This window comes from Mytilus galloprovincialis, chromosome 10 (genome assembly GCF_965363235.1).
Source record: "Mytilus galloprovincialis chromosome 10, xbMytGall1.hap1.1, whole genome shotgun sequence".
NCBI lineage: Eukaryota > Metazoa > Mollusca > Bivalvia > Mytilida > Mytilidae > Mytilus > Mytilus galloprovincialis.
Genome location: NC_134847.1, coordinates 57,626,917 through 57,690,933, shown reverse-complemented (window position 1 = coordinate 57,690,933; position 64,017 = coordinate 57,626,917). Strand labels below are relative to the sequence as shown.

The following is a 64,017-nucleotide window of genomic DNA, read 5'->3' as shown; positions in this document are numbered from 1 at the left end:
GGTATACAATTTTGTATCGATCTGGGTCAATTCAATTTTAATTGTTTCAAAAGGTAGGTCGATCTATGATTGAAATGTTGAATGAAGTTCTATAAAAGAATGTCAATTATTTAAATCTTCAGTTAAACATGTTAAACAGATCAACTTTAACTTATAAATGAGTATGAATATAATTTTTAGATTTAGAAATATGAAAATTCAACAAAAAGTGGTTATGATACATTTTTTTGTGTTGTTTAAAAATAGTTACATGTACTTCATGTTTTCAAAATACTGTGAATTATAGAATAGTTATTTATATCCAAAAAGAAATGGATGTATATGGATATTAATGTAAAAAAATATATGGAATAGTTGATCTATATATATAAAAAAAAAGATGAGGTATGATTGCTAATGAGACAATTCTCAACTAGAGATCAATTGATGCAGAAGTTTACAAACATAGGTCTTCAGTCTAATTATTACTTAAGAACTACAAAATGTATGTGCATTATTAAACTACAGAAATGAAGGTGTACTGTACATACATTTGTTTTATGTACACAGTTACAGGCCTGGGTCTGTTACTTTGATTAGCTTGATATCAGACACATATACATGTAGTATGAATGAATTAAATGCATTGATAACTGTATAATGTACCATATTTGCAGACCTTCAAAAAGTATTTATCGTAAAGTATTAAATATATCTGGGTCACCCTAATGAAATTGTTTATTTTATCATTGCCTTTGTATTGCCTTTTATTTATAGGGTGAAATTAAGGGGAGCATACATGTGGATTGTTTTCATGGTAGAGTTCATTTATTTTGTATATTTAAATGGAGGCATCATCTACTTAAAATGGCAGTTTTAAAATTAGTAACCAGTTAAATTTAAATGTAGTAGTATAAGTACATTACATAAGGTGATAAAAGGACAACAGGAAAACCATTAGTTAAATTCTAAATTTTACGACAAATCTTGAATCAACATCAACTATTGTAAGATTATGAGGAAAGAGAAACAAATTTATTTCCTTTAAAGTTTGATTATTAAGCATATTTATAAGTAAGTAAGCAAAATTTGTTGTGGAAATTATATGAAATAATTTTTACGTGACCATGATTAAGGTTTGAAATACAATTTGTTTTGTATAACATGTATAAAGGAGAAGACTTTAAAAAAATTTGAAGGAATATATATATAAATGTATTGTGTATTGAATTTACTTAATTATTTTACCCCTTGTTAATTGTTTTTATTATGCCCCATTTATGGGCATTATGTTTTCTAGTCTGTGCGTCTGTTCGTCTGTCTGTTCATCTGCCAGTCTGTCCCGCTTCAGGTTAAAGTTTTTGGTCAAGGTAGATTTTGATGAAGTTGAAGTCCAATCAACTTGAAACTTAGTACACATGTTCCCTATGATATGATCTTTCTAATTTTAATGCCAAATTAGAGTTTTTACCCCAATTTTACGGTCCACTGATTGACTGAACATAGAAAATTATAGTGCAGTGGGGCATCTTTGTACTATGGACACATTTTTGTTTAACCTAGTTTGTTACATTCTCCATTGGAGCTGTCTAACCTTTTAATACACCCCTTTACAGGACATATTATTTTAATTATACCCCACACAACAAAGTTGTGTAGGTTATAATGTATTTGATCCATATACTTGTCAGTCATGTTCTTGTTGTTTCACCTTTTCTTAAACAACACAACAGAATTTTTGAATGTTTGCAGAAAATTAAAACATTCTATGTAGATGTGCATCTTTCTAGGAAGATTTTGTGCTAGAAAATTATGTATTTTCTAATCACAAGGGGCCTACACCCTCTAACCCCTCCTCCCCCTTGCATTAATCACTGCTGGTGCTTCCAAAATTCATTATTCATTGGTTTTCAGTTTTTGTGGATTTCGTGGGTAAACTAGTATACCATGAAATTTAATGTTCACTGAACGACAAATTTTCTACAGGCTTGTATGCAGACTTTGACAAAACCATGAAATTAAATATCCACAAACATATAGTAGTGCTTCAAAATGGCCAGTTATCAGTCAGAGCTCAGACATAAATAAGTCTGAATCTGCTTTTGACTTATAGATGTCTAAATTTGTAAGTTTTAGGATTTGTCTCCCTTAAATGCAAGACAAAATACGACTTAAATAAGTCAAATATTGTTAAGCAAGAAATGATTGACCAGAATCAAAAAGTTGCAAATATCAACTCCTACAAGTCGATAAGTTACCAAAATTGGTCAACTTCAAGACCCACGCATACTTATAAAAAGGTCATGCATCTAAATCAAATAATGACAACAATGAAAGCCAATGCCTTGTCTTCTAAAGAAAAATATGAATGAGAGTCTGAAAAATCGGGGATCATGTTAATTAACCTTACAATGCAACCACCTGGATCCACACTTAATGAGGTAAAACATCTGTGTTTAGTAAGGATGTTCAATTAGATAATTAAATATAGATAGATCAAGTCCTTGTGAACTCTCAGACAGGTTTTTACTGTCAAAGGTGGTGTAGTTTGGCCACCAAGTCAAATTAAGTTTTTTCATCAACATAAATAGACCTAAACAAGTCTGTCATTTTGTGACTTAGATAAGTCTAAAATTGAAAACACATTTTTATAAAGAATACATGTTTTGACTTCTTTAAGTCAAAAACAGAAATAGACTTGTTTATGTCTGAGCTCTGACTGGTTATCCTGCTAAAGTTTGGTGCTCCTCTCCAGGTACACCAGCCTCCTTCACTAATAAAATCTGGCCACCATGATATAACCTAGGTACATGAATGAGGTGATTACAACAATAAACAAATGATAGAAAGACCAAAGGAAAGAAAGTACTGTTGATTCACTTATTTTCATGGATACTTAATTTCGTGGTTCTGCAAAAATTTCATTGTAAGCCTATTTGAAATTATTTTTTTTGTTGAACTTTTAAATTTGTAGTCTGTATTTACCAATGATTAAAGCCATTCTGAGTGAAGTAATCTTCCACTATACATGTAGCTATCCACTTGTATTTGTGGATAGTGTGGACAGGCTTTGGTCAGACTGGATAAAAGCTTTCCCGGAAAAGTTTTGTCAACATTTTTGACAGTTTGGGTTGATGATTCCAATTTGGACTGAGCCTGAATTTTACTATTCTGCAATTGTGGGAATGAGTTAAGATTTACAGAATGTTTACTGAGAGATATATAAAAAAAAAATTTGTTTTTCACTTTTACTGATGTTTTGTTTCTATTTCTATTTTAAGAGAATAACATATCATGCCTGAGCAGGAAGCAGAAGATTTTGTTGATGGATTTCCTAACAAAAACAGTAATGATCATGTAAACAGGGGACCAGAAGATTATTTACGTTATGAACATTATAGACTTGAAACATTTGACAATTGGCCTGCGACTGCAAATGTAGATAAATATTCCTTAGCCAAAAATGGATTTTGTTACCTTGGTGATGGTGACAGAGTGAAGTGTATCTTTTGTAATATTATTCTTAAAAAATGGTTGCGTGGGGACATTGTTGTAGCTGAACATAAGAAACACGCTCCTCAATGTCCAATGATCGTTAATCCTGCGACTGCTGGAAATATTCCACACCAAGATGATGTTAGATCAAACAATAGACCCATCAATCCAAAACATTCTGAATATAAAAACAGGGAAATTAGATTGAAGTCGTTCAACGGATGGCCATCAGATAAAAAACAAAAACCTGAAGATTTGGCTTGTGCTGGATTTTTCTATTTAGGTAAAATATCTTCTTTTTTTTAAAGCCTGAGGTTTCATTAGTGAGTACATGTGCATGCACATATGAAGAATATCTTAATGATTTGAATATTTGTATATCCAGTATGAAAGCAATATCTTATGTTAAGCAATACATACACAGTTGGACAATCTTGTAAATGTTTGTTAAATTACTCTCTACCTCTAAGTACATGTCTGAGATGAGATTTTCATCAATAGTCAACTCATAATTTATAAAGCTTGGTTGAAATTTATAGCAAATTAATTTACTGAGTTCTTAAAACTAGAAGTTCTTTCCATGTTTACAAATTTCTTTCTAGTTTACCAGACTTTTAGGGGCTGTTATAATCTATGATTATGATTTGCCATTAAAAAAACTCTGTTATTTTACAATGACAAAAAAATCTGAAACATTGAGAAAAGAGTGTCTATAAAATTATGCAAAATTTGTCAATTTATAGGTAATAATCATAAGTAATTTTTATAATTATTTGAAAGAAATTTCAAATGCCAAGTCAGACTAAAATTTATCTTCTCTCTAGTTGGTAAGATTTTACATGTGTGTCTCTATTGAGAGTTACTCACAGTTGAAATTTGTAAAATAATTGTTTTCTTTTTTTCTTTAGGAACTGGAGATTCTGTGAAGTGTTTCCATTGTGGTGGGTTATTACGGTACTGGGAAGATCCTGATGTACCATGGGAAGAACACAAACGCTGGTTTCCAGCTTGTCCGTTTATTACGGAGAATGGTCAAGATTGTCAACAAGCATTAAAAAGGCAGAGAATTGAACAGTATCGGATGATAGCAAGGGAAAATGGATATACTGAAGACCTACTGAATATTCATAAAGAATATGTGATACAAAATGGATGTAAGACATGTCCTTTGTGATCATTCTCAGTTAAACATTAGAAATGTTGGTATATAAACTTTTGAGTTTTTTCCTTACATTTAGCTGTATTAGCTAGAAATAGAAGGAATTTTTGACACTTATTTTTTTATTTTTGCATTAGAAAGGGATGGGGGATCTCAAGAAAAAAATTAAAGAGTTACCTATTGATGATTGAAGGGAGAAACAAATCCTTATCCATTCATGTATTTTCATAGAAAATTCATAATTAATTTATATTATAATTTACCAGCTATTTTATTTGGTGTTAATTACTGCCTGGGATCATTCATATTATTTTATTAAAAGATCCGTACACAGTTTAAACTTTTTATAGTATGTTCAACATTCAAGAAGAATCTAATAATGGGTATTTGTATTTTACCCATAATCTGATGTTGAAATATAATTGGTTTACAGGTAACTTGGTGATTTGTTGTATATTATTGTAGTTTTTATGTATTTGTAGTTCCATGCCCTGAGAGTTATGAAGACCTTGTGGATGAATTAGAACAATTGAGAGTCACCCAGGATACACAAACACCTGTCCAAGGTGCAACAGGTTACACACAAGGTCAGCCCTTAAGAGAGGAACTTCCTCGTAATTCAGGTATGTCTTACCTTTGCATGGTTGATAGCTGTGTTTAACTCTTTACATCTCACAAAAGACAACTACTGTGTGTTGATCATTGAACAATGAAAGTTTGGTCAAGGTCATGTGACCCCAGTCAGATTGACATACACACCTTACAAAAGATTTGTGGACTGGTTAAAACATCCTATCTGGAAATTGTAGTGTGTGTCAAATTTTCACTGTAGGCATTGTACTGTTGAGTGTACATTTAAATCTAAAATGCATTGTACAAGGACATGAATGGGAAATAATATTCATACAGATAACTTGTTCAACAAATTACAAATTTCCTATAGTCTTTGGCAAAACAACTAAATTAAATAAATGAAAATGGAAGTGAAGTATCCATGACACAAAATCAGTATATGCACAACAAAACTCACAAAAAACATAGTGCTTTTAATGCTGTTCTTCATCTCTATGTCTCCCTGAGGCCTTCAGCACAGGGCTAAACAATCTTAAAGTACATATAGTGTTTTGGCAACTTAAAGTACCAGTAATAAGAACCTGTATGAGAAAACAATCAGAAAAAAGTCAACTATCATTCAGTTTAAGCCATTATCAAATTCATATGCCTGTGTTATATACTGTTATGATTATACTTACAGAAACCCCTGTTCAAGATCAGAAATCTAAAGGCAAAAGACCAGACTACAAAACACAGAAGAGTACCATTCAGGCAAATTGGATTACAGATGAGAGATTCCAATGTAAAATATGCCTTGACAATCCTGTAGAAGTTTTATTTTTACCATGTAAACATGTGTGTTGTTGTCAAACTTGTAGCAATAAGTTGAAGGTGAGAGAATGTCCAATCTGTAGGGGCCAAATCAAAGCAATTCAACCACTGTATTTTGCCTAATGATATAATTAATTAATTATGTTTATCCTTAAAAAAAGTTTGGTAGTTCAAATATTATATATTAAATAGTTGATTTATGATAGATGTCTTTCTATTTATTAGAAAGTATAAACACATAAATGAGTAAAATATAATTCTTACTGTATTACAACCAATTATTAGTTACTTTATTTGATATCAACTATTACATATTGTTGGGATGGTTATTTCATCCACCTATTTATTGGATTGACAGCCTTTGTTAATGGATCATGATATGAGAAGTAATCGTATTTGCAGAACTTCTATGCATATTTCACCTTGTTTTAGCTTTCTAATGATTTTAAACCATCTTATTTTATATTGTTTATTGTATATAAAGTGACATTAACTTATTATGTACAATTCTTGTCCTTATTTTCTGATCAAAATGTAAGCCAGAAACAAAACAAAATATTGGAAAAAATTTAATGCTTTATTTAGTTTTTATTGAAGAAGTGTGAAATTTTAGCTATTTTGTTGCTACTCTCAAGAAATAATTTTATCATAGAAACTCACTATATATATTACAAACAAAATCTAAAACTATGATCTCATTTAGTCAACTCATAAATAAATAATCAAAGGGCATTACAATGATAATTAACAGTACTTTATTACTTTCCATTGTAATAGTCGATTCTTTAATTACTTTCTTTGTCTAAAAAAAACCCACTGAAGTAGGAGCAGTGTTTAGCAGGCAATTTTAAATATTTTTGAACAATAAATCAATCAAGCTATGGTTTCATTATTTTTGTACCTGTTATCTTGTTTAATATTTTTATTCAAAAGGAATATATCTAGCTCCTAAGGATTTTGTCCTCCATTTGCCTTGTGTTTGTGATAGAATTTATTTCTGTTAGTAATGATGTTTTATAATCTATAAGCTATTCAGTAAAATGTCATGAAAAAGATTTTAGCTTTACAGAAAGTAAGTTAAGCATTAAAATCTTATTTTCTACCCTGAATTAAATCTTGTAGGATACAGAAAAGTAATAATACTTATAATACTTACCCACTGATTTAGGAAAGTATCAATTTTAGTATAAAACAAAATAAAAATGATATCACAAGAATGACTCAATGGATGCATCATTAGATCTCTGTACAACGATTTGCCATATCATTTCAAAATTTTGTCTAGGGAGGCTGAAATTCAGTCATCTATAATAATGGCCTGAATAGATATAGGAAGATGTGGTGTGAGTGCCAATGAGACAACTCTCCATACAAATAACAATTTATAAAAGTAAACCATTAAAGGTCAATGTACGGCCTTTAACACGGAGCCTTGGCTCACACCGAACAACAAGCTATAAAGGGCCCCAAAATTACTAGTGTAAAACCATTCAAACGGGGAAACCAACGGTCTAATCTGAATGTATGAAATATATAATATAAAATATAATTATATTTTCTGTAGTGCTTATTTATATTAAGCCTTAATCAAAATATGTAAGTTTTATACACAATTATATTATTGTAATAAACACCTGAATAGAAATTGTGTGTTTTGTTTTATACGCATATCTTGACCTTATGACTTATTGCCATCACTTTGCTGTTATCATTAAGTGTCTGCTGCTATCTGTGATCAGTTCTCTTGGTTAAAGTTTTTTAAAACCTTCATCTCTGAAACTGCTGAAGTGAATAGGACCCAACTTCACCAAGATCAACATTGTGCATCTTCTGTAAAAATTTAATCCTGGACCAGCAGATTTGGTAACTAACTATGAAAAGAACAAATCCACAGTTTTTTGCCTTACATGTGACATATAAAACTAACATAGAGAAACATATCAGATCAAATTCTTCTATTTAACAATTTATTTTGTTGGCTATTATCTTGAAAACTACTACAGAGTACTACTGTTAAGAAAGAACTTTAAATATACATGCAATTAAAACAAGAGTGCACACGCTGAAATGTATCCCCTTCTTTACTACACAGCTACTTTTTCATAGGTACTATTTCTGTACTAAAAATATGTAGTACTGGAAATTTACTTTTAATATTTAGTACTATTTCTTTACTTTAAAATTATTGTAATATTTAGGTACTTGTATTTTACAGTACTTGATTTGTACTAATTTGGTACAGAAATAATACCAACAGTGATCACAATTTTCCGTTTGAAAATCATAACTTTAAGAGATTTAGAATAGAAAAACTTTCAAAATGCTTAAAATGTAACGGTAGTAACCAAAAATCTGTATTACCTAAATTTCAAGTACAAATAAAGTACTGTAAAATACAGGTACCTAAATATTACAATAATTTTAAAGTAACAAAATAGTACTGAATATGAAAAGTAGATTTCCAGTACTACAGATTTTTAGTACAGAAATAGTACCTATGGAAAAGTAGCTGTGTAATCATTGATATTGTGTTAAAAGTCCTAAATATAAAGCTTGACTACCCTATCACATAAACTTAACATGATCCACGAAAATTAGGTCAAGGTCATATAAAACAAACAAGAAATACATTTTAACCTTACAATCATTAAATACACTAATTGTAGTAGACCTATTGCTTATAGTTTCTAAAAAGCAGACTTAACCAAGAAAACTAAACATTGACCAATGGACCGTGAAAATGTCTCGGGTCAAGGTCAGATGAACAATGCAAGTCAGACATGACCAGCTAACAATTCTTCCATCAACAAATATAGTTGATCTATTGCTTATGGTATTAGAAAAAAAGACCAAAACTCAAAAACTTAACTTTGACCACTGAACTATGAAAATGAGGTCTAGGTCAGATGACACCTGCCAGCTAGACATGTACACCTTACAATCATTCCATACATCAAATACAGTAGACCTATGGAATACAGTATAAGAAAAACAAACCAAAGTACAAAAACTTAACTATAACTAATGAACCATGAAAATGAGATCAAGGTCAAATAAAACCTGCAAGACTGACATGTACATCTTAAGATATTTTCATAGACCCAAAATACATGGAGTTGACCTATTGCATATAGTTTTAGAAAAAGAAAAAAACCTCATAAACTTAAATAAACTCATCATAGATACCAGGAAAAAAAAATATATTTACGCCAGACTTTGACCACTGAACTATGAAAATGAGATCAAGGTTAGATTACACCTGCCAGTTAAACATGTACACCTTGCAGTCCTTCCATACACCGAATATACTAGACATATTGCTTATAGTATTTGAGATATGGAGTTGACCACCAAAACTTAACCTTGTTCTCTGATCCATGAAATGAGGTCGAGGTCATGTGAAAACTGTCAGACGGGCACGAGGACCTTGCAAGGTACGCACATACCAAATATAGTTATCCTATTACTCATAATAAGAAAGAAATTAACATTTTTCCAAGTAGTCACTGAACCATGAAAATGACGTCAAGGACTATGGACATGTGACAGACGGAAACTTCGTAACACGAGGCATCTATATGCAAAGTACGAAGCATCCAGGTCTTCCACCTTCTAAATTATAAAGCTTTTAACTGCAAAATGATCAGCTAGATAAGATCTACAAGAATTAAATCGATGGAAATTTTAAATTGATCATTTACCAGGGTTATCATATTAACCCAAGTTTGTAAAAACATAGGCCACAATCCAACTCAATGATTGAAAAATGCCTGACTATTGCTGGTGTTTTAAATGTTGCATATGTTTGTCAGGTGATTCAGGCTCACGGGATTCTCTAGTTGGCGTTTCTTCAACAATTGTCAAATGCACTAAGCAATGGTTATTTTTGGTCTCGTGTAAGATCAGAGTTCGATTTTCTTTGCGCTACAAATTCCTGTTGATGATTATTTCATACCTTACTTGTATGTATAAATTTGCACTTAAGGATATCCAAAACTAAATAAATCTGAAGTTCAATTCCTGTCACAAGGGGCTGACGTATCTCCATTCTTTTTTCAATTTTGTTGTAATGATACACGTCTTCAAAATGTTGAGATTATAATCATCAGAACGGAAATACAAAAGATTCTTTTATGTTCAAAGGAATGATATTTCAGAGCCTTTTCTATGAAAATGGGAATCGTAGATGTAAATTTCTTGCTTTTGGTTTAAAGTAATTCTTCTTTTGTGAGGAACTTTACGGATTCTATCAGATCAATTATCAAAATGCTGGTCATTTTAATCGACAATATATGCGTTTAGTTTTGAGGATTGATATTTCAACAGACATTCGGTATTTCAAAAGGTTTTTATTGTCTGACTCTTCTGACCGACTTGTTTTTGTACTCGTATGGAGCAGAATTCATTCAAAACCTTCTAAAAGACAAAATAAGCACCTTGCAAAATTCTTTAATATTACTTTCAGATATGCTGATGATGTCTTATCGCTGAGTAACCCATATTTCAGTGAACTTGAAATTAAGGATACTACTGATACTAGGTGGACTGCTTCTTACCATGATCTTTTCCTCAATATTGACATAGATGGACGACTTCACACTAAAATCCATAACAAACGGGATAATTTCAACTTCAAAATTATCAATTTCTCACTTCTCAGCAGTATCATATCCTCAGCTCTGAGTATGGTGTTTACATATCTCAGTTGATAAGTTATTCTCGTGCATGTTCATACTATACTGACTTCATATGCAGGTGTGTGCTCCTTACGCAGAAACTGACCCACCAGAGATATGAGGGGGAAAGATTAAAAATGACACTCCTTAAATTTTGGACACTATAATGAGTTAGTTGATCCATGGTCATCCATGTCTAAACTGGTTAATGACATTTTTACCACGTCTAAAATCGTGGTTAAATATTTATGTCTTATAGTTTGTAGTCCAAATCATTATAAAATAGCCTTTCAATACCATTATTGACATGAACTTTGTCTGAATGGATCAAAGCTATTCGATCATGCATTCAGAGGCGCATACAAAAACTACGATGTAATATGAGTACTAAAGTTTCTAACCCTTTCAAGAATCCGGAGGTTGTGGATGCTTTATCCTCTTTGCATGACAAATATGTCGTTGTTCCAGCAGATAAAGCCTCCAATAATATTGTCTTCATATGTAAAAAACATTATTTGCAATGTCTCACTACAGAGCTTGGAATTGATAAAACTACTGGTAATCCTACATATTCTTTAACATCATTTACCAAGGACGAAATTTTACAAAATCATAAATCTGTCCTTCTTTCTTTTGGTATCAACATCAAAGAAAACGAAGAAAACTTGCCTTCATTATACTGGATACCCAAATTACACAAAACTCCATATAAAGAACGATACATAGCTGGGTCTTCAAAGTGTTCAACCAAACATCTTTCTAAAGTACTGACTACTATTCTTTCGACAGTTAAAGATGGGCTTCAAAAATATTGTGAGGAGATATATTTTACCAGTGGTGTTAACCAGATGTGGATTCTCAAAAATTCGAAAGATCTACTGCTTAACCTTCAATCACAATCTTTGCAATTTTGCAGCAACATAAAAACTTTTGATTTTTCTACGCTATATACTACTATTCCCCATGCTCAGTTGAAAGATCGACTACACCATCTCATAAAACAGAGCTTTTTCTATAAAAATGGAAATCGTAGATACAAATTTCTTGTTTTGGGTTACAATAATTCATATTTTGTGAAAAATCACACTGAATCTCCCAGAAAATATACAGAAGATGATATTATCAAAATGCTGGACTTTTTGATCGACAATATATTTGTTGAGTTTGGAGGATTTATATTTCAACAGACAGTCGGTATTCCAATGGGTACTAATTGTGCACCCCTGCTGGCTGATTTGTTTTTGTACTCGTATGAAGCAGAATTCATTCAGAACCTTCTAAAAGACAAAAAGAAAAAGCACCTTGCGAAATTCTTTAATTTTACTTTCCGATATATTGATGATGTTCTATCATTGAATAACCCATATTTCAGCCAATACTTACATCTCATATATCCAAGTGAACTTGAAATTAAGGATACCACTGATACTAGAAGGACTGCTTCATACCTTGATCTTTTCCTCAATATTGACGTAGATGGACGACTTCACACGAAAATCTATGATAAACGGGACGATTTCAACTTCCCAATTATCAATTTCCCATTTCTTAGCAGTAACATACCCTCTGCCCCTTCGTATGGTGTTTACATATCACAATTGATACGTTATTCACGTGCTTGTTCACACTATACGGACTTCATATACAGGAGTGTGCTCCTTACGCAGAAACTGCTCCAACAAAGTTATGAGGAGGACAGATTAAAATTGACACTCCGTAAATTTTATGGACACCATCACGATTTGGTGGATCCATACGATGTTTCGTTGACCAAACTAGCTAAGGACATTTTTACCACATGGTAGATTGTGTTTTGTCATAATGTCGTCTAATCTTTTAATTACCAAACGTGACTTATTCCCGATTGTGACTGTTTTGCCGAGTGTGAACTCACATTACTATAAGACGTGGTACGGTACTTATACATCCCAAATTCATGTATTTAGTTTAAATGTTTAATGTTATATTTGTAATTCTCATCGGATTTTGTCAAATGTGTTGACGTCTTTTCTATTATATTTCTGTGTTATGGTAAAGAAAATTAATCACCGCCTTCATTTATCAGATTTGATTTCGTTCAAAGTAATCAGTACGATATTTTACGTTTGAAGTTAGATTCATAACAAACCTGACATAGTTTTATAATATAGTTAATTGCTACCTCAGTTTTATATTAATAAGAATTAAAATGTGCTTTGTTATTAAATGCAATATCAGTATTTAGTTCAAATATATAATCTTAAATTAATCCTAATTCTAATGACGTCATTTTTTCGTCATTTTTCATTTTTTGATGCTCTGTTTTACTAATTCTAATGACGTCATTTTTTCGTCATTTTTCAGTTTCAAATAGGACGTCACTTGGCGTAGAGGTTTAAACGTATTCGGATGTGTCTACTTTTGTGTTTCAAATGTCTGGTTATGTAAATGTATTTCAGTTGTTTCCTGTAATTAGTTAATACTTCAGCTTTATCATGTACATCTTTTGAATATTCATTTTATTAAATTTACTGTTTGCAAAAGTATAAATTACTCTAAATTATAGGGATTTTCTGGTAACTTAACGGAAAACCCTTGCCGTTTTTGGCACAACCTTTTTGATCTTTTGGTCCTCGATGCTGTTCAACTTTGTACTCGTTTCGGCTTTCAAACTTTTGTATCTGTGCGTCACACATAGGTCTTGTGTGGACAAAATACACTTCTGGCGTATTAAAATTTTAAACTTGTTGCCTTTTGTTGGCTGTTGTTCGTGTGATTCTTTGTCAATTGTGTTCTCCAATTTATTTATATTGTAGTCCTGTGTTGTCATTTTGATGTTATATTTCATATGGCCATAAAAGTGCGAGGTTTGGCATGCCCACAAAACCAGGTTCAACCCACCATTTTTTCCTTTAAAAATGCCCTGTACCAAGTCAGGAATATGGTCATTGTTATATTATAGTTCGTTTCTGTGTGTATTACATTATAACGTTGTGTCGTTTGTTTTCTCTTATTTTTGAGTGTAAATTCACATTGCGATAAGACGTGTCACGGTACTTGTCTATCCCAAATTCATGTATTTGGTTTTGATGTTATATATATATGTTATATTTGTTATTCTCGTGGGATTTTGTCTATATGTGTTACATTTTAGTGTTATGTCGTTGTTCTCCTCTTATATTTAATGCGTTTCCCTCGGTTTTAGTTTGTTATCCCGATTTTGTTTTTTGTCCATGGATTTATGAGTTTTGAACAGCGGTATACTACTGTTGCCTTTATTTGGACTGGTATTGATAAAATAATTGTATAAATTTCGAGATTGCATTTTCGTTATGTATTTAAATGTGTCACTGTTTGGGATGTCCTCTGGTATCTGTCTATGAAGGAGGTGGTTCATTGTTGTTCTGCGGTTTGCATGTTATGTCGATAATTATTGTTTGTTTGTGCGTTGCTCTGTGATGGGTGTTCTTGTGTATTGTGTGCTGTCTCGTAGTGTTGTCATTTTGGCAATATACTTTTTGGCAGTGTCGTACGGGCGAAAGATTATTTCTTTCTGCTAGGCCGCGTTAGGCTCGCCATTATTTCTTAAAATGTCATGTGTTTTGTCAGGATTGTAGATGTTTGTAAGTGGTTCGTTTGGGTTGGCGTATTCTTTTGTTGGACTACAGTGTTCCTGTTGTTTCTCTTGTGGTTGATGCGTTCCCCTCGGTTTTGTTTGTTGCCTCGGATTTGTTTTCTTTCAATCGATTTATGAATTTTGAGCACCGGTTTATACTACTGTTGCCTTTATTTAAATCATACTATGAAAAACATTAATAGCAAAGATTTTTATAGCTACCAATGGGTTAAATCCTAAATTAACTTTGATACTACTTCAAGGAGCTATGTAAAGCAGTTGTTTTCCCAATTAAAGCAATTCTTCAGACATTGTTTTTTTAAAAGCATATCAGGACTACTCTCCTATACTCTCACAGCAAACATTTTGTGTTATGTATTAAAGAATTACACCAATTCCTCAGTATGGTTTGTTTGAAAGACAAACAAACAGTATAAACTTAAACAACTATCTGTTTACGTTTTTTTCAAAATATTCATACTTTGATATCTTTTTCATCTAGAAAATCAGTATTGATTAAGCAAATCTATATTAGGCATGAAGTCATTATGGGAAATCCCCATTTTTATCTTTTCCTGAGAATGCGTTAAATTTTAGGCACTGGAAGAAAAACAATCAACTATCAATCTATAAATAAACTCACTATAGATACCAGGACTAAATTTTGTATATACGCCAGACGCGCGTTTCGTCTACAAAAGACTCATCAGTGACGCTCGAATCCAAAAAAGTTAAAAAGGCCAAATAAAGTACGAAGTTGAAGAGCATATGGGTAGTTGTAATATTTAAATGCAATGGATTATACCATACATATATATTGCGCCCCTCTTGTATATATCAGAATATCACAAACCTGTTACAATAAGAAAAATAATAACCTTGTAAGATTTTGGTTGATTTTTTTTAATAAAAATGGTCGATTGGTGGAAATCTTATTGGATGAAAAGGGAATTCGAAGAAATGTTCTTTGTATTGCAGTCTCTCGCCGTAAATGAGTCAATATAGTCATACTCTGATACGGCTCAAACTGCAAATGACATCTTACCGTGAAAGCAAATTAGCGTTATCCAAGAATAGATAAGAAAGTTTTATAACAGCAGCGAGTTAGATTCGTTAATTGCATGTTCATAAAACATAATTTGTTTATGTAAAGTGCACTGTGCTTGCTTTCGTGTTTGTAAATGTTTTGTCTCTTAAAACATAATTTCGTGATAGGTGTTCTGTTCGTTTTGGTTTTGAACAGTAAAGACAAACACTTTGTGGGGAAATTGCTATGCAACTACCCACACTACCGTTCCGACATTTGTATTGCTATTGGAACAGATTAAATTTGGAATACAGACAAGCATTTGAAAAATCACAAAAATACCAAACTTCGAGGAAAATTCTAAACGGAAAGTCCCTAATCAAATGGGAAAATCCAAAGTTCAAACATGTCAAACGAATGGACAACAACTGTCATATTTTTTGGCAGAAATGTCGAATCATTTTGACAAAACTGTGAAATATTAATCAATTACAGTTGAAATGATTTAGAACTGTACATGACATGTATGAATTACTATAAGTTATATCCCGGAAATTACATATGTTTTAACTTTGTCAATTGAATGCATTTGTCCATCTGCGTCTTCTTTAGATCTAGGCACAGTTACTACTCTTTTGTTTGTTCAGCTGATACAATAAGTGTAATTTTTTGTAAATCAGTACCATTATACAATGATTAGATATGATTTTTAACGTACAATTCAACTTGATCCAAGGCATTATTCCAACTTCGAGCCGAACAGGAAAACTCAACAAACAAATTAATATATAAAGCAATTCTTATATATTTATGACTAATCTAAAAAAAAATAATGATAACACATACATCTCAATATACATTATATGAACACATAGAGGTGAAGGCGTTAAATTAACTACACATAACTACAGCATTACTGTTAAATGTAGCGAAACCATTCAAAAAAATCAGATTTAGTCATACAAAAACGTTCCACTGAAGACATTCTTCACATTGTTTTGCAACATATTTGTATTACAAACTTAGGAACAATAGCTATAGAACATGATGACGTTTTCAAAATCAGGAGTAAATTGGCTCAATTTGGTATGGTTCGTGAAGATGAGTCTGAAGTATATTTATTTTTGACTACGAATTAACCCGAAATGAGTTTTCCTTTATGCGCTCATACGGTCCATTTTTTTCGCCTCTACATATTGTGAATCGACAAATACTACTGAAGAATGACAGAGTTAGCGATATTATCTCACAGTCAAATGCCACATAGTAGGCTGACGAATCTGATTCTAATCCATATATTATGAGATCTGTTAAAAGCAGTAAAACTGAAATGAAAAAAGAAAGCACACGTAATTGTGATGTTTTAGATGTCAAGTGACTCGCAGTACATTGTAAAAGTATACATTTGTAAGATATATACATTAGATAAGGGCTACACAAAGGATCAATATACGATATGGTTATAATATGGTATAAAAATAATCAGCAAATAACGTATCTTTATATTGGTATATTAGCATCGATACCTCTGTTTATATCGTTATTCGCAAATGAATCTATAAATGTTGTATCTTGTACAGTTAAAATAACAATTAGGTTACTGACCTGATGTTTATAATGGATGTGAGTCATTTCGAGTTATTGTCTTAGAATTATATTTTAGCCATTCACCATTAGATATAAGTGTCAACAGTTAATAGAAGACACATGTATAAACTAAACTTTCTGTTGAAACCTTGAATCAAACGTCATTTTGGTCAGAAATAATCTAAAAGAAAATGGTGTTACCATGAAGCATGGATCCCAGTTTATCAGGTAATGTGGATACACGCGCTACGTATATTAGATAATCGACTATATAAAGATTATACCCATTGATATCGTAAAATATCAGCTGCGAGCCACAATGTGAACCTTTTTGGCGAGAGAGCGTAGCGAAGGAGATAAAAAGCTCCACATTGTGATATCTGAACAGTTTTATTACTGGTCGTTTTCCCCTCTCTAATTAAGACAATTTTACGCTTGACGGAAGCAAGTTTGATAAGTATAGCTTATCGGGGTTTTTTTTTACACATTGATACCGTAAAATATCAGCTACAAGCCACGATGTTAACCTTTTTGGCGAGTGAGCGCAGCGAAGTATAAAAAAAGATTTACATTCTGTCGAGCGGCTAATATTTGACGATATCTACAGAATAAAAACGATTATCTGTTTATCGTTCTATTACTGGTCTTTTTCGCCCTCCATAAGAGAGTTTTACGCTTGACGAAAACAAGCTTGATATCTTCTCCTCTCACATTGTGACGTCGCTGATAACTTCGTCTCACACATTGTGACGTCGCTGTTAATGCCTGCTCTCGTCTAAAAGATTAGATACGAGAAATATGGTCTGACTGAACAGGGTGATTAAGGCGTAGGGAAGGACGAAAGTTATATATATCTGTAAAAAGTGCTTGTCGTTGAAAATAAAGTTGTTATTTAAAGTTTATTTTCAACGACAAGCACTTTTTACAGATTGACGGAACTAGTATGGGAACAAAAATGGCACCTTCTTTTGCCAACATTTTTATGGGGGATCTCGAAGAACGCATCCTTTTAAGTGTGCCATACAAACCCTTGTCATGGCTCCGTTTTATTGATGATATTGACATGAAATGGAACGATACTGCAGAACATTTGCAAGATTTCTTAGATCATTGTAATCAGTTCCATCACTCAATTAAATTTACATCTGAATTTTCAAGCGAGAAAATTGCTTTTCTCGACACCACCACATTTGTAAAAAACGGGATCATGACAACTGATCTCCACACAAAGAAAACTGATAAACACCAGTTCCTTTCTCCAAAAAGTTGTCACCCGAAACACTGCTCCAGGAGTATACCTTACAGTCAAGCCATCAGACTAAAGCGAATTTGCTCCTCGGAATCCAAACTTAACTATCGTTTGGGACAACTAAAAACACAGCTGAAATCAAGAGGATATAAAACCAAAAACATCACAGACGCTTTTGATAAAGCCCAAGAAAAAGATCGAGCTAGCCTCATGGAATACAAAGATAAGACAACCCGTGCAGATAGAATTCCGTTTGTTGTAACCTTCCATCCCGATTTGACAAATATTTCATCTACTATCCGAAAGCACTGGCGTCTTATCGAAAATGACTCTTCCTTAAAAGAAATTTTTCCATCACCTCCTGTTATTGCCTATCGCAGACCCAAAAATCTCAAAGACATACTTGTGACATCAAAGGTAAAGAAACAAGAAACTTCTAAATTTGGGTGTTACAAACAATGCGGTAGAAGCAATTGTAAGTGCTGTAAAGCCGCCAACACTGACCACTCTTTTAGCAGCACAGTAACAAAGCAACGATACAACATCTATGTTACATCTAATTGCAAAACGGAAAATAGTATTTATATTCTTACTTGTGGAACTTGCAAGCTGCAGTATGTTGGTGAAACAGAAACTACATTCAACATCAGACTTAACAATCACCGGTCGTTCTATACAAAAGGAAGAAACTGTCCAATTACGAGACACCTCTTAAGAACAGGACATACTTTTGATAATATCACCTTTCAAATAATTGAGGTAAATCAAAATTGGGACTCCGAAAGGAGAAAACAGAGAGAAAGGTTCTGGATGCATCAGCTACGTACTCTTGAACCTGATGGACTTAATGAGAGGGATGAAAAACAGTTCTACCCAAAACCAAAGGAATAAATCATGAATTTCATTCTATTTAACTAAAACAACTATTTGTTTAGATTTAAAAATTATTATGTACAATAAACGGCAAAAATATCTTGTATATACCCCATCAATCAATATTTTAAACTTTTACACAAAAACGTCAAGCTACAAAGATATTTTTTTGTCATACATCCGATTTCACCTAGATAGATGCACACGCCCGATGAAGCTAATTTGTTTAGCGAAATATTGCGTGAATAGTATATAAAATATAACAACTAATTTTATAACACTCATTAGTGTGTTAAAGTTACATTCTTAGACACTTATATATATATATATATATATATATATATATATATATATATATATATATATATATATATATATATATATATATATATATATATAAAACGTCTGTATAGTAGTCAACGATTTTCCCCACGAGGGCGCTGGATCGTTACGAGTAACGATACATGTACACAATAAATAAATTATATAAACGCCTAAAAAAGTGTACACAACAACTCCAAATACAAAAAAAGGTAACTATAAATGTAATTATTTATAAATATTTCGGATAACAGATATCCTTCGTCAGTCAGATTCTGATGTGAAATGAATCATCTTTGAGTCTCGTTAGATTAAACTTTTACTAAATCTACGAGACTCAAAGATGATTCATTTCACATCAGAATCTGACTGACGAAGGATATCTGTTATCCGAAATATTTATAAATAATTACATTTATAGTTACCTTTTTTTGTATTTGGAGTTGTTGTGTACACTTTTTTAGGCGTTTATATATATATATATATATATATATATATATATATATATATATATATATATATATATATATACATATATATCGTGTTTAAAAAAATCATCAAATTAGATATAATAAAAACTTGGTCAAGCCTTCAAAAATTCTTGTTACTCCGGACAAGTAAACATAAGATTATAATGCTTTTCATGATTGATATAATTATAAGTAGTGTAACTATATTTATTGGCCTTTTGAGAAAAAATAATAACATAGAAACATATAGATGGTTTTTTTTTCTGGACAAATTTTTTTTCTGCGGCGAAAAACAATCTATTTTTTTTCGCGACAAGACGAAAACAATTTTTTTCTTTCAATTTTAGCATTACATATAGTGGCAGCTGATGGTAAAACAAACAATTTTTTTTTCTCAGAATCAAAAACAATTAATTTTTTTTCTCCAAAAACTTGAAACAAACTTTTTTTTTCCAAAAAAAAAAACATAGCCCCCCCCCCACCCCCCGAAAATGAAATGGTTGCTGCCTTATAGGGTCTTTGCATCGGATCTAAACACATTTATTTAAAAACCAGTTGTTGGCATGACACGGGTTATGTTCTTCTCATATATGTTATGATGGTATGATACTAAACCCCTGACGGGAAGGATTGTGCCTGATATTCATATAATGAAGACATAATCTTTCAATCAGTTTGATTGAAGTCTGGAGCTGGCATGTCAGTTAACTACTAGTAGTCTGTTGTTATTTATGTATTATTGTCATTTTGTTTATTTTCTTTGGTTACATCTTCTGACATCAGACTCGGACTTCACTTGAACTGAATTTTAATGTGCGTATTGTTATGCGTTTACTTTTCTACATTGGCTAGAGGTATAGGGGGAGGGTTGAGATCTCATAAACATGTTTAACCACGCCGCATTTTTGCGCCTGTCCCAAGTCAGGAGCCTCTGGCCTTTGTTGGTCTTGTATTATTTTTAATTTTTGTTTTTTGTGTACAATTTGGAGTTTAGTATGGCGTTCATTATCACTGAACTAGTATATATATTTGTTTAGGGGCCAGATGAATGACGCCTCCGGTGCAGGAGTTCCTCGCTGCATTGAAGACCTATTGGTGACTTTCTGCTGTTTTCTGTTCCATGCATGGTGGGGTTGTTGTCTCTTTGACACATTCCCAATTTCCATTCTCAATTTTATAACATAATATATAGGAGGTAAGTAGATACCGAATTGGTACAAAACAATTTCAACGGTCGAAGACAATCACATGTATAATAAAAAGACGTCAACACAACTAAACAACTGACAAAACATAAAGCATTAGTGCCCCAAAGATATAGGTGTTCTGTTGACTTATAAAAGATGGGCGAAAGATATCAGAAGAACAGTCAAACTCATAAATCGCAAATAAACCGACAACGCCATGGCTAAAAATGAAAAACGACAAACAGACAAATAATAGTACACAAGCAACATCATGGAAAACTAATGACTTATAAATTATATCTCACCTGCTGTTAAATTGCTTATGCTGGATCCAAATATGTGTCTCCTGCTACGTAAACCAGATGCTATAAGTATATCTGAGAAGAAGGTCATAGCAAGACCACCCATTGCAAATGAAACCAAATATCTTTCAGGAATTATCCAGTCTTTGTTAGGCGCTTGAAGTAGCCAGTTTCTATCAGGTGCTGAAATTTTCATATTAATATTTGACATAAATTCAATACAAATCTTTCGCTCCATCTGAAGGATTTGACTATTATTTAAGGTCATTTTTTGTTTTAAAGCACTTCAACTGTGTCGGTTTTATACATCATTGGCTTTTAAATATTAAGCTTAGGGCGTTCCTGATGAAGGAAAATACAGAAAAGAGCTCCGGACGTATTACATGTATAACGTGTTGTTTTAAAAAACAAATCACAACATGAAGATGATAGATACATGTATATATATATTTATTTGCCGTAGAAGTTCTTTAAAACTTGTAAGTTTGCATTATGTTTTTTTTTTAAATTAACCCAGTAGCATGGATTCTTTCATCATTTATTTAATAGTGTTTCCTCATTATTAGTGCCATTCTTTTTTTCCTTGACATATAAATTAATAATTATTGTTTATTAATCTGATTAAATAGTTATACTAATTAGAATGTACGAATAACATGAAAAAAAACACTATTCTTTCTATTTGTACCATTTCAATGAAGAAAACGTATTTTTGTTATGATATAAAGCTTAAATATTAAAGAACCTGCCAACCATGAAATGAACAAATATAAAACATATCAACTTGTAATACATAACGATACTCACTATTTATACACTCTTTAATATGTTTATGTTTATGTTCTACTATATGTATTTTATCATCATACTCTCTGCATGCTTTAAATAATCCTTCATAAGCAAGAGCATCTACTGATATATTTGCAATTTTAACACTGACTCGCCTGTATATCCAGTACGGTAGTCCCATAGCTAAACCATGTGTTAGAATTGCAGAAACTGTTAGAATAGCCGAACAAATAAACAAATTACGATATAGTTCCATTTTGTTGTAAAACCGGTCAGACGATAGGGAATATATTGCATTATTTATATACTTAGATTACTTAACCTTTATCAGGTTATGTCAATATTATCATTTGCATATGACTATTTATAACATGAGGAGCTCGGGACAAAGTCGATTGATACAAAAACTATATTTTGATTAAAATTACAATGCTTAGTGAGCAATTTTCAAATGATTCACGTTTACCGCGAACTCTCAAAATCAGCATCAAAATGCGAAGAAGTTCGAGTCTGATGTCAGAAAGGGTAACAAAAAGAACTAAACAAAATTACATGATACATTAATTAACAAAAGACTACTTAAGAAATAATTCATGGAAGCCATAGATTGTTGGAAATTTACACATGGCGCGCCTGGGCCGTGATATTCGAATTTTATCCTGAGCGTTAGCGAGGGATAAAATCAACGAATATCACGGCCCAGGCCATGTGTAAATTTCCAACAATCTATGGCTTCCATGAATTATTTCGATTCTAATAGGACAAATACGGTCATTAAAAAACTGAAGCGAGGGTGAGTATGTTGTGTGTGTGGCTGTTTTTTTTTACTCCCTGTTAGATAAAGCTCAAATATCTTTATAAATATGTAGCTTGCGTAGGTTATTTCGTGAATAACTGCTAGAAAAAAAACTTTTTAATTTTTGAATTCTCAAACCTGTTTTGTTCGTAAGCTTCCGTCAAATCCAAAGTTGACATTTTGTAACTAAGGAGCCGCCATGTTGACTTGCTGAATTGAGTAAATATGCAAATAATGCAATAGAATAGAAAATAAAACAAAACCTACCTCAAAAATCAGTTTTCAAACGATATCATACGAATTCCGATGGTTCATGTAAAAGAAAACTTTCAACTTCCGCGGTTTCATTTGTATGACGTCATGTTTTGAAATGACTTAAATGCTTAAATGCGCCAAAAAGATTAATAGACTTTCGCGGAATTTTATTTAACTTTTATTTTATTGATTTCACCGAGCTCTTGTGCATTACTTTTTATTATTATGCATACGAATAAGAATAAAAGTTATGCATTTGTCTTTTTTAATTGCAATTTTTAAAACAATTAAATCGGCAAAGGGTCTGCAAATAGGTTCCAATACCTGTAGATTTACGTGGGAAGTATATTGTAACAGCCATTATTATGTATATCTCTGAGTCTGCGCTAAGTATATTTTATCGAGAATTTTATCACAGCGTTGTTTACAAAGCTAAAGAAGCACGTCATATTAGAATAGCAGTTTAATCCTCGTATCTATAATGAGTTTATTTACAACCACTGGTTCGATGCATCTGCTGGTGGAGTTTTTATTTCCCGGGGGTATCACCAGCCCAGTAGTCCACACTTCTGTGTTGACATGAATTATCATTGATCTGATGGTCGTAACTATAAATTAACTTTTTAAATTAAATTAAATTAAACCTTTGAATATTTTGAATACTAAGGCTTTTCCACCTCAGGAATAGATTACCTTCGCTGTATTTGGTAAAACTGTTAGGAATTTTTTATTTTCAATGCTCTCCATCTTCGTACTTTACTCGGCTTTTTTTAAATTTTTGACTCGTGCCTCACTGATGAGTCTTTTGTAGACGAAACGCGCGTCTGGTGCAAATACAAAATTTAAGTCTGGTATCTATGATGAGTGTATTAACCACCACTGTGTAGAGTTTTTATTTCCTGATGGTATGTCAAGCCCAGAAGTCAGCTCTTCTGTGTTGACATGAATTATCATTGATATGGTCGTAATTATGAATTAACTGTTTATAAAAATTCTGAAATATTAAGTATATTCTACCTCTGCAACAGATTACCTTAGCTGTATTTGGAATAACTTTGAAGAATTTGTGGTCCTCAATGCTCTTCAACTTCGTACTTTATTTAACCTTTTTGATTCGAGCGTCACTGATGAGTCTTTAGTAGATTAAATTTAAATCCTGGTATCTATGATGAGTTTATTTACTGACATGCCAGCTCCAGACCGCATTTAACTGATTGATAGATTATGTCTTCATCATGCGAAAACCAAGCACAATACATCTCGTCAGGGGTTTATTATAATACCATCATAAAATATATGAAAAGAACAAACCCGTATCATGCAAAAAACTGGGTTTAGAATGAATATGGTTATTTCCGATGCAGAGATCCTATGAGTGAATCAATATTAATACCAAAATATGAAGAACTATACATGGATTGATGATAATTCTCTAAACTAGGCCTTTAAGATCATTCAACGACAATCTAATATTATTGACTGTATCTGTGGAAGTCAAAATATTTGGAACTGATTCTCCCCAATATGGTAATGACTCAGCGGTAATAATATCAAAAGGGAATATAACACATATACCGAGATAACTGTCAACAAATCCATTTCTGATTTACTAGCTTCAATACTGCGTTAAACATCACCACACCTTATTTGGAATACAAGCTGCAATCCCGCATTTACAGTGATCAAATCGGAACACTATACGAAAGTCAACAGATGTTAAAGTCATAGAACAAGATATTACAGGAAAAATAGTCAGCACTGCTTCTTATTATTTTTTAATCTATGTACGTAGGTGAGGTTTTGGAATTTGTGTCAAATGTTCGTACTCCTTGGTTTTTTCCCCTACAATACAATGTGAAATATTTTGCCCCATAACACCCATTTATCTTTTCATATAAGACTTAACAGCATTTGCCAAATTTTAAGAAGTTTTTTGATTTTTTTTCTTTTGATTTGAGACCTAAATAATTCCAATGCAATATAAGGTAAAAGTCAGAGTCAGATTTTCCCCGCCACATTCTTAAAATCAGATATCTCAGAAAGGAGCTCCATGACCTATCGATATTTTTAGTTGATTTTGTTTTTTAACTAATGCTATTCTGACTTATAGTATAAATTTTAAATTCTTGATTTTTTTAATTTCACAAACTCTGACCTAAGTACATCTTTAATGCGTAATTACTTGTTTGAATGGAAACTCAAGCGACAAATATCCGACTACCTTTCGAGTGAAGTAATGAAAATGAAAGCTACACAACACCTAAATCAAAAACATCAAAAAGTCTTCAAAATGCAAATATATAGTCGACAACAATTTCTGTCATATTTGAAGCTCTGGTTTGCTCAAGGTCTTGACCAGTTGTACTCGAATTTTACAAATATCTACCATCAATATCACATTTTCTAAACGTTTAAAGGATTTGAATCAAAACTTTTCAATCCTGATAATTAATAAATGCGACTCTGTATAACAAATGCATTAAAATTTAATTTTCAATATGTGTGGGCATTTGAAAATGAAGACAGGAGCAAGGAAAAGCACTTTCTACTTGTTTATACCAGCATCTCGACTTGTCTATATCCCTAGCAATTCAGTTCATTTACCTGTACATTTTATAATAGATGTTGGAGATCTATTGAGCCCAAGATTAAAGATTATGGAAATACAATGTATAATATTCTATTCGAATATCGACTACCTCTCCTCTATAATTCCATTAAAAAATAAAAATCCAAAATTAAGAATTAAACATGAATACAAATACAAATATTTCCTGTAAAAAATATCGAATATAAATTAACTGTTTACAAAACTTTACATTTTTTTTTTTAAATACTAAGGCTTTTCTACCTTAGAAATAGATTACCTTAGCTGTATTTGGCAAAACTTTTAGGAATTTTTGGTTCTCAATTAATGCTCTTCAACTTCGTACTTTATAACGTTTTTTTATTCGAGCGTCACTGATAAGTCTTTTGTAGACGGAACGCGCGTCTGACGCAAAATAAAATCAACCCAGGTATCTAGGATGGGTTTATTTGATAGTCGTTGCTATATGATGACTAATAATTATTATTTGTTTAATAATAACAATATTGACACAGTGAATCAAGAAGACTATATTTGCGGTCAAATTTACAAAATGTGTTATCTTATAATTAACCATCTATCGTACAAATTGAATGTATGCAAATAATTGGTTTGCTTTATTTGCACTTCTACAAAGTGGTAGATATATATGATAACATTTAATATTATTTGTTTCTGATTGAGCAAACGGTAATGTTGAAAAAATACTTTTGGCGTCACAGTGCATTTTGTCGCGTTTAATCCATGTCGATGTTTAAAAGATACTTAAAGACCCGACATGAAAAATGTGAAAAAATTCGAACAAGAAAACTAATGACCAAATTTATAACAAAACCTTTAACAAAGCCTAATTCGTCAGAGATGAACTAACGACAATTACTGAACAATAGGATTCTGACTTAAGATTGGAATATGAACATCAAGAATAAGGCATATAACACACATTTTTGTGAGCGCTCAACTCTTCCCTAACCTGGGATAACTTAGTACCAAATAAGACCAAACTGTAAAAACCAGTAGAAATTAGTTGAAAAGATCGTTACGAAACACAACAACAACAGCAGCCACAAAATACCAAAATAAGAAACGCACGAACTTAATATGCAATACCAAACTACAAGTACATAGTATCGATATATATAGGATTAGGGATAATGAGTTGCCATAAATGTACATATATAGCAATATACAATGTATATCTAGTTATATTTAGTTATGTTTATCTAATCAGTTGATGACAATTTATTACTCATTAATATATTTCATCCGCGGAATTGAGCAATTGATATACTTTACAAATCAAGTATGTGGCCACTACTAGACACATCTGAATACAACTGTATATATATATTACAAGAACTTCCTCCCTATGTGTGTAATTAAGGATCAGACACAAGTAATGAGTATGACAAGTATTATAAGACGCTAAACATGATACGTTAACTATAAACCAGTTCTCATTCTACTCAACAATTAAAAGTTGATGACTACTGAATGGTAGCAACTATTTTTTTACCTGCAATTAGGAATACGTACAATACATAAAGTAAGGTCTGTTTCATATTTTCGCATAACTGATCAATTACCACTGTTACTTAACCATATATAGTATGAAGACTTATATTATCACGGAATTATCTCATTGATACAGTTAACTGATATGCCACTGAACAGAACATGTCTTCCAATTAAAACCTATACTCAGAAAGTGTCGGTTTGGCTCTATGGTATTCAATAATTGACCTTTCGAATTTTCAAAATTGAGGTACAAAGAGCATTTACAGCTGCAATGTCCTAAACGTTGTGTCAATTCATGCATCTAATTATATGTATAGGTCATCTATGTCTGGGGTTAGCATGGTTAGAAAAACTTTCAGTTTTCAGTTTCAGATGAATTTTCTATTTTATGAGGTTGATTTAGAGAAAATGGTTGTATCGATGATAATATTGCATTCCAGCAAAGTCCTCGTCTAATCCTGAACGCAAACACTATAAACACGGCGGTTGTAAAAACTTATCAACGATACTTACGTACGTTCCATCACGCCAGAAATGCGTTTCGTACTGAACGATATCATAATCAACCTTCAACCTGTAAAATGTAAAAATCATGAAGTGTCATATTGAAACTGATGTATTTATTTTAAGAACATGATACCGAAGATATTTTTAGCTGGCAGCGAACCCGGATGTAAAAACTAAAAGGGTCGAGACTATATAAAATCTTTCTAAAGCAAAGTTCTTCCATAATGCATTTCAAATTAATATTAATGTGTACTTCTTTTTAAGATGTTACTATTTTTGTCAAATAGGTTAATTAAACTTGAAAATTTCAATTCTGAAATATTTGGGAAACACCTTTTAATATAAATACTTGCCCAATTGAAACCGTGTACGGTCTAATTTACACTAGAATGGGAATTCATATATTTCAACCTATAACAAATACTTTTGAAATTTTGAAAGGTGGCAATGCCGTTTTATAAATTTGAGGAAACATGTATATAGAAAAGTAATAATTTCTTAAACATGTTAAAATCAAGTTTGCTTTTACTGTGTAACACTGACCAGACAAGCCTTGAATTTAAAGAACTAAAATCAATAGGTAAGTGTTGTGCAATGCAGCATTCAAAAAATATAATTGGCAAAGTATAGCTATCTGACTCTTGTGGACAGACGAATCTTTTTTTGTTAATATTTTGTTTTAACATTTTTATTTCATTTTCAATGTTATTTCTTAACAGTCTGCAGAATTATAACCAAAACAGTTTTATATACAAAATAGTTGTGCATAAAACAATGTTTACTGTGTATATTTGTATCTAAGAACCGAAAACCTTTTTATTATATTTTAGAACAAATATGTGTACAGTTTCTCTCATGCCAAGAGCACCTGGCCGTGATGAAGTACCACAGCATCCGTTAGACAGACTTGGACCATTGAGAGAAGACTACAAACTAAGAATGGGTACTTTTGAGCTATGGTCCAATCCCAGTATAAATACTAAAGACCTGTGTGATAATGGATTTTATTACATGGGTATAGGTGATAAGGTCCAATGTGCTTTCTGTGGGGGTGTTTTGAGTGGTTGGAACTGTGGTGATAACATTCATATTAAACATGCTACTAATTATGGACATTGTATAGTAGTCCGTATGGTGAAACATACCAGATATGCAGTGTATAATGAAAGACTTTTAACATACAACAACTGGCCGGAGAGTTTTACACAGAATCCGATAGATCTAGCCACTGCAGGCTTGTTTTATAAAGGTGAGTTGTTTTTACCATATTCCTTCATGGCATTGACTCGAATTTGAATCAAAATTCTGGAATTTTTTTATTCTCTTCAAGTTCGTTTCTAACTTGAATAAGTTTATGCTTACATGTATTATGTAGACGAAACACGTCACGTTCTGGCATGCTGAAACATATGACCTGTATCATTGATGACTAATAATGCTTGTCAGGGTCAAATCAATTTATCATCGCTTTGAAGAAATCGGATCAACTTAAAAACATTGTCAGTCATTCATTTAACTTTTGAAAAAAATAAGCCTTGATTATTTTTTTTTTGTTTCTAGAGTAACATTTCATATTTAAAAATGCATTTTTTATTTTTTTTAAAAGAAGAAGATGTGGTATGAGTGCCAATGAGACTCACTCTCCATCCAAGTAACAATGTACAAAAAGTAAACAATTATAAGTCTAAGTACACTCTCCATCATGGACGTTGTCTTACACCGAAAAGTAAGCTATTAAAGGCCCCAACATGACTATTATAAAACAATTCAAACAGGAAAATGTACGGTCTTGTCTATTTAAAAAGAACACACTTATGAACAACAGCAAAACAACAACTACTGAACACATAACAAAGTACACAGGAAAATTCAAATTTAATAATTTTGTTATAGGAGACCGGAAATATTATTATTATTTTGCAATTTAAATAATGACAAAACATTTTCATAATAAACATTAAAATATGATTTATTCGATAACTTTTTTTAATACATTCATCCCACTGAATAATTGAATAATAATATATAAGAGTGTATCTTTTTAGGAGAACATGGTATATGTGTATGTTACATGTGTGGAGGACATATAACAGAATGGGAAGATAATGATATACCTGAAATAGAACACAGAAAATTGTTTCCCACTTGCCCACTAAGTCAAAGGTAGAAACCAACGTTTCCATTATCTGAAAAAGACAAAATCAAATGATAAAGGATACAAAATGTCTAAGTTGTGATTAGTATTCCGATAAATAGACCTCCAGATTTGCCCGTAGAAAGTGTGTTTTATCTATATGCATCTCTTGAAATAGGATGAAACTGCATAAGCAGGAAGGACATAATTTATGGAACAAACATAAATTTGGATCAAATATGCTACCAGAAAAAAACTGTTCAATGTTATAATAATGATAATGATTGCATATCTTAAGAGACATTGTCTTGACAAGTTGTTGGATTATAGAAATATAATCATAAAACAATTGTTAAATACATAATATATTTACAGTTTTCAATCAATGTGACTTTGTTTTTTTTATCACGTTATTAAACGTTTAGCATAAGATACCAGTGTGATGGTTTCTTATAAATCTTACAAATGTATATAGATTTGACGTGGTTTACAGTTTTCATACATACAAGAAATGGTGTATGCAGTTACCAATTATAACATTTATCGTGGCTAAATAACTTTCCTTTTTTAATCCAAGGAATTATGTATTGATCAATCTGGAAAACTGCATCTATGCGGACTAAGGAAATCAATGCCTGAGGTAGAATATCTTTAGTATTTCGAATACTTCCATATATATCTCAGTAGCATGGGTTCGAATCCCTGCGAGGGAAGAACAAAAAATTTGCGAAAGCAAATTTACAGATCTAACATTGTTGGGTTGATGTTTAGACGAGTTGTACATAATGTACACAGCCATGTATCACCATCATTGCTGGTGATCCGATGGATAAATCTGTTGTAGAGTTGTCACTTGCTCAGACGTACTTATAAATATAATTATATGACTGTATCTTACATTAATTTGTAGGATCCTTTACTATAGATAATATTTAGCTGATCTGTAAAAATAACATCTTCATGCCTTATATATTATGTACTGTAGTACGACGCTAGATTAAAACTGACGTGGAAAGGTAACACCCGGCCACCGAAAGCTTCATTTTTATGAAGCCCAGGTGGTCGTGTGGTCTAGCGTGACGGCTACAGTGCAGGCGATTTGGTGTCACGATATCTCAGTAGCATGGGTTCGAATCCAGGCGAGGGAAGAACAAAAAATTTGCGAAAGCAAATTTACAGATCTAATATTGTTGGGTTGATGTTTAGACGAGTTGTATATACACGTATATATATATATATATATATATTTTTACAGTAAATTTAACGAAAATCAACGTATCAGTAATGGTTGAAAAATATCATATTTGTAAAACAGGAACGACACATACCAGAGGGATATTCAACCCCATCTAAAATAAACCGAAAACACCATGGCTAAAATGTAGAAAAAAAAGATATATAGACAAATACTAGTACATAAGACAGAACATAGAAAACTAAAGACTAGGGATCACGAAAGATAGAAAAAAAGTAGATATAGTAGTAGAAATTTGGCTGATGACTTGTTACACTAGACTCCTGTTTCCCAAAAGATACATTCTTTAAATAAATCAAATATAAACAGCAATAACTGCACAAATTCTTGATTAGTATCGTATTCTATTCCTTTTCTTTTTTGGACGATGATTTTATGTTTTTCCAAATAAACAGTGTCTTTAGTGACAATGCATATTTTCAACAAGCACTGAAAGTGCATCAGTAATAACTTATTTCAAAATCAGTGATTGTTTTACTACAAATAAATTAAAACCTTTTATTAAATAAGTGCAGAACCAAATATGTATTGAACATCCTTTCGATACTAATATTTTGGCATTGCACAAGGTCATTTTTTATACTCAGTAGCTCAATCTAGTCATGTTTGAAGACCAAAATGAAGATACCACAAAATTATATATAATGTGCAACTATACTGTTAAATAGGAGATAAGGATATATCTGCTAGAGGGTGAAAAAATTTAGTTAAGAATACATAGCCAACTGTAATAATGGTTGTTCTAGGTTTGTGAATAACGGCCAATATAAATAGGAAGATCTAGATATGAAATAAGTGCCAAATCTCCATCCAAGTCATATTGTATAAAAAGTTAACAATCATAAGTCAAAGTCTAGTCTTCAACATGGAGCCTTGACTCACACTGAACAACAAGCTATAAAGGGCCCCCCAAACAAAAGACTAGTGTAAAACAATTCAAGAAAGTAACGTAACGGTCTTATCGATAAAAATAACGAAAAAAACGAAAATCACTTATGAACCACACCAACAAACGCCAACCAATGAACATAAGGTCCTGACTGTTCACATTATTGTTTTTTTTTTTTTCAGAGCAAAGAAACATGCTGTTAGTGAAATTTCACGACTGTTATACATTTTACTTTTATGTTGTTAAAAGCATATAAAAAGAAGACAATTATTCACAAATACCAATAGACGTAAAAATAAAAACTGCAGTCCGAACGGACTTCAAATATTTCGGGAAACCAAGTCAATAGCTTAATGAAAATGGCTCAGTTTAAAATTAGACTTATGACTAAGTTCAATATTGGTGAATATGTTCACGACAATAATATAGGACGTTACAAATAAACTTAACAGATTCAACAAAGGTACCCTAAACAAAATCAATTGGTTTATGGACTTAATAAAAGTAAATCTTCCGCTGATAAACTCCTATATCCGTTAATTCATAAATGTAATGCTATAAACAGCGATATAACTGTTTAATGGAAGGAATATATTAGTCCTACATGATAGGCAAAGCTACTTTACTTTTCTATTATTTACAATATTATGCAAGCAAATAAGTGTATATAAACTTTTTTCTACCAGTAAAACAATTATCTAAATAGTAAATGTATCATGTACTTCTTCTCTTTCTACTATGTGTGTATGTGTATCGTGTACACTTTACTGCACAAGATATTAAAAACATTTTGTTTTCAAAGGCTTGTTTAAGCTTTCTTATATTCCAAATTACTTGTACTCCTAAAAAGCACAATTTCAGAATTTGTCACTTTTTTATGCTGATGCCATTCCGAGAAAATTTACAATCAATATAATGCCTCGTTCACACGTACATTAAATTCGAATCGATTGTGGATCAAATTCGCTTATCACGTTCACACACTTTTCTTTTTTTAAATTTAATTCGAATTGGCTAATTCGTATTATTAAATTCACATTAGAAATGCGGTTTTGTTTATGCAAATTAGTTGGTTATCTTCAATTCCAAATTAAACTTACTCTCTAAATTGTATTTCGAATTACCCGAACAAGTGTTATCAATGGACAAATTAAAGGATTATTATCATGATTTCTTGATTCTTTAGAACTAAAAACGTAAAACTAAGAAATGTTTTAGGCAAAAACCATAATGACGTCATTGTGGTCATGAGGTCAAATGCGTACATGCCGACAAGTCCGACATTTCCGACAATGATTTACAACGGATAGTAAAGGGTAGTTAATGGGGACATTCTCTCTTATTGTGTGCTGTGCGTTTGTTGCTATTGATGCTGGGTCATCTATGACTCATAGAAACCGACACGTTTATGTACAAAATTTTAGTATAAAATAAGTTAGTTAGCATGGATATGTAAGATCCCGAGATACAGGCAGAATAAAAACATAAGCTGAAAGAATTGAAGAGCTAAAAATATTAAAGCCTTTTATAGCTCCTGCCATTTAATTTCAAATTTTGTCCTAGTACACTCCTTAACAATCAAATGGTCGTTCCCTAAAGAAGACGTTTTTAAAGATAAATCAAAAGACTTTTTTTAGTTAAACGATGTTTTTTGCAAAGCAAAAGGAAAGCAAAATGTTCTAGGAATAAATAAGAAAACCATAGACTTGTTATTGGAATGAAAAAGAGATGATTCCGATAAATGTAATATCAGTTAAGGAAAGCGAGTTTGGAGATGTTATTGGATGTTAAATGCTTGTTTTGTTTTGAATTATAACTTCTTTTTTTTTTTTTATTAAAAATGCATGTATTAAGTTTATGTCGTTCGGACAGTAAAGCGAATTTGACTCGCATTGCAATTCATATCAAATTTACGTTTGGACGCAAAATGTTTCGTATGCGAAGATACCTACTGTGGAATCATTAGTATTCATTGGAGATTAATTTTGAGCGGGTTTCATTGGTAAAGTTAAACCATGATTTAAAACGTTTAACCAAATAAACATTTATATCAGGTTGGATGCACACTTTAGGCGAAACTCGAAATCTGTAACCCACGAAAACTCCTTCCCAATAAAATATATATAAAAAAAATATGAATCCAGTTATTAGAATAAGTGAATGCGAATCGAATTCGAATTACCTGATATTTCAGCCTGTAGGACTTGGTACAACTAAATCAGAGAATTGTTCAGTTTTCTTCCTGTAAAAGAGGGGCGTAAGAAACCAGAGCTGGAACATTCAAACTCATTGATCGAAAATGAACTGAAAACGCCAGACAGACAGACAATGATAGTACACATGAGACAACATAAAAACGACAGAATAAGCAATACGAACACCCCCACAAACTGGGAGCCATCTCAGGTGCTCTTGAAGGGTCAGAAGATCTTACTCTACATGCCATACCCGTCGTGTTGCATATGTTCTTACAAAACCAGTAAAAAGTCTAGTTCGGTAGGTCACATTACGGAAAGGGAACTGGATTGTAATTACAAAATATCCGATATCATCTGTGAAATAGAAATTCCAAAATGGCCAAACTCGTACCAAAAATAAATATGAACACTGCTTTCATTGGTAAATGTTTCATATAAATATAAATAGACGTGATGGCAGTTGTTACCGTTTAACAAGTCATACCAAAATAGGCATAATGTAAGGTCACTTTTAATGATGTTCGCTTCTCCTGCTTTTTTATTTTTATTTTTTCCCCCACACATTTGGAATCATCTGGTTTTATTCATGTAGTGACGTTAAACATTTTGTCCACTAATCCTACTTTTCGTTCCATAATTTGAACATATAGTTTAAAATGCAATCTTTGCAAATCTTGTAATATCCTTGTTATGTTTTCAGTTTTTGAAAGGAAACGAGGCAAGTGTTAAAAAATAAAATCTTGATAAAATTATTTCCCGACAGATTTTGTTTATGACTATGTCTCGAAAACTAGCACATCCTTCATTTTGTTTGCCTTTGTAACTTTCTTTGTTTATATACCATCAATTTATACGCTTGTTATTTTGAAATGTAAAAGCGGAAATCCTTAAGCCTAATCTGACTAGTTAAGGAACCCTAGTCATTATCTGTTAATAGCATTAAGAAAAACCAAGAGGAAAAATTGCATGGGTTACAATTTGAGCAATGTATTCAATTTGGTTCAATTGTATTTGAAAATTTTTACCACAAAAATGTTGGATTTTACAAAAAATTAACAAGTTTAACAGAGCCTTTCAAATCATAATCAGATTGTATATGACCTATTGATTTAAACATTCCTCTTACACACTTAATTGAAGGAATAGATTAGTTCTACATGATAGGTAAGCTTTTCCACTTACCTTTAATTTACAATTTGTTCGATCAAATGTGTGTTTATATATTTTTTGTAGAGAAAAAAAGGCTTTTCTTAATAAATAATATATCATGCACTCCTCATTTTCTATCTTTTCAACCAAATATGTACGTGTTTGATGTTAATTTTACTGTACTTTAAAATTAAAAATAAACATTTCCTTTTAATATGGCTGTTAAAGATTTATCTGCTGTTTGTTTACTTATTAGGTAAAATATATCAATGCGTCACCTTTACTATCATACCAGTACACGTTTTGTTGACTTCCTAGAAAGTATCATAATGCATAAAAAATTCGAGCGTCACTGATGAGTCTTATGTAGACGAAACGTGCGTCTGGCGTATTAAATTATAATCCTGGTACCTTTAATAACAAATTACAACTGGGTCGATGCCACTGCTGGTGGACGTTTCATTCCAGAGGGTATCACCAGCTCAGTAGTCAGCACTTCGGTGTTGACATGAATATCAATTATATTGTCATTTTATAAATTTCCTGTTACAAAACTTTGATTTTTTTAAAACTAAGGATGTTCTTATCCCAGGAATAGATTGTCTTACCCGTATTTGGCACAACTTTTTGGAATTGTGGGTCCTCAATGCTCTTCAACTTTGTACTTGTTTGGCTTTATAACTATTTTGATTTGAGCGTCAATGACGAGTCTTATGTTGACGAAACGCGCGTCTGGCGTACTAAATTATAATCTTGGTAGCTTTGATAACAATTGATATGAAAACCTGCATAGGAATTTTCAAAATGTTTAGACCCGTGATAGCGAAATTGAGCTGGACTTAAAATACATTCTACTGATTAAAATAATCTATGTATACTTTTATCATGAAAAGGAAAACTGTTAGATTTTCTTTAAAATACTATCACGCTTTGTTCGTATGAATTAATGAATGGTATCTCGTATTAAATGATGTGTTGTCCTGTTTGAATTGTTCTACACTTGTCATTTTTTGGACTCTTTATAGCTTGATGTTCGGTGTGAGTCAAGACTCTATATTGAAGGCCTAACTTCGACCCATAATTGATAACTTTTCGTGCTTTGTGGCTTTGATAGAGAGTTGTCTCATTGGAACTCCTGCCATATCTTCTTATTTATATAGAATATTTGCAAATGATTTGATATCTAAACCGATTTTCAAATATAATTCTTTTACAATTATTGAAATTGATACATTATCTACCTTGTGGGTTAATAATTCAAAATAGAACAAAGTATGCATTGGTCCTTTTAATTAATTATACTCCTTCGAAACATTTTAGATTGTGGAATCTTGGTTCAATGATATCAGCGATTTGTCTCCCTTTTTTCTAGTAAATAAAGATTCAATAATATTCATGAATAATGCTTCCATTAGCCAATATTTCATGTATACTTGCAATAATTGATTTTCTACTCTTTTTTTTACACATTTCACGTGTTAATAAACTTTAAAAAAAAAAGAGCCTTTAATATACTTCTGATTCCATTCTAGGATGGGCTATGATGAAATTCCGCAGCATCCATTAGAAAGACTTCGACCAATGAGAGAGAACTATGAACTAAGAATGAACACTTTTCAAGAATGGTCCAATCCGAATGTATCTCCAAAGGAACTGTGTGACGATGGATTTTATTACATGGGATCACCTGATATGGTGCAGTGTGCATTTTGTGGGGGTGTTTTGAGTGGATGGAGACCTGGCGATAACGTTCATAAACAGCATGCTGTTAATTTCGGACAATGTCGAAAAGTTTGCAAGTATGCAAATTATGAAGAAAGACTAGCTTCATTTCGAAATTGGCCACAAAATCTACCACAGAGTCCTATTGATCTGGCTTCAGCTGGGTTGTTTTATACAGGTGAAGTTTTTTTTATCTGTGAACTGATTCAGATAAATATACTATAATTATAAAATACTAATGCAAAAGTCGTTTTTGATGAAAATTCAACTAAAAATTCACGTTGATTCATCTAATTCTTGAAATTCAGGGGTATATACATATGAAAAGAAACGTTGGGAGCTATATGAAGGAGACATAAAGAATAGATAAATGAATCACAGGTCAAATGTGACTGAGGTTGTTGGAACTAAAAATGAGGAATAGCGCCGTTTAATTTCTTTCACTATATTTATATGTAAGTGGTTCCACTGTCTAGATAAAATTCGTGATTGTGACGGATGACATTTAAAAAGTTATGTCAAAAACTATTAAAAATTATATTTTATCCGAAATAGCAGCTAAGTATAATATTAATACCAAATTATTGAATAAACAAACTAATAGAAACACTGCAGTTATTTCAACTTTGGATGTATAAAGTTTCATCCGAGTAATATACAGAAAAAAAGATATTACAATTATTAACAAATGACAAACGGGCTCTTCAACAGCTGTTTCATCCGAGAATAACGTTAAAAAATTAAAGACAATGAACAATATTTAACTTGTATAGCTTGGTTAGATACAGTACATACACCAAATTTAAGAGGTTAAATAAACTGTCAAGTAAACTGAAAAGTAAACTATTGACTTAGTAGATTATAATTTTTTTCTTTATTTCATTCCATTCAGGAAAACGTGACATATGTAAATGTTTCATGTGTGATGGGTGTGTCTGTGATTGGGAAGCTGATGATGTACCATCAAAAGAACATACGAGAATATTTCCGGACTGTCCTCTTAGTCAAAAAACGGCTTAGACGGAAATGTCTCTTTAACAATCATAGGAAACGACGTTTCAACTTTTATCATTGTCGCAATCTAGTATTCGGATTGCTTTATTTGTTTGTTCTAATTTTTCTTATTGTGTTGAATTATTAATGAATTATTTAATAAAGTATTAGCAACTGAAAGGTCCAAATTTCGGAAGCGTATAAGGGTCATCTTTTTTTTATTTATTTTTCAAATAATCGATTTTAACCTTTGAATTATTAAATTTAAACTTGGCATTTCCAACTTCAATCTTGAAATTATTAACTATTCAGAGTATCAACCTAAATCGTGGAATTATTATCTTTGATATTGTTATTATCAATATTAATCTTTGAATTATCAACTTTAATCCTTAAAAGACTAAATTAAATGTAAAGTTATCTTAAATCTTTACTTCTTTTTTTATGGTTTTATGATTCGCTATGCACATTTTAACAAAGTAAGGTATTTGCGTATTCAAGAAATACAATCAGGTCATTCTGTGAACAAATTGAATTTTTACCAAGAAAAGTAGAATTCAAAAATGTCAACGATCCGTTTAGCATACATTTGTACAACATTTTTAGTAATTTACAAGCCATCAAGCCATGTGTTGCATATTGTCGTTACTAATGATTGTTTACATATTTGCCTTTTAAGGAAAAAACAAGAATATTATGACAAAAAGTCAGACTTCTCAAGATGCATTCAAAGATAAAGAAACACAAATAAAAGCTCACGTGTTTCCCACGGTTTTAGTTTGTTAACGGGATCTGTTTTTGCTAAATCCAAATATGACTATTGAACAGCGGTAGACTACTGTGGCTTTTTATTATCAATGTGTGAAGGGATAACTATTTTCTAAGAGGTTTCAGATATATAAAATAAATGGTTGATTATGAGAGCAGTAGCGGAAAGAACTAGTTTAAAGAATGAATTTTTGAAATACTAAGGTTTTTCTACCTCAGGAATAGATTACCTTAGCTGTATTTGACATAACTTTTAGTAATTTTGGTGTTCAATGGTCTTCAACTTCGTAATTTGTTTGGCCTTATAAACTTTTTTGGATTCAAGCGTCACTTTGTCTTTTGTAGACGAAACGCGCGTCTAGCGTAAGTACAAAATTTAATCCTGGTATCTATGACGAGTTTATTTAGAATGGCGACAACAGTTAGTTGTAATGAAAAATAAATAGTGATATATGTATCTTATCTAGTCCTTCCGGTAGCTCTGTAATTGATAGGAAAAATTTCGACTCTACTCCTCGCCGCAATGATCATTATACACGAATACTAGTACATATATTGATGAATGTTTCCACTGATGACCATTCACATAAAAGCCAATGGGTAATCATTGTATTCACATGAAGCTAATGTCGCCACTCCTTACGAGATGTCCTTGTCCTAACAACTTATTTGTGGAAAACTCCACAATGCCTTCCTCCTTAACGTTCAAGCAAATACAGACTCATAGCTAGCGGTAGAAATTTACCATTTTGCATAGGGAAAATGTTACGGAGAAATAATCTACTCTAGAACTTTCCTTTGCCAACAAAGTTATTGGTGCCATCAATTTATTCGATATCCTTCACCATAAATCAGTTCAATCAGAAATACCTCTCTATTTTGAAGATCAATATATTCCTATCATTTTATACCACACCTTTTGTCGTTAAAATATTGAATTATAAACTAGTGATGAATGATCTGGATAATGACGAATCCAAGTTAACTCCTCAAAACTGCACATGTGCTTGTTCCTATTCATATATAATCTGGCTGACCACGTTACATTCCGTATCTGAACATAGTCAGCAAAACTTATCTTCTAAATGTGTTGGCCAAAAGGGCTTCAATACTGGGAGCTTATATCCATAAATTGGAAACACAAATTTAAAACATTAATCAATTCAGTCAAAAAGTATGCCAGGCAATTTTCTTAACGCGTTAAAAATGACATAGATGCTCTTTGCAAATTGGTTAAAGCTGTAAGGTCGATAATACAAAAAACCTATATGAGACTATGGAAACTCGTGCAACAACTATCATCAAAGACGACATTGCTAATATCGATATAAGGTCATGACAATTCATTTGGAAAATGCACATTGTACACCTACGATATATATAATAGAGAAAAATCTAAAAAAAAAAAAAAAAATAGTCTTGTTCTGTGCATGCTCCTTTGGTTCTTTCATTGTATCTAAGTGTCATTAAACAACGTTAAACCGCTTGGTCTTTCAAGTGCTCCACGAAACCTCATTCCACACTAGCAACATCGATCAATTAAAACACAATTAAAGACGAGCTTCAAAGTTGCTGTAAAAATGCTTACTGAGTGACGGTTTGGTTCAGATTGAGATACTAAAAAAAAGATCAATTGGAGAACAAGTCTTAATTGGAAACAACGTTCAAACCTATGATTGTGTTGCATAAAAACCGCAATTTTTATACGAGTGCATGCAAAACATATGTCTAAGTCGAGGGGTCTAAATATAGCACATAAATTTTCCAAAAGACCTCAAAATTCATAATATGTATATATTAATGTTTATCATATGTTTAGTACAAAATACAGCAATTTTGTATATCTAATAAAGGTTCTTTTTTCCAGTCTGTCTCACCTACCCTGTATCGCATACCCTGTATCGCATGGCTAAACCCGTATCGCATACCCCGTATCGCATACCTGGCATGACGTCACAATTCGAATGACCTCAATGTTTGACCTATGACTTTCAGTTGCTGTGTTTCATGGCATAGGGAAAAAAATGAAGTTTCCACTAAAAAAAATGTCCTATCATTTCAACTAAAATCGATATTTTTTCAACAAATTATTACCCAGTAACTTTATGAGCAATTTATATATATATATAAAAAGACACAATTAGATGTAGAAATATATGAAGTTTATTTGGTCATAATTTTCGTGAAGTTTTTTTTCATTACCTGATGGATTAAACACAAATGCAAATTTTTATGGTTTAAATTTTGGTTAGAATACATGTAGATTTTTCAAGAAATATTTGTCTTGCTGTTCACCTCTTCAGCAAATTAAAATGATCATGAATGATATCATCAACAAATAAACAATAAATTAAACTTTAAACATTTCTACATCTTTTATTTATTTGATAAATGTTAATTTTAGTTGAAATAATAGGACAGTATCGTTAGTGGGTGCATTCTAATACATTGTCTTTAACATATATTGGGAATGTAATAAGATTATAGGGGCCATTACGATGTGGATATTAAGCAAATAAGGATGTCTATAAAAATAACAAGTCAGCTGGAAAAATACAGGAAAATCATTATAGAAATGAGAATGGTAATGTGTCAAAGAGACAACAACCCGACCATAGAGCAGACAACAGCTGATGCCCACCGTCTTTGCTAGCTTATAATTTCAGACGATTTAAAAAAATGGATATCCTATAAATCTGATTCTATTAAAATATATGATAAACAGAATAATACATGGCAAAATCCGTATCGCAAGCTGTATCACCACTCTTTCAATATCAGCCCTCGGGACTGATATTGGTTTCTCGTGGTGATACAGCATGCGATACGAATTTTGCCATGTATTTAAGAATTGAATGCTTCTTTTTGTAACTTCATTGGGGTGTAAAAGCGTTGACCGAAGTACATTTTGTATGAAGCGCGGAAGCGCTTCATACTAAAAATGTGCGCACGGTCAACGCTTTTACAACCCTATGAAGTTACAAAAAGAAGCATTCAATACTTATAATTACATTTTTTTAGCAATAATCATGAAAACACGAATTTTATTATTGTTTAATTTAATTCACCTGTGCACTTTATTATTGGACCACGTGTTATCACGAATGAAAAGTTTTATTGAGCAATGCAATTGTTTACGGAATAACACGTGATGTGCATTTAGCCAATCAGAATAAAATATCATAATTATTATTCTATATGTATCTCATTTCCCTTGCAATTTCGAAAGACATTAGATATCTCTATTGTTCACACCAGTATATTCCATTTAAAACTTTAGTTTTAACAATATTTTTTCAAAAAGTGCATGAAATATAAATATACAATATAAATACAGGGATTCGGAAACAAGAAAAACTTATATAAATCCGTCTCCCTTAAGAAAAAATGACAAAATTAGGAACATAGTATATAAGAAACTCGTATAATCTAATTTTCAATTCACATTTAACATGTTTATTCTGTGGTTTGCCCGTTACTCAGAAGTCAGTTTGATCGAAAAATGTGATCAACTCTTTTTATTATAATTATGGTTCATGTATCTGAGAAATATGTAAATGTTCCGAAAAAAAGGTAACATTAAATCAAAGTTTCAACATCTAAATCGACATCGACATAAAGATAATTGTTATGGACCAAATCTCCCTGTTTCTAAAATAAATCTTTGTACAACTTTAAAAATATATTCGTTTTCCTCATCACTGATGAGTTCACTACCTAATACTAATGTTTGTACATTATATATTGGTAGTGTAGAAATGGTTTGTGCCCTGATGAGTCTATAATTATGACAACTTGCCCACATTTACACAGGCTGGAAAGAACAATATTTTTCTGGAAAAGGTGTTCATTTAAGCCACTGCAGTTCAACCGGAGTCTGGCGTAAAGTATTTGGCCTTTTCTACAACCAGTTTTATAATATGTAGGGACTTTCTTATTATCTCGATTTATGTAATTTTTAAGTGTAAATTTTGATGGATTACATCTAACGTCTTGTGGAAGCCTTTGACAGATTGAAATAATAACTCTTCTACATTTGTTTGATAAAAAGTTAATGGCTAGCGTATACACAAATATCTTGTTTTTTTGGTAGGGATAAATCATACTTTGTGAGAAAAAAAAACAACTTTGATTAAAACAAATAAAATCACCAAAAAATCTGACAACATCAACAGTCTCGTTATTTTTTATAAATTGTCGCGTTTCGAGGACTATTTCTCCAAAAATTAATCGGCCTTCCTATGGGATCTTATTGTACTCTTCTTGTTGACGTTTTCCTTTTATCATATGCGATACACTCACACATGAGCTTGAGATGAATGAGCATAAAACTCTCCGTTAAATTCCGTTCCGCTATATAGATATCTTTTTACTACATAATCCAAATTAATGATGACTGTGTTGAACGCATCTATTTCATCGAACTTGATATAACAGATATAGTTATCAAAAGTACCAGGATTATATAAAAGAGGGACGAAAGATACCAAAGGGACAGTCAAACTCATAAATCTAAACCAACTGACAACGCCATGGCTAAAAATGAAAAGGACAAACAAACAACAGCACACACAACACAACATAGAAAACTAAAGAATAAACAACACGAACCCCACCAAAAAACTAGGTATGATCTCAGGTGCTCCGGAAGGGTAAGCAGATCCTGCTCCACATGTGGCACCCGTCGTGTTGCTTAGGTAGCAATAAACAGTTAGGAAAAAATATTAAAATTTGCCCTTATAAATTTTACCATTCCCTTTTCATTGCCTTCTTGCAATATCAAGCTTACTGTTTGTGTCATGCATGGGCATATGTATGTAAACAGAATCTTCCATAGATTTTATATCCAGTATATAAAATGGTAAAATATAATTTCTTTTGGGTGTATCCATGGCAACAATCTGTATTTATTTGTTATAAAATATTGCAAAAAGGGGGGAAAGGATGTCACATATTTCCCCAAAATTTGGCTAAAAGTAGAATTTCAATCGCTTGAAGTAATACCTTTTCTGAAACTGTATACATGCATATATCATTCAGCAAATCCAATGAAAATCATATGTCTTTCGTCTCATTTTTTTGTAAAATTGCGTCAAAAACTTCGTGTAGAAAAAAAGTGTTTGTAAACATTACATTAATTTCTGGACCAATGGCCGGTCTAGCTATGAAAATACGGATTGTCAAACAGAAAACAGCCCATAAAACATGTAAAAAATAATCTTGATGCTCTTATAAACCATCTTTGAAGGCTGAATTAGCACTCAGCTGTCTAAAAATGCATTTTATTACACAATAACTTTCCTATTTGAAAAATCCACAGGGGCCAAAATGCGAAACTAAACTCCTAACTGTGTATTGCTACCTTATGTGATAACTAATCCGGTAAATAGTCTAATTCGGTAGGTCACATTCATGAAAGGGAAGGGGATTGTAGTTACGACGTAAGGAACATATCCGATATCATTTGTGAAACGGTTATTCCATAACGGTCAACCAAGTCGTGATGGCGTCCGTAAAATTTACGAAGGGATGATTTCAACTTCACCATTTGGAACTCTTGGTTTAATAGCTTCCTTGTGAGCAGCAACCCTCTATCAAGAAAATCATGATAGGAAATGCAAGCACGGGAATATCGTATCAATTGGGAGATATATACCCCGTATGCAGGTGCTGCTGGAATGTTGCTACTTAGAAATGGAAAGTTCACAATTGGAAAGCTGTAATGATCTCTTTTGTCGTAAAGTTTTGTTTTCAACCGACCCTCATTGTCAATTTCTAGATGTAAGTCAAGATATGAGGCCGACTTAACTGTATCTGTAGTATCCTTTATCTCTAGCTCGATTGGATAGGTGCGTTCCACATAGTCACCAAATTTTGAATTATTTAGTGAAAGAACATCATCTATGTAGCGAAAAGTAGAGTATTGCTAACTTCTCATCTTTCTTCCTAAGAAGTTCCTGCATGAAGTCAGCCTCATAATAATAAAGAAACAAGTCGGCAAGTAGAGGGGCACAGTTTGTTCCCATTGGAATGCCGACAGTCAGTTGAAAAACACGTCCTCCGAACGTAACAAATATGTTGTCAATCAAGAAATCAAGCATCTTGATAATATCAGTTTCAGAGAATTTTTTGTTCGAATCAGAGTGATCCTTTACAAAGTAGGATTTATCCCTCCCTAAGACAAGATACTTGTATCTACGTTGGCCATTCTTTTTTACGAAGCAAAGCAATACCAACTCTTTTGGATACAGATAAGTCTGTCTCATGTCTTGACTTACATCTAGAAATTGACAAATATGTTATGTTGAGAAAAAAGGGATGGTTTCAACTTCCAAAATACGAATTTTCTGTTTCTTTGTAGCAATATTTCCACAGCGCCTGCATGTGTCTATTTACCTGAGGGTATTGATGGGTTATACATAATAGAAAATCATAGTCTCAGGAAAACAACAATGGAGTGCTGAAATATCAATAGAGAACCAGGCAACATTTATAAAGAAAAGAGAAGTAAAATGGCTTAACAAATTACAATATACATTATAAACCCCCTCTTCACCCTCTTGTCTCACTGTTGATAAGATATTCCAAGGCTTGCAGGATTTGAATCTAGCAATGTCGAACATCTAGTTAATTTAGTATAAATAAAAGTGCATTGATAAAAAGGGGGATACAAAAATCAACATTGAACTAAAAAAAGAGAGAGGCAGAATATACACCTATGGACATATCTGTGGTCATCTGTAACAGAGAAATTTCATTAAGGCCACTCAACTCATCATGGTGTCCTTAAACTTTTCGAAGAAATAACTTTAAATTCATTACTTGGAAGACTTGGTTCTAAAGCTTACTTGTAAGAAGTAATTAATTTTCACTGAAAACCTTCCAGGATTAGCAATGTCGAACATCTAGTTAATTTAGTATAAATAAAAGTGCATTGATAAAAAGGGGGATACAAAAATCAACATTGAACTAAAAAAAGAGAGAGGCAGAATATACACCTATGGACATATCTGTGGTCATCTGTAACAGAGAAATTTCATTAAGGCCACTCAACTCATCATGGTGTCCTTAAACTTTTCGAAGAAATAACTTTAAATTCAGCAGATAATGCCAGATCCTATACTAAAATGTAGTTGTAAGTTGTAAGTTGTAAGATGTAGTTCCTTGAAATTAAGTTTTGTAGTTGGTTTATTCTGCTGTTTTACAACTGGAATCATCTTTCTTTGAACTTCTATGGAAAGTAGATTTGATTGGCGGTTGAATTTACATGGGTAACACGATGGGTGTCACATGTAGAGGACAATCTAAGTATGTTGTCACGTCTTCAGAAATCATCCTCGGTATTTGGTGGGGGTTGTGTTATTCAGTCTTTAGTTTTTTTAGTTGGATTTTGTTGTTTGGGTTTTTACGTTTTTGTACATCATTAACCTAAACTGTCAAGTCTATTTTTAATAATATATTTTGTGCGTGGCTCGGTACTTATACATAAGGACATTGTATTTTTGTGCTACGGTATTTTTTGTATTAATTTTTTATCTTAAAAGAGGGACAAAAGATACCAGAGGGACAGTCGAACTCATAAATCGAAAATAAACTGAAAACGCCATGGCTAAAAATAAAATGAAAAAAGACAAACAGACAAACAATAGTACACATGACACAACATAGAAAACTAAAGAATAAGCAATACAAATCCCACCAAGAACTAGGGGTGATCTCAGGTGCTTCGGAAGGGTACGCAGATCCTGCTCCACATGTGGCACCCGTCGTGTTGCTTATGTGATAACAAATCCGGTAAATATTTAACTTATGTACTTTGTCTGTAGGTTGCATTTCTGTAAATATTGACAATGCAATTTCCCATAGGAACTCCTTTTACGGCTTAAATTGTACCACTTTTACTATGAAGTTTTGAAAAAAATCTTATCCTAGAATTGAAAGTTCATATGCACTACAATTTTTTTCAAAGGTCAAAATGTAGGGCTGTGCGGCATATTTTCAATGTTTATATGCCCTGAACTTTGCAGAGTTTAAACTAACACTAATTTTCTTAACTACCCCTACCTTGAATAAAGGGTTACCACATATTTTAATGTAAACAATTTGCACATGTATATTTACTGGTAACATTCCAAAGTTATGTCTCTATGAGATGGAACACAGAGAGCATAACTGGGAACCAGTATGTAAACAAAATTAATTTGCTATGAATATTCTCCCCAAAAGAGGCGTGGTTTGAGAAACAGCTGTATTTACAAAGTGCAACCTATAGTGTCTATATGGCATTTGGTTTTCCTCTGTTGAAATAGTTTTTTGTTTGATACAATGTTGACTGCTGTATCCCGACTTTTTACATTTTACCTTTATATTGGTTTTTTTTATATACATTGTTAGGCAATATAATGGAGTTCTATGCGACTATCATAACAGTGAGATGTTAAGCTAGATATAAAATAAGGTTTAATCAATCATTTTTAACATAATGAAATTTCTGCACGAAGTCATGGATATGAAAGTTGTTTTAAATTCGTTTGATGGTGTTGAGCGTTTGATTTAACCATTTTCTACAGGACTCTCCTTTGAATTTCCATTGTAATTCGGAATTTTTTTGATTTTTACTTTTTGTTTGTCGTTATTTTCCATGATGTTGTCAATCGTTGTTAATTTTTAAGAGTTTAAACATCGCCCCTCTTTTCTATGTTACTTTGAACTCAAATACAAAAGGGACTAGCAAAAACATTTATTCAAAAGGAATTTTAACCAAACTAACAATATATTGTGCACTTTGCATGGCAATCTTCCAACACATACCTTGGTCTTACTGACACATTTGAAAACTTTATGAGGGTGTAACAAATATGTTGTTGAGTTATTCACGGTGAGATCAATTACACTAAAGGGCAAATACAAAACTATTCAAAAGAACCACAATAGTTCCAAATATTTTTTATTAAAATTATTAAAGCCTTAAGAAATTTTGAATACATAAACAGTGACAATGAATTGTCAGAAAGTTCTGCAATTTAAGTTATTGTAAATTAGATTTTCTGAAAGTTGTTTGATATGAGAACAACAATGTAGTTTAGGTTTTATTTACCAAATTCAAAACATAACTTCAAGTAACTAGATCAATAGCAGAAGACTGGTCAGATTGTATAATCGAAATTTTCAATGATCTTTCTGAGTGATAATTACCTTTTTTAGCATAGTAGAGTGGTATAAAAAAAAATATCGCTAGAAACTTAACCCGAGTAAGGGCGCACGTGCCGTTGTCAATGAAATTAACATTGTCGTCATAGGTATATAACAATAAACAGATCATCATTGGTCATCTCAACTCGATTGCTTTATCACTTTCGCCGTACCGGCACAGGCGAAAAATTTAATCTTGATGAGATGCCCAACGATTATCTATTATTATCTGTTGTTGTACAACAACGTCTGGAATTTTTCTTCTATTTTTTTAACTTCTTTAGACTGGATTTAATAGTCGATGTCAACAAGTTTCTAGGGTTTGGTTGATTTTTTTTGGTCAGTTTACATGGATCTCCCCTTTTTTTATTTGACTTTCAGTTCGGTATTTTTGTTATACATGTTTCTCTGGATAACAAGGCGGGTTTCACATGTGGAGCACCAGAGGTCCTCCTTATATTTTAATGGGGTTTCGTGTTGCTTAGTCTTCAGTTTTCTATGTGGTATTTTATTGATTCCGTTTGCCTTTTTGGTATTATTTTTTATGATTTCTCAGTTTACCTTCAATTTATGAGTTTAGATATTCCTTTAGTATCTTTCGCCTTAAATTTTTCATATGAGAAAACCAGATGCTCCACAGGGCGCAGCTTTATACGACCGCGGAGGTCGAACCCTGAACAGTTGGAGCAAGTATGGACACAACATTTAAGCTTGATACAGCTCTGAATTTGGATTGTGATTAAATAGTTGACACAACATAGGTTTCTGACACAGAATGAATGTGGTCTATGAACTTAAACTTAAAATTTTTAAATTGGACATTTACCTATTATGGTCCAATATCCAAAATCTAAATACATGGTTAGATTCAGCATATCATAGAACCCCAAGAATTCAATTTTTAATGAAATCAAATAATGTTCAATTTTAGACCCTTAAGACCTCAATGTGGACCAATTTTTGATAACCGGGCCCAAATATTAAAAATCTAAATACATGGTTAGATTCAGCGTTTTAAGAACCCAATATATTCAATTTTTGTTGAAATCAAACGAAGTTTAATTTTGGACCCCGATTTGGACCAACTTGAAAACTGGGCCCATAATCAAAAATCTAAGTACATGTTTTGATTCAGCATATCGAAGAACCCCAAGAATTCAATTTTTGTTAAATTCAAACTAAGTTTAATTTTGGACCCTTTGGACCTTAATGAAGACCAATTTGAAAACAGGACCAACCAGATGCTCCGCATGGCACAGCTTTATACGACCGCAGAGGTCGAACCCTGAACAGTTGGGGCTAGTATGGACACAACATTCAAACTGGATACAGCTCTGAATTTGGTTTGTGATTAAATAGTTCACACAGCATAGGTTTCTGACACAGAATGAATGTGGTCTAATGAACTTAAAATGTTTTTTTTTTTTTTGCTTTTGAGCAATTCCTTATGCTGTTGAATATTAATCCTTTGATATTTGAAGAAATTTTCTTTTTCATTTCTGAAATCTGAAATAAGAAAAATTGAACCTCACCAATTTTTTTCACCTCCCCCTTTCCCTTATTCCAAAAATGATCTCAATTCAAATTTCTTATGGAGTTTTCAACAATAACTACTCATTTAAATACATCATAAAATATAAAATGTCATACAATCATGATTTAAATTAATTTAACTACTATTCTGGACAAAGAAAGATAACTCCAATGCGACATTTTATATTGGCAAATTTCCAATGAAGTTCATTAACCTAAAGTTTTGGCAAATTTCCAATGGAATTTATTAATAATAAAGTTTTTGGCAAATTTCCAATATACATAATTTAAGAGCAGTTTAGGTGAGATATTAAAATGAGTTTCAATTACCAACCTTACACTGCTTTTAAATTATGTTTTATACTTAAGTAATTGTCCATTCACCTGGAAACCTTTTCCCCCCTTTTTTGTACCTTATCCCTTTTTGAGCCATAACTCCCAAAGACAATTCTTACCATCCCTTTGTGGTATTCCACTATCCAAAATCTAAATACATGGTTAGTTTCATCATATCGAAGAACCCCAAGAATTCAATTTTTGATGAAATCAAATAAAGTTCAATTTTGGACCCTTTAGACCTCAATGTGAACCAATTTATTAACAGGTCCTAAATATTAAAAATCTAAATGCGTGGTTGGATTCAGCATATTGAAGAACCCCATATATTGAATTTTTGTTGAAATCAAACAAAGTTTAATTTTGGACCCCGATTTGGACCAACTTGAAAACTGGGCCCATAATTAAAAAATAAGTGCATGTTTAGATTCAGCATATCAAAGAACCCCAAGAATTCAATTTTTGGTTAAAATCAAACTAAGTTTAATTTTGGACCCTTTGGACCTTAATGTTTACCAATTTGAAAACGGGACCAAAAATTAAGAATCTAAATACACGGTTAGATTCAACATATCAAAGAACCCCAATTATTCAATTTTTGATGAAATCAAACAAAGTTTAATTTTGGACCCTTTTGGCCCATAATTCGTTGGGACCAAAACTCCCAAAATCAATCCCAACCTTCCTTTTATGGTCATAAACCTTGTGTTTAAATTTCATAGATTTCTATTTACTTATAACTAATGTTATGGTGCGAAAACCAAGAAAAATGCTTATTTGGACCCTTTTTGGCCCCTAAACTGTAGGGAATTCAACTTCCAAAATCAATCCCAACCTTCCTTTTGTGGTCATAGACCTTATTTTAAAATTGCATTGATTTCTATTTACTTATACTAAAGTTATTGTGCGAAAACCAAGAATAATGCTTATTTGGGCCCTTTTTTGACCCCTAATTCCTAAACTGTTGGAACCAAAACTCCCAAAATCAATCTCAACCTTCCTTTTCTGGTCATAAACCTTTTGTCAAAATTTCATAGATTTCTATTTACTCAAACTAAAGTTATAGTGCAAAAACCAAGAAAATGCTTATTTGGGCCCTTTTTGGCCCCTAATTCCTAAAATGTTGTGACCAAAACTCCCAAAATCAATCCCAACCTTTCTTTTGTGGTCATAAACCTTGTGTTAAAATTTCATAGATTTCTATTCACTTTTACTAAAGTTAGAGTGCGAAAACTAAAAGAATTCGGACGACGACGACGACGATTACGATGCAGACGACGACGGCAACATGATACCAATATACGACCAAAAAATTTTCAATTTTTGCGGTCGTATAAAAATTAAGAATCTAAATACACGGTTAGACTTGGCATATCAAAGAACCCCAATAGTTCATTTTTTGATGAAATCAAACAAAGTTTAATTTTGGACACTTTTGGCCGCTAATTCCTACACTGTTGGGACCAAAACTCCCAAAATCAATCCCAACCTTCCTTTTGTGGTCAAAAACCTTATGTTAAAATTTCATAGATTTCTGTTTACTTATACTAAAGTTATTGTGCGAAGACCAAGAAAAATGCTTATTTGTGCCCTTTTTTGCCCCTAATTCCTAAACTGTTGGGACCAAACTCCCAAAATCAATCCCAACCTTCCTTTTATGGACATTAACCTTGTGTTTAAATTTCATAGATTTCTATTTACTTATACTTAAGTTATAGTGCGAAAACCAAACGTCTGCGGAGGAGGACGTCCGCCAACGTCATAAAAATGTGTTCTTGGAAGTCATCCCAAGGACAAGTAGAAATATTTAAAAGGGTACTTAAAAATAAAATCACAAAAATAACGAACTCCAAGGAAAATTCAAAACGGAAAATACAAAAATCAAAAGCTCAAACACATAAAAACATAGATAACAACTGTTATATTCCTGGTATTTTTTTATGTACATAATGTTGGATAAAACCTAGTTTTATAGCTAGCTAAACTTCACACTTGTAGTCGCATGAAATTCCATTATATTGTTAACGATGTGTGAACAAAACAAACAGACATAATAGGTAACAAGAATGTGTCCAAAGTACACAAATGCCCCACTCCCACTATCATTTTCCATGTTCAATGGACCGTGAAATTGGATAAAAATATAATTAGGCATTAAAATTAGAAAGATAATATCATAGGGAACATTTGTACTAAGTTTCAAGTTGATTGGACTTCAACTTCATCAAAAACTACCTTGACCAAAAACTTTAACCTGAAACATGCACTTTCATTTTCTATGTTCAGTGGACCGTGAAATTGGGGTCAAAAGTTTAATTTGGCTTTAAAATTAGAAAGATCATATCATAAGGAACATGTGTACTAAGTTTCAAGTTGATTGGACTTCAACTTCATCAAAAACTACCTTGACCAAAAACTTTAACCTGAAACATGCACTTTCATTTTCTATGTTCAGTGGACCGTGAAATTGGGGTCAAAAGTTTAATTTGGCTTTAAAATTAGAAAGATCATATCATAAGGAACATGTGTACTAAGTTTCAAGTTGATTGGACTTCAACTTCATCAAAAACTACCTTGACCAAAAACTTTAACCTGAAGCGGGACAGACGGACGAACGAACAGACGAACGAACGAACGAACAGACGGACGAACGGACGCACAGACCAGAAAACATAATGCCCCTCTACTATCGTAGGTGGGGCATAAAAATGTCAAAATAGGGTACAACAGTGTAAACAAACAAACTAATGTTTACCACAGGAGTGATAAAAAATATCAAATGTACTGTGCATGGCAATCTTCCAACACATAGCTTTTATTAACAAGGTCGTCTCAAATGGAATGACATTATTATATAGATAGCATTATGTGGGTGTGACAGTTGTTGTGTTGAAATATTCAAAGGTCAGACCATTATATTAAACAAATAAGACCTAAGAACCACAATTATGTCAAATATTTGCAAAGTAACCTCAAAAAAATTTTGAATACGTATTTCATATGTCAAAAGGTCTGCAATTTAAGATATGGTAAATACATTTCTCAAGAACATTAAATCGTAAACAGCAAAGTGGTTTTAAGTACAAAATACAAAACCATAATTTAGCGAAAGTGTAAAAAACTGGTAGAATTTTGCATTTTCTGCTTGAGTTGTCCATGAGGGTCACTTAATACTCAGTTTACCCTTTCGGTAAAAATAAAAAGATGTAAATTCAGGGATTCAACTAAGCAACATCCTGAAATGAACATGAACCCTCTCAAATATGTCAGAAGTCTGTAGTTAAGTGGTTGTATTTGGTTCATATATGCCATATATGATTTTTCGAAAATAGTTTTGGAAAGAAATTTACCATTAGTTATTTTTTTTCGTGATCATGTATCTCATGTCAGGGCCTTTCATAGCCAACTATACGGTGTAGTTCTTCTCATTGTTGAAAGATGAACAGTAGCCTGCAATTACTTATGTCCATTTCATTTGAACTCTGATCGGTTCTGGTCTCATTGGCAATCATAACACATCTAGTTATTCTTATAATGAACATGTAACCTTTCCCATTTAGTTTTGTCAAATTATGGCAATAATAAGAAAAATAAATATTAATCTAATATATTTAATCAAAACAAAAAAATAAAACAGAAAAAAATATAAATAAAACAAATTCAGTAATTAACATATATATATATATACCTTTCAGGTTATCAATAGGTCTAAAGATCAAATACTAAATATAATATTTCACATCATGATATACCCAGGGAAAATCCTTAAAAGGAAACAACAGAACTTAATCCCTCATCTTCTTTTATACATATTGTAACCATTTTGTATCTAAATTTTCTGACAAAGTACATGTTTTGTTGTGATTGAAGGATAAAACACAAAATAAAGAAAGGTTCAAAGGCCAAATATTTCCATAACATGTCATCTTTATGTGCTTTGGATTTAACCTTTTTCCACAGACTTTTTAATTCGATGAAATATGCAGTTCTAGATTTCTGTATTCCATAAATATCTGTTGTACCTTTCACAAATAGGTGTTGTACCATGGACCAATTCTATTATTTCTAACCTTTTGCCTCTCCCACTACTATATGTATATTGACTGAAACTCACCAATTCTTATGTTTAATTACAATGAAAAAAAATATAAATGACGATACCAAATACTTCTTTATCTTGAAATTGTAGTTTGAGAAAGAAAACAATTGGTGCTGAAATACTTCAAAGATTTCCCCTGGAGCATGTTATCTATATTTTTTGCTTGAAGCTTACTAGTTTTGAATGTCTCATAACCAATATATTACACAATCCACCTGTGACCTAATAAGGTATATACACACATGCAGGCAATCGTCTCAGAAAAAAATTTCCTATATACCTTTATATAACAACATTTTTTTCTGAGACGAGTGCCTGTGTATATACACACTTACCGGTATTTTATTTCAAATTTTGTAAATGTGTAGCTTGAATCTCTATATAAATTTAAAGATAGCATTATGTGGGTGTAACAGTTATTTTGTTGAAATATTCCCAGGTCAGATCAATTATATCTAATAAATAAGATCAAAGAACCACAATTATATCCAATATTTGCAATTTCAACTCAAAGAAATGTTTAATACCTTTTATGGTAAAAGATCAATACATTTTCTGTAAATCTTGGAATTCAAGAACACCTTGCTATTAGGTCAATAATGAACTATGTAATATGCATATCCCACTGACAGATACTACGTATAAAAACCATGAGTATCATATGCTATTTATCTTTTACTTACTTTGAATATTTGACAGATCTTATAACATTAACTATTGTATACACTGTAATATTAAATATACACAGTCAGCATGTGACATTGAACAACCAATTGAATTCTTTGATATTTGTAAAAGCAAGGATTTGTATAGTGTATAGTTACTATACAAATCCTTGATAAAAGTTAGGATAACTACAATGACCCTCCTTTAGTTTGTTACGTATGTAAATATATAATTTTGAATTACACAAATATAGACCACAGTGAACATGCAGGAACTTTAATATTTACCAATGCTTAGCTATTCTTTCTAAGTATATCTAAAAGAAAATTTGATTATATGATTCTAGATTATTGATATCTTCTTGATCAAATGATTCCAATTTATTTGTTGATGTTCAGGATTTTATAAATGAGAGACAAATTAATTTCAAATGAAGTTTATATTTGCTATATTTAAGTTATGGTTTCATGACTAAATCTTTAATAAAGATAAAAAAAAAAAAAAGATGAGAAAATCCAATGCTAGATTTGTTTGAAAGCAGTATGTTAAGGAGCTCATACTTTAAGTCCTAAACTTTGACCTATATCATCTTCATCTGAAAACCCATAGTATAAATCTGAAATACTACGACTTCAGATCAAGCATTTATTTTTCTTTAACCATATTAACTATTGCTTTAAACTGTTGTGAAAGCTTAATACAAAAGTACTTTTTTTCAAGAAATATCCATAATGAATAGATATACATCCAAAATGAACAGCTACACATCCATAATGAATAGATATACTTCCATAATGAATAGATATAATATCTATTATACATCCATAATGAATAGATTTACATCCAAAATATTTGTGTGTTGTCTTTACTTTAATGTTGCAAATCATTAATGTTGTATGATAATGAATCATAATCTTTTCACAATTTGGCAAAGATCTGACACAATTATCAACATAAATAATTATCACTTTTATAAAATAATCAGCAAACACATGACATATCACATGTATATGATTGTAAAAATGTACATAATAAGAATGAAAAGATTAGTTGGAAAGGACTCATCTTTGCTAGCCAAGGGTGACAATTAATTCCCCTCCTCTTCAAACCATTGCTAGCAGAGATGGAAATTACAATGATTTAATTAAAGAAATGCTGGCACTAAATGAAGAAAAATTAACCTACCTTATATAAAATTGAGGTTAATATATTATAATATGGAAGAAAGGCAATACCATGTTTAAGCTACAGACAGAACAAAATCTATGCAGTTTTCAAAGTAATTTAAGACTAGGTTTACAATGTTTATATAATATGAATAACTATCAAAATATTTAAACAAATTACACATTTATATTCAATGCCTCAACATTTCTTCAGGTTAAACATAGAATGAAATGAATAAAATGCTGATTCAACACTTAAGATTACAAAAAGAGGATGAATACATTTAGGGGTCATCCATTTTCCAAAGTGTACAAAAATGTACACTTGGGAGGAGGGGGTAAAAAAAATCAACAAGTTTACCATACACTTTTTTTTTTAATTAATTTTTGGAATATATGTCAGATACATTTGTATTTCAGTTCATTTTCAATGCAAATTTCTATATTAAAAAAATTTATAATTGATATAATCTTCTTTTCATTATGAATAAATGATTCTTGTCTTGAAATTTGGAAAATGGTTGACATACACTTTTTGAGGGAGGATGGGGGGTCTGAAATTAGTTATCAAAGGTACCAGGATTATAATTTAATACGCCAGACCTGCATTTAGTCTACACAAGACTCATCAGTGATGATCAGATCAAAAAAGTTATTAAGCCAAAACTGAAAAAGTGTATGTTTTGTACACTTTAGAAAATGGTTGACAATTATGGATGACCCTTAGGCACACTAAATGTACTTAACCTCTATGACAGAAGTGTAAAATTTAATATAGTCCCAACCATATAAGAACACACTACAACCATCAAATACAACTAATGAACTGACACTCAAAGACAAATATATTCATGTCCAACATGTCCAATGTCAGTAATCTTATCAATGGTTGTCTTTTATCATATCTTTACATTCTTTCTAATTTAAGGAAATGATGACATATCGTTAATTGTTTATGTTTGATTTATTCACAAGTCTCTTTAGAAAATATAAAGCTTGGCATCTTGTTTAATTTCTTATTACAATGTCTATTAAAGAACTTGTTAGATGTGACAGTTCCCCAATTATAAAGGCATTATGTTGCCGGATTAAACTAGAGAAGAGCACACTGCTTTGATAATATTATTTAAGAATTTCTAAAATATGGCAGTGATATGTTGGTTGAAACTTTATTTGATCTGTTTACCTTTATATCTGAACTGATACCAGCAGAATGGCAGACTCACTGGGAATAATAAAACCAGTTTCTGTTTACAATCTTGTTACTTATAGAGGTATCTCTTTATCTTTGATAATTTACAAACTTTTTTAGAAGAACTTTAGAAATACATATCTTGACCTTCCTTTTAGTATTTATGGAAGGCATTCGATAAAGTGTGTTGTGACAAGCTCTTTGTCGAATTATAGGCAATGCAAAGTCATATGCATACAAGAGGGTATTAATTCCCATTAACATGAGGTGTCAAACAGTCATTTCAGCTACCGTTAGCATCAAATTGGTTAAAATTTTACTGTGATTTGTCAAAATATCCTGATCGTGATTTGTCAGAGGCCTCAAATAATAATCGCTACGTCATTTTGGGAAAAAAATCACGTGATTTGTCAAAATCAGGCGATGTTTTTATGGTCTAAAAGAAAGTGTACATTTTATAGTCATAAACCAAAAATTACCGTTAACATCATTTGGTTAGAACTTTTACCGTTATTTGTCATGAAGGTACCCCTGTTACGACTTGCTTGATATGTTAAATGAGTGGTTTGGGTTTCAATATTTCACAACTATCCCTCAGTCAACTCTAATTCATGATCTTATATAGGAACCAATGACTGCATGCTCTTATCACCAGTCTTAAAGATTTTATTTGTACTTACCTATCACAGAACAGACTGCAATCAAATAATCTGATTAAACAAATTTTAGAGAACTACTTGCAAGAGATGCGAATATAACATAATATATTTCACTGGATGAATTTTAGTGCCACAAGGGAAAGTCTTCTTATAGATGTTACAACAGCTAAATATAGTCTTGATTTTTATCTGCAATGCTACATGTACTTAAATACTGGTACGTGTTGAATTAAAGGACTTAGTGATCATTTTAAATCCACTCATTTAAAATTGTTTGCAAGGACATAATATTTGAGTTTGGTGATACTAAAGATTAAGAGCATTTTCTGCATTTCTCTTGGACAATTTTTGTTCACTGTTTTGCTTATTCATGTTATTTTAGAAATACACAATAAATTTGAGAATGGAAATGGGGAATATGTCCACGAGACAACAACCCGACCAAAGATCAGAAAACATGTATTTTATTTGTCTTTAGGTAATAATTGGGGGACGTTTACTAGTATATTTTTGTTTGTACTACACCGATCAAAATAAAATGCATTCTTTACAATGTCAACCTTTTAGTAATTAAAAATATTTTTTATAATCATTATCACATTATACATTTGTACTACCTTGGCTACTGGGGATTCATAGTTTTTGTTGATACAAATTTTCGAGGATTAAATTGAGAAAAAAATATTGATAGTATCAAAAAGATCGTGAATTATGTTAAAATGACCGAAAAAGCCTTGAAACCTAAAAAGTATATGACCGTTTCATGCTTTGCCCAGCCGGACTTTACCGGACATTATACAAATGACCGGACATATGACCGTTTTGGAAGCCCTGATTGATACATGTATTTACGTAAGTCTCCATATATGCCTATAGAAAATTTACACTTGTAAATAGACAACATAAGTAATTGGTACGGTAGTTTACATATACATGAACCTACAAAATCCATGAAAATTGGTTACCCAGAAATAATTATGAATCCAACAGTTAGTTATATTGTAAATAAATAGGACTTAGTTGTGACAGATTTCTTCACTCTGACTCATTGTTCATGCTGTTATAACACTTTGGAAACCATCTTTTGTGCTCATCTTTTGGTATATCTCCCTCATCCCATTCTGCTAGTATGCCTCCACACAGGAAACATTGGCACTTATCCTCTGAATCTAAAAACATAATACCATTATATAAGAACATTAAAACTTTGTATTAATCTCAATTTCAATATGAATTACATGTACATACTGATTAATGAATCTTATAAGGAACCATTTTTACAACATAAGAAATAAATGCTAAATTTTGAACAAATATATTTGACATGTTTTTATTTAATGATCTGAGAGAAAACTATTTTACGACATAATTTAATAATAACACATAAATCATCTTGAGCCTAGTTGTTAACACATTTATGAATAATTATAAGAAGATGTGGTATGAGCTGCCAATGAGATCTCTTCATTCAAGTCACAATTAGTTAAAAGTAAACCATTATAGGTCAAAGTACGACCTTCTACACAGAGCCTTGGCTCATATCAAACAGCAGGTATACTTCTATGATATTCAATTATCATGGTTATACATGTACTCTTTAAAGAATTTCAACAAAATAGTTTAAACAGTTGATATAACATTTTTAACATGTATAAGAAAACGAGAAAACTAAAACAGCATTTAACAGACAGACTGTAGTGAGTATGATTCCAGTATCTTAACAAGGGAAAGGTTATCATAATATTTAACCGTAATAAATCAAACAAACCTTTGTAATATAGCCCTGCAGATGCAAGTTCATCAGGTTTTAAAAAATGATCTTTTGGCCATTTTTCATAACTTTCCATTCGTTGACTGTACAAGGAATATTTTGTATTGTAAACCTTTGGTACCATGCTTTCAGGTATAGATCTTTCATTAATGTCATGATTTAAATCTCCAAAATTATGTGGTTGATGTAAATCTTTAGGGGCGACTTGCTGGTTTGTTGTTGGAATTGAGTTTATGTGTTTGTTATAATCGCTGTCATATCCCTGACCATCAGTCTCAAGGTCACTGTCATCATACTCATCACTTCCATCTATCTGAATATCTGTTACCATTGGACACTTCCCAAAATGTCTTTTATGTTGGTCATGAACATTATCACCTCTCTTCCACCCACTTAATACTCCCCCACAATATGCACACTGAACTTTGTCACTCTGTCCCATGTAGTAAAATCCATCTTTACATAAATCCTTACAATCGATTAAAGCATCTTTAGGCCAGCTATTAAAAGTGTTTTTTCTTCTGGTTTCACTATTTCTCAGAGGTTCTAATCGGTCTAAGGGATGTTGTGGTACCTCATCATATCCCCTATGGTGATCATGTATATTCAGTCTGTTCATTGTTGTGTTCATTGTTGAAAGCATTCTGGATGGATTACAATCTTTTCAACTATCAATGACTATGCAAATAAAAAAAATAAAAAAATGAGTATTTTCGATTTCATGTAAAAGAGGGGAAAAAGATACCAGAGGGACAGTCAAACTCATAAATCAAAAATAAACTGACAATTCCATGGCTAAAAATGAAAAAGACAAACAGACAAACAATAGTACACATGACCCAACATAGAAAACTAAAGAATAAGCAACACGAACCCCACCAAAAACTAGGGGTGTCTGGTGATCTCAGGTGCTCCGGAAGGGTAAGCAGATTCTGCTCCACATGTGCAAAGTACAAATCACATATTAAATCACATGTTAAATATTTTTTTCCAATTTTTATTCAAAATTAGCATAAAGTACCTGATGTGTATGAGATCTTAGTTAAAATACTGATGAGAAAGAAAGTTTCATGCTTAGAGTAATGACAGTTGAGTACAGACCAAGTATGACACAAATTAAATGCTCTGTGCATAGATGTCTTCATTAACCTGTTGAGAAGGGCAAACAATACTTTAAAGATTTTTTTTTTTATTGAATCAAATTTAACCTTGATTAGAAATTTAGTGTCCATATCATTGGAGTGACCAAATGGTCTAAGTAGCCCATCTACAGCAATCATTGGCCTGCCTAAGGTTGAGAGTTTGAACTCTAAATATGGCCTCCTGCTTCCTAACATCACAGTATTAATTGCACCTATTGAGCAACAAGTTTCTCTATAGGGACTACACAATTAGTATTTTTTTTTTATTATTTGACATAAATAATGCACATCATTCAAATAGTTTTTCATAAAACCAGAGAAATATAAGCTACAATTGTATTATATATGTCTCGGCTAAAATGTTCACAGTATATGACATGATAGATATTAGCCATTATTTTATTTTACCAATGATGGGACTTTGTCGGACAAGATAATACAATGATTATTATTAAACAAGTTATTTGTAATATACACTTAGAAAAAAAGTGATCATATGAGCAATGTAGGAACTATTACAGTATGATCGTTAAGTTATAAAATAAGGTCGGGTTTTGTAAAAAAAAAAAAAAAGAAAAAAAAGAGTAGGTTCAGTAAGACCCCTTTTTGGCCCCAAAATACACAGACGGTTTCCGTCTTAAATGAAAGTGGCTGCATTTGTGTTCATTCCTAATATTGAAATGTAAGTTGTTGATGATAATACATATCATATATAAAGGTTGAGGATGAACACGGATGCGGCCACTTTCATTTTTGACAAAAACCATCTGAAAAGTGACATTTTTTGGCATATTTGATAGATATTTCATATTTAAGCTAGAATCGGACCGTTTTTAATGAGTAAATCAGTTTATATCTTTCAAATAAACTAATTGAATCAACTGAAATAGACACTTAAGTGTTTAAAAAGTGTCTAAAATCTTTCGTCAGATGAACTTGAAATTTGAGGCCAAAGTCTGCCCTTACCAGACGTACTCCTTTAAAAAGAAAATTAAGATATAAAATTTATTTATAACAGAAAATAACAGAACCAGAAATATAGTTTCTCATTTTGTAGTAGTTCTCCTCATGACCAGTGCACAGCAATGAGGGACTTCACATCACAACAATGCAAAGGTCATCAAGGGGACATCATTCAGAACTAGCGACAGATATTAAGCATGTTAAGAGATGGTTCTCTTCATAACTAATGCACATTTATCAACAGATGAAGTATTAACAAGAAAAAAATAAACTTGACTGATTTAAAATTGCCATGCAATTTCCACAATATGTCATCTTTTAACATTTAGAGCAAATATGAGACTACTTATAGTAGTCTCAGAGCAAATGAAACATGTTGAGAATCAATTTCTGTAAAAATGAATAGTTTAGATTGGACTAATGTCAAATTGTTCTAAATATTTGGAAATGTTTCTGGAATTCTTTTTAAATATTTTTCATGAAAGTTTAATAATTAACCCAAAAAATGCTAATTTAAAAATATAGTCGTGCAGGTATGTTTGAAATAATTACCCAAATAAAAAATTTAAATGTTATCATTATCCAAAACCTGAAAACATTCGAAAATGTATAGTTTATAACCTCCTTTCCATAAGACAACATTTTTAAGACATTCCTTTTAGAAATAGATGGTCTCACTTTGAACATGTTGAATCTTTAAAACTTTCAAGTTACTTCACTTATTAAGCATGAGGCATTTATATATATATAATAGTACAATAAATTTAACAACAAATAAAATTAATGCATGAACAAACATATATACAATATGAAGTTGATTTAACTGCAGCTGGAAGTTGAACATTACAAATATGATTATTTGAATACTGACATAACAACATTTTGCCAATATGCCATCAGATAAAAGAATGTAACCTTGGATAATCTCCCTTCAACAGGACAAAATTTCCATGTGGAAATTTGTCCCACTCTGAACAATATTTCAAAAATTGGGACAAATTTTCATGATACAAAGTCATGAACTGATGTCTTTAGGAACAACACTTTGATGTACACAGAGACAGTACTGAAGGAACATAAATTACGCCTCAGGCTAAACTAATCGAAAGTTAGTAATTACAAACCTGAATCTAAACATGAAAGTTAAATGAAGGCCTTTCAAGTTTTAAAATCTCATAAGAAAATAAATAACATTAAAAATAATTCACTTATATCGAGAGATATTTTATATACCTGCTTACTCGATGTCAGGAGTGCCGGAAAGGCTAGGTTATTTCCAAAGCGTTATTTTTAGCATTGGGGACTTTCGCAATCGTAAATTCTCGGCGATTCTCGTGAATAACTATGCAGTACGAGTGGTTATCTATATTGTTTTGTATTGCACATTACCAGCTGGTCAGATCTGATTACTGTGCAGATTATTTAAATGATAATACATGTACACTCTCCTACATAAAACCTCAAATTACAATCTTCAATATAAAGCCGGGCAGACATATTATATTTTTACGTCACAAACTGTACATGTTTATATATCAATATATACAAGTGTGGACACAGATTAGTGTGGATAGTATGTTTGGATTTTTGACAGTATTTTGATCTATTTTATATGACAAAAGGAGTTATTAACTGTGTTGCACGATGACAACCAACCTGAGCATTAGAAGTGTTGAATATTTAATATTTAGTTTTTATGTTCAAGACGGGCCTGCATTAATTACCAAATCATTATGATAGAGACCCCGTTCACACTAGGCCGTTTTATCGGTTTAAACTAGACCGGTTCACTTTAGATCGGTTTAAGGGCTAATATGAACGCTTTGAATCGATCTTCAATCGGTCTAAACTAAAACACCAAAAGAGGTAGTTTAGTTTGAATCGATCTAAAGTAAACCGATCTTACTTTAAATGTGAACGCAGAGATCGGTTTAAACTAGTACGATTGAAATGAAAACAAGTTAACGTATGCGCATGTATAGTGGCAAAACTATCTCAGAGGTTCGTTGTTTAACCCATATTTCTCTGTTAAAAGACCTTTAAAACAAACTGAAAACATGTTGTCTTCGCCGTTGCATAGAATTGCAAAACCTGTGTCTTCTTTTCTTATGTTGGTTTATTTTCTTTGCAGGAACCGCAGTATTTCCGGCGTCGAGTTGTAACTTCGTTGTTCTAGTTATTTTTTTTTTTTCAAAATTAAAAAAAATTGCAATAACCGACCAGTATCACAATTTTAACTTTATCCAATTTTTTTTTTCAAGTGTGTGTATCGGTGTATCGACACATGAATTTGATAAATCAGTTCTATTTATACACAGTGTTCACAGTTTTACGGGTAAAAAGGTTAGTTCGATTGCGTTTTTAATTGTAGTGTGAACGCAGTGGTTCAGATTAGACCGATAGAGATAGTTATGATTAAAGACAATGTGAAC

At 31.8% G+C, this 64,017-nt stretch overlaps 3 protein-coding genes across 10 annotated transcripts in view; 2 read left to right on the top strand and 1 right to left on the bottom strand.

Annotated features, from left to right (window-relative positions):
• Positions 1-7,669, top strand: part of LOC143047940 (baculoviral IAP repeat-containing protein 7-B-like) — a 13,896-nt gene extending 6,227 nt beyond the window's left edge. For 4 of the 6 annotated variants that reach the window (XM_076221304.1, XM_076221306.1, XM_076221308.1 and 1 more), the window contains exons 2-5: positions 3,261-3,757; positions 4,383-4,628; positions 5,116-5,256; positions 5,889-7,669. In XM_076221304.1, coding sequence (XP_076077419.1) covers positions 3,274-3,757; positions 4,383-4,628; positions 5,116-5,256; positions 5,889-6,142 — 1,125 coding nt within the window. In that variant the 5' untranslated portion in view covers positions 3,261-3,273 and the 3' untranslated portion in view covers positions 6,143-7,669. Of the gene's footprint in view, positions 54-3,260; positions 3,758-4,382; positions 4,629-5,115; positions 5,257-5,888 lie in introns of all 6 variants that reach the window. The other 2 variants (XM_076221307.1, XM_076221309.1) reach the window with 2 other exon arrangements.
• A 20,533-nt stretch (positions 7,670-28,202) lies between these two features.
• Positions 28,203-38,226, top strand: LOC143049533 (baculoviral IAP repeat-containing protein 3-like). Its single transcript, XM_076223140.1, has 6 exons — positions 28,203-28,338; positions 28,589-29,007; positions 29,804-29,921; positions 32,624-32,647; positions 36,916-37,283; positions 37,998-38,226. Exons 2-6 carry the CDS (start codon positions 28,596-28,598, stop codon positions 38,123-38,125), a joined length of 1,050 nt encoding a protein of 349 aa, XP_076079255.1. The 5' UTR covers positions 28,203-28,338; positions 28,589-28,595; the 3' UTR covers positions 38,126-38,226.
• A 15,298-nt stretch (positions 38,227-53,524) lies between these two features.
• Positions 53,525-62,962, bottom strand: LOC143047939 (baculoviral IAP repeat-containing protein 7-B-like). 3 transcript variants are annotated; one of them, XM_076221301.1, is made up of 3 exons: positions 62,819-62,962; positions 59,478-60,158; positions 53,525-58,878 (listed from the first exon to the last, which is right to left on the bottom strand). In XM_076221301.1, exons 2-3 carry the CDS (start codon positions 60,121-60,123, stop codon positions 58,745-58,747), a joined length of 780 nt encoding a protein of 259 aa, XP_076077416.1. In that variant the 5' UTR covers positions 60,124-60,158; positions 62,819-62,962; the 3' UTR covers positions 53,525-58,744. The 3 variants fall into 3 exon arrangements, with proteins under 3 accessions (XP_076077416.1, XP_076077417.1, XP_076077415.1); XM_076221302.1 differs by having other exon boundaries at positions 59,478-60,148; positions 62,819-62,959; XM_076221300.1 differs by lacking the exon at positions 62,819-62,962 and adding an exon at positions 62,710-62,817.
• Between the last annotated feature and the right edge of the window lie 1,055 nt (positions 62,963-64,017).

Coding starts and splice junctions, on each gene's coding strand:
- LOC143049533 (XM_076223140.1), top strand. CDS start 28,596: ATGTGTACAGTTTCTCTCATGCCAAGAGCACCTGGCCGTGATGAAGTA. Junction 29,008..29,803: donor TGCAGGCTTGTTTTATAAAG/GTGAGTTGTTTT, acceptor GTATCTTTTTAG/GAGAACATGGTATATGTGTA. Junction 29,922..32,623: donor ACTTGCCCACTAAGTCAAAG/GTAGAAACCAAC, acceptor GTTTAATGGAAG/GAATATATTAGTCCTACATG.
- LOC143047939 (XM_076221301.1), bottom strand. CDS start 60,123: ATGCTTTCAACAATGAACACAACAATGAACAGACTGAATATACATGAT. Junction 58,879..59,477: donor TGCAGGGCTATATTACAAAG/GTTTGTTTGATT, acceptor TTATGTTTTTAG/ATTCAGAGGATAAGTGCCAA.